Below are 72089 nucleotides of genomic sequence, written 5' to 3' on the forward strand. Positions count from 1 at the left end.
GTAAATGGGTGCAGCAGAGCCGTGCGGCTGAGCGTGTAAATGGGTGCAGCAGAGCCGTGCGGCTGAGCGTGTAAATGGGTGCAACAGAGCCGTGCGGCTGAGCGTGTAAATGGGTGCAACAGAGCCGTGCGGCTGAGCGTGTAAATGGGTGCAGCAGAGCCGTGCGGCTGAGCGTGTAAATGGGTGCAGCAGAGCCGTGCAGGAGAGTGAGTGAATAGATGTAGCAGAGCAGTGTGGGTGAGTGTTTAAATTGATATATAGATTTAATAAAAAAAATTTCTTTTTTGATGACTTAATCTGGGGAACATATTATAGTCCAAAAATACTGTAAATGCATATTTACCACAAAACCACCCATTTCAGGGCAGACCCAAATAAAAAAAACAAAAAAAAAAATTCTTATATTTTTTTTTTTTATTACTTTGCAGTGTGAAACAGCTATTTTGTAATAAAACTCACAGGCAAACTTTGGTTTCAGGCAACTGCTTGCAAAATAGAAGGGGGAAAAAAAACAAAAAAACAAAAAAAAACACAGCAGGTCACGTGTCTAAAAATCAATATCAACCAAAAGTGATCAGTTTTCATCCAAACCATAAAAATGAAAAGCCCAAAATAATGGAATCCGATACATTGCGGGTGTGAGATCGAGGTGACCCCAAAAAACGGCGAGAAACTGGAAAAATTAAGTCAATTTCAAAGTTCGGTTCAATAGTATAAGAAGTAGTCCGAAAACTTTTGATGTTCCTGCAAATTTCATGTTTTTATGCTACACAGATCACGGACTTTTAGCCCTTTTAACATAACATGCTACAACCCCTGCAGAGGCTACAGTTCACCATAGGAGGAGTGCCCCCTGGTGGATTTAGGAGGGAAGTACTGTCTTATTTTAGGTAAGAAGCCCCCTGAGTGCTATGGGTGATTGATCGCCAAACATCTTACATGCCAGGACAGGACAGCCAGAGGTTTCAGGAGTTCAGCTCCGACACGCGGGGTCAAGCAGCGCTTTGCTTAGCGGGTCCATCCAAACAGACACATTGGCATTCCGACAAAACATTTAGGGAGAAGTGCGTTGCATAGATCTCGGACTTCATTGCTCCAGCTCCTTCTTCACCTCCGCGATGTAATGATGATCAGCACCGTGGGCGATCTCCATGATAGCGATGGCCTGGAAGGAAGTTATACAAGATTTACACCTCAGAACCTCTTCTCTGGTTATCTAGCACAGCGCCATACATTGTAAAGTGGCCGAGCTTGGTATTGCAGCTCCAATAGCTTAAGGGGGACCCTTCACCGCCTCACACATGTGGTGATGAACATACAATCAGGGCCGCGAGGAGCCCTGCTCTGCATCCCAGGCCTGCAACATCACATTAGTCAGTCACATAAACTAGTCATAGTTCAGTCCCATTTCAAGTGGACCTTTCCCCACCTCACACATGCGTATAAATTAACATGCTATAGTGTAGGCTATGCTTCACAGATTCAGAGGCAATTTGATTTTCCTTTCTAACCCCCACCGTTGCAGAGATATCAGTCCCAGTATCTGACCATTATAATCCTTTCCACAGTCAGAGAGGAGGGGCTGGAGAAGAGGAGGCGGCGTGTTATAAGAACTCTGACAATGGAGAGGATTAGAATGGTCAGATACTGGGACTGATCCCATCAGCTGTCAGGGCTAAAAAGAGAAAATTTAGGGAGTTCTCATAACACACGCCCACTCCTCTGCTTCAGCATCTTCTCTCTGACAGTGTAGAGGGTTACATACGAGAGTCAGATACTAGGACTGATATCTCTGTAACCGTGGTGACTATAAAAGAAAATTCAAATTGCCCCTGAATCTGACATCACAGGACTGGGGAGCAGGATTCATCACCGCCCTCATACCATCTGTGTTGGACCCCACAGTTCTTACATGACCTATTCCAAGTATATGTATTTTCATCTTCTAAAGCTCCTGTAGTATCACCTTGTTTATTGGTTCAACATTCTGCCCAGCCACCATTAGGAGGAGCACAAGAGCTCACTAGACGCTGCTTCATTACATATGAGTGTGCAGTGAGCTCCCCCTAGTGGTGGCAGCAGGTGACCACAATCTTGTTAGGAGGGGTTTCAAAGATCTTAAAGCCTAACTGCAATAAAATAGTATAATAACCCAAATTTATTTTAGGAACTGAATTCTCAGTGTGAAAAAAGTGACGGGAGATTCACAAGAATAATTCTTTCTTCCCATATACAACATCAAAAGCAAAAACTTACCTTTTTCAGAGCCTTTATCCCGGCTGATTTCTTTTCCAGACCCATGTACAGTCGTCCCAGCTTCAGCCACATGGAGGCGACATTCAAGGAGTAAGGAGGGTAGTGTTTGCTGGAAGATAAAATATTCAATGCAGAAAGTGCAGAGAGCACAGCAGTGTGAGGACACATTTGTGTATGTTATGTATTGTCCCTGGAGAGATCTGTAATCCTTCCTGCTGCTACTGAGAACACAGAGCACAGCAGTGTGAGGACACACACTGCAATACAATCCTGGAAAACAAATCAATTTTTCACAGTCCTGCTGCTAACAACATTAACAAAAGGTATTAATACATATCTATCCAGGAATAATACCAAACACTGGCTACAGGGAACACAGAGCACAGCAGTGTGAGGACCCCCCCCCCCCTAAATTAAATCCTGGGATATAAATCAATTTTTTCACAGCCCTGCTGCTACTACTAACATTCACAAAGGTATTATTAGACATCTCTCCAGTATATAGTAGAGATCACTTTTCAAAGAATTGTCCATATTTAGAGAAACATTGTAACTTCTGTTGAAAACAGCACCACACAGTTATACAGGCCATGTGTAGTATTGCAGCGCAGTCCTATTTACATCAATGGAGCTGAGCTGCAATACTAGACATGACCAATAGACAGGAGTGGCGCCATTTCCAAATTTTTTTTTTAGTAAAAACACAATTACCTGTACGGTTTGATGATTTTTTGCCCGTATTTCAGGGCACCATCCCAGTCCTGCTGATACAGACAGACCCCCATGGATTGGTACATCATATGCAACATGTACACGTTGCTCTCCTCAAACACGGCCCCCATCTTCTCTATACTCAGCTCGCACATTTCCAGCAGCTCGCTAGGAGGTGGCACAGTTAAGAAAAAGGATTTCCTTCTACCCTGTATTAAAGGGGTTGTCCCACCAAACACACTTCTTTTATTCAATGCACCTGTCCACCTAATGAGGTGGACGCACACGCTCAGTCACATCCCCTATAGTCAGGTCCCTGCACAGTGCTCCTCTGATTACCGAAGGGCAACCAATAGAAGTAGCTTCTTGCCCTGCTTGTCAGGAAAGGAGCACAATCTCAGCAGAGGATGGAAGCATAACTGAGAAGACTCCATATTCTGGAGGGGAAGCCACTTCCGCCACAGCAGCACAGAGGACTGTAGAAGGATAAATGATCAGAGACAAGGTACGGCAAAGCATTAGGATGAAGCTGCCGTTTAACTCAAATGGAGAGGTCAGGGCAAAACCAAGGACAGAAGGTTAACCCCGAAACTAAATTTTACATGAAATAGATCAGGTCGGAGACTACAACTCCCAGTATGACCCAACAGCCAGTTGGTTGTTGTAGTTCTGCCCCTCTGGAGGTCTCGCCAGCTAATCCAGAAGGACACAGATAAAAGGATATTTTTGTAATGTTTCGCCCTCCGGAACTCCTCCACCACATTCCGGGCGTATTTCACCATGTCCCGGATGGTCTTAGGACTTGGGGGCTCAGACAGTTTCCTGATCTCCAGTTTTGCAGGGTCCTGCGGAGAAATAAGAACACGAGATGACATTCGGATTCTGCTTCACTGCATCATTTTGGGGTCGGCATCGATAGAACTGGAATAGAAAACAGAACTAAACCCGATAGGAGGGAGTGGTCCGGACCTGCCCATTTATTGTGCATGTAGTCCGGGACCCTGTGCAGGAAGGACACTAAGGTCATGTTAGGACCCCACGAGCAATGACCTCTAACCTTTTCCTTGGTCGTGCATTCCTTACAGTCACAGGTGAAGAAATAGGAATCCTTAAGTCGGTCATTCCGGTCCTCTGTAGGGTACAGCAGATCGATGTAACTGGTGAATATCTGCAATTAGGCAAGAAAAAGAAAAAAAAAAAAGTAATTTAGCAATTCAGAAGAAACAACATCTTAAAAAGGAAATCAGAATCCATCACAATAAACCAGGGATGGTGGTAATCTTATGTTTGTGATCTATGACCTTCTAAAATGATGGAGGATGGGGAGAGGGGCTCCTGCACAGTGTAACAGCCCGTGAAGCTAAAGCACAATGGGTAAGTAGTAGTAAAGCCTTCAAGAGCACTTTAACCTTTTTAGAATTATGTTAATGAGCTTAATGTTAGAAGGAAGGAGGCCATGGATAACAAATATAAGAAGATTCCCACAGTCCTGGTGCTTGGATCTATGAGAAAGTGTCCCGGTTTTATCATGATGGATTTTGATGGTAGATTTCCTTTAAAAAGGGGTCCATAGGAAAGGTTAATGTTGTGCCGAAATGCCCAGAAACCCCACTGACCAACTGTTATACACTGGGGTTGTGCCCCCATTGCACCCGGATGGCTGATTGCTCCATTTGGAGTGGAAATTTTGGGGATTCGGACAATATTCTATAACATGTTGTTTGCCGGCTGTCACAGCCCCACTGATAATTGGCTAATGAGGCCTAATATGGGGCTCAGAAAACCCTTTAAAGAGAACCCGTCATGCAAAATAACCCCCCTAAACTAAATATATTTTCATAAACTGCCATTAGAGAGCATTGCCTCTATCCCTTCATTGTCCCTCTACATGCCTGTAACCCTAAGCAATGAGGTCCTAAAGCTGTATGCAAATGACCTGTGAGATGTCCAATGAAGCATTAGCATATTCAAGCTGTCCACTCTATTCATGAGTGGGAGGTACAGCCACACCCCCAGTGCATGACTGACAGCCTGTATAATGATGTGAGGCTGTATAATGATGTGCTTCCTGGTGCTGGTAGCCACGCCCCCTGCAGCCTGTGTGTGCCTGTGTGTGTAGGAGAGATACAGCAGCTCCATGTTACAGCAGAACATGTCAGGTACATGTGTAGCTGATGTCTGTGTCTCTCACCTGTGTATTAGGAGGATGCAGCATGTCAGCAGATGCAGCACACACACTAGCCATGCTTTACTATACATTACACACAGACATGAGCAGGGGGAGGAGAGGGGAGGGGGAACAGGAGTGACATCACTGCCTCTGACCATGTGACCAGCCTCATTTATATGATAAAGAATAGATGATTTTACAATGAATAATGTATGAAATAACTAGATAAAGGCTGGGATGGGATCCTTGTGAGCTGCTCCAACAGGTAGAGGTGACGGGACTAGTGGCAGAGACCTGATGACAGGTGTCCTTTAAAAGTTTAGTAACTCTATTAAGTTAGATCAGGTGGTAGGTGCTTCCATTCTACATGAGAATAGCCCTTTTAAAGGTCTAATCCTCACGTCCCCTGTATCTTTTTTTTTTTTCCAATAAATTATATTGAGTTTTCAAAATATATTGACATGACAAATTTACAAGCCAACGGGCCACCATACAATTTATAACAAATGAGCAATGCTCTTAATACAGCGAGGATTTACATATCACAATTTTCTTGCCAGATATTATTGTTCATTTGTTTCAGTCCAACTGGGAACCCTCTCAGGTCCTTATGTCACAGGCCGGGGGCCAGTAAGACCGCAAAAACCTAGAAGGCTTATTCCTCAATTGGCCCTAGGGGGGCGTACAAGGGTCTAAGTAATAACATATATTGTAGTATATTGTAGATTTTGGCGCACGCGATCGGATTGTGGCGCATCGGCGCCGGCATGCACGCAACGGAAATGGGGGGGTGTGGCCGAGCAGTGACCCGACGGATTCGGAAAAACCGCCGCATTTAAAAAAAAAAAAAAATTTGGTCGCACGGGCCATACTCACATGCACCACGATGAAGACGATGAACTCCGGGGCACCTCGGCGGACTTCGGCGCAGCAGCGCCACCTGGTGGACATCGGGCGCAGGACCTTCATGAATCGCCGGAAGACCCGAACGCTCGTCAGAGAAGCCGCCGCTGGAACGCGAATGGACCGAGTAAGTAAATGTGCCCCATTGTCTCCATAATCCTTGGATCTTAGGACAAGACCATAAAGTGTGAACCAGGGTACCCCTTTGTCCGCAGATACGCCAGCATCCCGGGGGAGAAGAGGGAAATATTTTACTTAGTCTGGCAGGGGTAAAATACAACCTCAGGTGAGTTTTTATTATTGCTTCTATGTGGGAGATGCTGCGGAATGTGTCATGTATCATGCGAGTTTGTTGCCATTGGGATGGTGAGTATGTAGAGTCAAGGTCTTTTTCCCCATGATAGCATGTATGGTAGTTTCCCCATTGTGGGTCTTATTTTCTAGACAATTATACAGGGGACCTGAGGATTCGCCCTTAAAAAGGGCTATTCTCATGTACAATGGAAGCACCTACCACCTGATCTACCTTAGTAGGTAGATCCGTGGTGGTAGATTTCCTTTAAAGGGCAAACCCCCCATCTGCAGTGTTGGAGTATAATATTACGTGGAATACATGCAAATGACCGGCCCAAATCTGCTTTTCGGAAGCCTTGTCCTAATCTACACTGGTCTCTGCTGTACGCGGCTCTATGGTTTATGGCTCTGCATGAAAGACTGAATTTGGACTGCAGAATTAGACTAGAAAGTAATTCTATGTAACACGAAGGGTTAAAGCCCGCTGCAGTTGCCACTGTTGACCACCAGGGGTCCCCAGAGGACTAGGTACGGTCACACAGTGGCGCGGGCAGCTGGCGGAGGCCGTCACTGAAGACCGATGACATTTATCCGTGGAGCCCGTTTCATCACACATTTATAGTCATCTCGTAGATCTTATCGAGATTCCGGGCTGTTATTCAGACTTCCAGAAAGACGGGGGAGAAGAAAGGGCACCGCCGCCAACCTGCCATCGCCTCGCACAGCCGTGATTATCCAGATAATCCCCGGCTAGTTATAGCCTGGTGCGTTACTAACCCCCCGCGGTGCGATTCTCCGCTCCCGTCTTACACATAATGGTTTATATCCAGCAGGTTGTGCCCCACGCCGGAGCTCTGCCCCCTATAGGTCACGTCTATTAATAGCAGGACGTTTCTCAAGTGTCCTCAAACTTAAGGAATTTCCCAGCGGTCCCCAGAAATGCCTCCAGAATAACGTCAGGGTGTATTTCTAATTTTGGAAAGAGGAGACTGGGGCAGGGATCAGACCATACGGCTCTGCCAGGACCTGGCTGGGTGGGGAGGGCAAGGGTGTTTCCAGTGTCCCTCCATGCTGTAGCTTTACAGACTGTGCAAGTGCACAATCTCTCACTCTGCCTGATCTAATCAGGGAGAGGGGGGCAGGGCTGTGAAGCAACAGCACAGAGGTGCTCTAGTAACAACCCCACAGACGCCATCAACTTTGTTTACAAAACCTGAAGACCCCCTTCACAACCAATAAGACGCCATCTTTACCTCATCTCCGGCAGTAATCTCCTGCACGGCCCGGATCTCGGCCACGGTCCCCTTGTAGGTGACGATCACGTTGGGGCAGCAGCTGTGATTCATCAGGGCAACGCTGCAAAGGAACGGAGCGAGAGGAGGAGTTTAATCACCAAATTTACATTGTCAAAATTAAAAATAGAAGAGCAACTCTGTGCAATTGGTGCAGTAATCTGAAGGGAATCTGGATATAGGTTTTAGTTTTGAATACTTAAAGGGATTCTCCACCTTTAGTTATATGGATGACCCATCAAGAAGAATAGGTGATCAATATCAGATTGGAAGGGGGACCCTGAACACCTATCAGCCAATTATAGATGCAGCCAGCACACGAATCTAATAAAGAACGGAGCCCAAAGCACAGCGCCCTCCTCACTATAGTGGCCGAGTCGTGTTACTGCATCTCACTTTTATTCATTCATATGAGATTTGAACTGCAGTTACTCAGACTGGCCACAACACAAATAATGGAGCCATGCGTGAAGTATTCAGATCCCCAACCAATCAGAGGACATTTCACTTTACACAATGCAGGACAGGGACATACTCAGGGAATATGGCCGATCCGAGGTGAGACAGCTCCTCGTCTTCTATGGTAAAGCCATTGCAGTTAACCTAGAAGAATAAAAGAGGGATTAGAGGGGATCACTGCTCCATAATCCTCTGTAGATTTATATTCCATATTCCTTGATTGCTTTCTTTAATATTCTGTGTGTAAATATACAGGGGGGCATGTAAGGTTCTCTCACCTCCCCCCAAACTCTGTGCCAGGGACAACCTAAGGAGGGGTCTGACACCTGTAGCAACCAACTTCTGACATTGAGATCATCCTATGAAAGAGCTTAATCCCAATTCACATGGTGTGTGATCAACGAGACCCCCCCCCACTCTTTGCTAAAGAGGGGGGGGGGCGGGGGAGTTTGTACCGAGTGGGTCCAGGACCAGGCTCATATTACATTGTACCCCACTGCAGGGAGAGTCACCTCTGAAGTCCCCATCTTCTATAGGACCTAGAAACATGGTAACGCCATCAAACACTGCGGCGGGGTACAATGTAATTGTCGGACAGCTCGCTATCACTCTAACACTGCGGCGTTTGACTTTAGTAAGCAGCTCCTAGTGCCAATAAATTGGGTGACAGGTCCTCTTTAAGAACTGGAGATACAAAAAGAGCCACAAGCAAATGGGATATGAAAGATGAGATTTTTAACTTGAAAAAGACACTAGCACCATGTTTCTAGGTCCTACAGAAGATGGGGACTTCAGAGGTGACTCTCCCTCCAGCAGCCTCCAAACTTGACTCATTTCGGGCAAACATGGCTCTTCTCTGCTCATTTTCATACGACTTTGGAGGAGATTTTTATTATAGGTAAATTAGTAACTATACCGTAGTCGATATCGGTGGAACGTTACATAAAAGGCAATTTTAAAAAGGACATTTCTTATCCTACTCGAGGGGGCTGGGAGTTTAATGGGGTAAAGTCCGGTGAAATTTTACCTCTAAGACCCCCGGCACAGCAATGTCTTTTAGTTCTTTGAATTGTACAGATGAACCACTTATAGCTTATTGAATTTCTGCTAATGTGTGTAATCTTCATAAATGCAACATGGAGGGTGTGAAAGGGGGTTCCCTGCTTTAAATGAAATCTACCACCAGGATGAAGGATTGTACACCAAGTACACTTACATGCTGGTGTTCGCCCCCTCTGGCAGGATCTGCTCTTATTTTAGCTTCTGAGACCTTGTTTTTTTTTTTTTTTTTTTTTAAAAAACACTTTAAATTATTCAAATAAGCCCGAGGGGCTCCAAGCTTCATAGGTGTTAATGAGGCCTGGAGCCCCTCAGACTCATTTGCATAATTTTTAAAGCCTTTTTTTGTAAAAAAAAAAAAAAAAAAAAAAAAAAAACCAAGGCCTCAGAAGCTAAAATAAGAGCAGATACTGCGAGAGGGGGCAAAAACAAGCATGTAAGTATACTTGGTTTACAATCCTTCATCCTGGTGATAAATGTCCTTTAAACAATATCTATTATAGATAATGCATAGACTTCCTTTTTCAATCTGCTGGGATCCCTTTTGATTTTCTGTGGTTTTCCAGAAACTGTTTAAATATCTTGCAGCTCCGCCCGCAGGTGAGGAGTAGTATTACATGGCATCCTTTCAAGCAAGTGAGAGGCGTGTGTTATCCAGGACAGTACAAGTCCTCCAGAGCCAGAGACGCTCTTTGTAACCACTCAAGGCCAATAATACCTTGGATTTATTTTATCATAGTGAATAGACTGATATTATAGCTCGGGTCTCTTCCCCCATGGTGCAGACACTGACGGTATGAAGTTCAGCTCCTCACCACCCGGCAGCTGTCACCAGGATCACAGACATCGCTGCACGTTCACACTACGACACAGTAATGTCGTACAACAGCTGAACCTTTACTACATCAGCCGTGCCAGGACAGGAGGAGCTGGATCGTCAATGGGGCTGCCGTCTACGTGACAGGCAAGGGCGGCTGTCACCGCTGTCCATCATCGGGTCTACGTGTTCCCCATCCACTGATCCATTCATTTCCCAGGAAAGTTTGTGCACTCATTCATTGTCAGAAGAATCCTTGTGATGTCAACAATCCTGGTTCCACGACATGGGATCGCCAAAACTTCGGGTCCAAGTGGGAGGATCAGACCAATAGGGGATGCACTGCAGGAACGGGGGACCGGAGCAATGCAAGTATATTCCATAATGGAATATACAGGCGGTCCCCTACTTAAGGACACCCGACTTACAGACAACCCATAGTTACAGACGGACCCCTCTGCCCACTGTGACCTCTGCTGAAGCTCTCTGGATGCTTTAAAATAGTCCCAGATTGCAATAATCAGCTTAAAATTGTCTGCACTGAAGCTTTATTGATAATTCTTGGTCCTATTAGAGCAAAAAAATTTGAAACTCCAATTGTCACTGGGGCAAAAAAAAAAATTGTCGGGAACTACAATGATAAAATATACAGTTTCGACTTACATACAAATTCAACTTAAGAACAAACCTACAGTCCCTATCTTGTATGTAACCCGGGGACTGCCTGTATTAGCAAAAGGAATAATGGAAAACCCCTTTAAAGGAAGTCTGCCACCAGGATATAGGATTGTAAGCCAAGCACACTTACATACTGGTGTGTGCCCCCCTAACATGATGCACTTTTCTTTAAGCTGGTTATGCCCTGTTTTTTTTAAGAATAAAAGGCTTTACAATTATGCAAATTGCCCGAAAGGCTCCATTAAAACCTATGGAACCCTGAGCTTATTTGCATAATTTTAAATTCCTTTGTTTTCGTAAAAAAAAAAAAAAAAAACAGGAAATAGCCTAGATCCTGCTAGAGGGGGCACACACCAGTATGTCAGTGTGCTTGGTTTACAATCTTTCATCCTGGTGGTAGAAATCCTTTAACAATACCCTTGCAAGCAATGCCCAAAATCTTCTCCAAAGTTTAGTAGATCTCATTTTGGACTGTGCCTGCACCCAACGATGATCCACAATTATTAAGAAACCTGTACAACTTAATCATCTGATACCAGCCGCATCGTATAGCTTAACAAATGTTCCACACAGGTTTTACTTTTGGTGTCCTCTTCTCCACTCACATACAAAGCTGCATTCAAAATTATGACAGTTGCAACTTAGTTGTACAGTAATTTTTTTTCAGTTTTTTTAACAGTCCAAATACAGCAGGACGTACACACACATGCGCAAGATCATGGGGTGAAAGAAAAAAAAAAAAAAAAAAAAGGAGCTGAACCTTAAATGCAGCTCTAGATGTGACTGGAGGCAAGTCGAGTATATGCAAATATAACAGACATGGCATTTATAAAGACGCCATTACCTGTGCAAAGAGGACCTCAAGTGCAGCATTGTCAGCATAGTGCAAATTCTTGGAGTAGAAGTGATGCAAGGCAGCGATGTCCGTCTGGATGAGCTCTTTCTTTTCATTGTCCAGTTTGTCAAGGTCTAAAATTTTAAAAATTTATATTACACAAATATTTCACTATATAGTGTTTATTTTATTTCATATTATTGCCTATTTTGTTCCATATATTATACATTGTATGTTTTAATTACACCCATTGCTACCGGCTTCTATTTGTGTACAGAGGCCTTGTATACAAGCAGACATCGGTAGATATGGGCGGCGCCGCAGCAGAACCAGTTCTGGAGTAGACTAGTAAAAGTAATCTATTGTTTTTTTTTAATTTCCAGAGCCTTATACCAATTTTTTTGGGTGATTCCTGGACTACCAACTTATTATATAATAAATTAATAACTCAAATATGTATTTGATCTAAATATGTGTCAAAATGTATTGTGGCATATATAATATATATATATATATATATATATATATATATATTTTTCATATTTAACATATAATTTTCACCAACAAATAGAAAACAAAAAAAATAAAATAAACATAGTACTATAATAATAAACAAAAACTTCTTACGAGATTCAAACTCCTTCACCGTCAGAAATCTCTCCGATGACGTCCTTTCTGGATGCAATTTCTATGATAAAGAGAATTTAAAGTGCTATATAAAACTTTAATTTTATTTTATTCTTTGTAAAGTGCAACAAATCTAAAAGAAAAAAAAAATGTTTTTTTTTTTTAAACTTTAATGGTCATTCACACGCGTTTCTGCATCTACACTTTTCCCCCCCATAACCACGAGGCTGCGCTCAGAACCTCCTCCATCTGCGACCATCAGATAACTCGCAGGGTTTATTTAAATATGTAATTTCCCTTTGTTTCCGCTGCATCCAAATAAGGCCCGGCTGGTAAGTCGGACTTTGAGGTAAGTGAATCTGCTCGAGTTGAAACGCGTCGTTCAGCTGTTGGCCCCGGGCCAGTACTTTGTAATCTTGCCCATTAAATATGGGTTTGCAGGTGGCTCAGCAGCTGAGGTTAAGAGGACTGGATTTTGCATATTTAGCGTTCAGAAAGTCGATGGTGTTTATCTATTCCTACAAACCTCGTGCCAGTCACTCGTAGCCGAGGAGAGATCACTTGTTTGTGCACCGTAAGACTTTCCCTTCATGGCAGACACAGCTCCGGGCAGAGCAACTCAACTCCTGCCATATCAGTTTTCTTTTGTACAAAGAACTTGAAATGATATTAAAATAATATTTAAAAAAAAAAAAAAAAAAATTCTTTACTGCTCCGACGCTCTCCAGCCGCGCTTTAGAAAATCTGTTTAACATGTTTCTGCATATCGCGGTGGAGAGGGTGGAACAATAATTTTGTCTTTCACCGTGACCTTGAAATTAATAAGCTAGGATTATAAAATATATTTTTAAAAATTATGAGAGATGGGAACATATGACCAGAAAATCTTGTGAATGGAATACGTAAGGGGTGGTAGGGAATCAATAAGCGCCAATATAACCAAATTAAAGTTCCACTGTTCATTTGTAAAGTGGACCCCCGATCATCATACTTCTATGTCCAGTGTAATCATCTCCTTCCTGCTCAGCTGCACCTTCATTTCCGCTCACCGAAGAGAATTCCTGAGGGAGGCAGTGTGTCTCAATCCCCTCATTCACACCTCCCGCAGGAATTCTCTCCAGCTGCTACACAGCCAAAATGTGAATGATGTAGCAGATCAGATTTGACTGAGCTAAAGAGAAAGTACGCCCCTTGAACAACTTGAATATGCAGAGATGACGAGTCAACTTTATGTAATGTGGAACTTTTCAGGCATGGAGTGTAACAATATAGGGATAGTTGTACCGCTGAATAGCAGTTTTCACATATTTTTAGTTAGTATGGGTTAGTTTAACTGACAGGTTCCCTTTAAAGCTGGTAAGCAGATGCACCCTTGTCCGCCATATCTAGTCTGGGTTCTTTACACTTGATGCACTCACCAGAGGGCTTTCAACGGGTCATTATCAGGTGCAGGAGTGAACTTGGCTCATTGTCAGGTGACACCTTTATGATAGTAGGGTGCTCATCATAAGAGCTCACCCTAGAATAGAACATCTCGAACGATAGAGAATATATATATATATATATATATATATATATATATATATATATATATATATATATATATATAATCAGTAAACTGCTCGTTCACGGACACGCTCAGCGGCCTCACCTGTTTAGCCAGTATCCTTGCGGTCAGCCTCACAGTCTCCGAAGGGTTCCAGTTCTGCCCGTACGTGCACATCGAGGAGCACTCCAACTTGTGCATGGGCCAGTCTCCTTTCTACATACACAGAAAAGACAACATCATATAGCAATAGAGAATTAAAATAAATAAATACAGAGAACTGGACAAAAAAAATAAATAAATTGTGACTTCCCAATCAACTGTAATCTCCCAAGTTCCTAACATACCCAACCAGTAGCTTACACAGAAATCATAGAGCCTGAGAGTAAAACGGAGCTACCACTAGGGGCATCCAACTGCATATGGGAGATGTACACATCCGTATGCACTGAGCCCCATCTAGTGGTGGCTGCAGATAAACACGATTCTTTCATTTAAAAGGAGATTGGTCAACCAGAGATGTAGATCATGAATATTAGATTGTGTGGCTCAAACCACGACCAAATCCAGCAAGCCCTATAAAAGGGTTCCCAGAGACTACTTTTAGGTAGAGTACCTCCACGTTCCACGGTCTACCGCCCAGTACAATGTGGATAGGAAGTTAAGAGTATGAGAAAGAGGCATGGCAGGTACCATGTATGTTAAACATATAGATAACAGTTTTTGGGTGTGGGTGAACAGGTCACTTTATTAATAGGCCATCAATATTATCCAAAAAAAATAAAAATAAATAAAAAATAAAAAAAATAAATCTAAAAATGTAGAACACATGGGACATCCATTTAGCTATTTCCTTTGCCCATTATAGAAGATTAAAATTTTAGAGAAGGTAAAATAAAATAAATTCTATCAGAAATTAATTATTGCAGAATTGGATTTCCCCCTGTAGGCATTTCTAATTAAAACCTATCCTCAGGCAGGATCACGCAGAGTTACAAAAAAAAAAAAAAAAAAAAAAAAATTACCGGCATTTAAAATTTTTGACAATTAATAGATGGATCATTTTGATGCAAAGTATAAGATGCAACAATATAATAGAAGGGAGAAAATTATGCATCTTATAACATGATATGTCCCAGTTTTCCATATTCCTAAGCACGGCACAGCCAGCAACAAGACGACATGGGAAGAGAGGCTTCTCCTTGAATAGAAATTTGGAATCTTTATTAATTCTTTTTTATTTGGACAGCACCAGGATCTTAGGACTACCCCCTTACATGAGGGACCTGCCATGATTTGGAGCCGATCACTCGGGCCCCACGGCTAAAGCAACACTACTGAGGAGGTGCAGTCCTACACAACACTGTAATGCCCAATATTAGGTTTGGGGGCGTCTTCCAGTGTGCAGGATGAGTAGAGCTAATTGGATTTCACCCTCTGGGAGTTGGAGTACAGAGAAAGGGTATAGATTAAAAAAAAAAAAAAAACTAAATTAAAGTTTCTCTAATTACTTTCAATTTGAGCTTAAAGATACAGGATCCTTTACCGTATATAAAATACCGTACCTGACAGTCCACGTTGCAGTAGAAGGCCTGCTTGCATTTCCCACATTTAGAAAGCCCTTCTTTCCTTAAATAGGAAGAAAAAAAATGTATATATTATTCCATCCTTATACTTTGTTCAATAAGTAAGTGTTATTAACTTGTATCATGCTTGATTGTTATTCCCGATCTACCCGGAACTGATCAATGAGGACTTTTTCAGCTGGGAATCCCATGTATCCCAAGAACGGGGGGTCCCGTTTCTCACTTAACGATTGAAACAGGAGAGAAATTAGGTGTCCTTCTGCCTCATTCAATACTACGAGAGTGTCAGAAATGGCACAGCACAACGCTCCGGTATCACCTGCACTTCCAAACAGTGTTGGAGATACCTGAACACTATGCTCAGCAATTTCTGACACTTCCAAAGTATTAAGTGGAATGGCAGGACACAAGCTTGACCTTAGTGAGAATGGGATCCTGTCAGGATTATGGCGATCCCAGAAGTTGGACCAAATAATCATATTGTTATACGCAATCCTGTGAATGGGGGGGGGGGGGGGGGGGGGGGGGGGTTAACAGTCAATCTTTGTACAACCCCTTTAAAAAGCCCCTGACGTTGTGCTTTGACTAGGCCATTAGGCCAGCGCTCTGCTCAGGGACTACAGCCTCAAGAGGCCAAGCATATGTCTGGCTACCACAGCATCGAGAGGAACTTTTACAGATGTCTCTAACGCAGCGCCCCCCCCCCCCCCCCCCCCAAAAAAAAAAAGTTTGCCACTTCACAAAAACATTCCCACAGTCAGAGCTTCCCAGCTCCACTATCTATACAAAGTTATCTGTGATTGTTCTACATCCAAAGAAGGCGTCCGAGACTCTGCGAGAGGGGGATCTGTTTTATGTTGGACGCCTCTATCTAAAGGAGTGAAGATTATAAAACTTTATACCAGAAATGGAAAAATGTGAGGAGTCCTTAGATCCAAGACAAATAAGAAGGAAGGAAGAAAAACAGAGGAGACAAGGCCCAACTTTTCATATAGATGTTTTCACTCCGGGGCACAACATTTTGGAAGCCAGTCGAAATTTTTGTTTAAAGGTTTTGTCAGGAAGAGCCTTCACTTCTCCTATGGGGTAAAGTTCATGTGTTGTCAAGACCTTCCCTATGGACAAAGGATTGGGACCAATGTGGGATGGGTGGCTTATCAATTAGCTTGTACCTTGTGAATTTTATGGGTGGCGGGGAGGGGGAAGGCTGTTCAGGGGAAGAAAGAGCAAGATACCAGATTCCCACATGGAAGTCACGAGAGAATAAGAAGGCGGAAGACATTCCCAAGCAACAGTAGGGAAACTCCGGCAGCATTGAATGAAGTTGAAGGACACATACTCAACCTGCTGCTTCTAATAACTAGTCTGATCAGGAACCCCATTCCCATGATTGGTAAAGGTCCTTGAAGTCGGATCCCCGCTGATCAGATCCTGTGGATAGGGGATTACAATCCGTGTAGGTACAGCCCCTTTAAAAGGGATATCAGCTTCTGGATTACATATACAGACGGTCCCCTACTTAAGGACACCTGACTTACATACGACCCCTTGTTACAAAACGGACCTCTGGATATAGGTAATATACACTCACCGGCCACTTTATTAGGTCCACCATGCTAGTAACGGGTTGGACCCCCTTTTGCCTTCAGAACTGCCTCAATTCTTCGTGGCATAGATACAACAAGGTGCTGGAAGCTCCTCAGAGATTTTGGTCCATATTGACATCACACAGTTGCCGCAGATTTGTCGGCTGCACATCCATGATGCGAATCTCCCGTTCCACCACATCCCAAAGATGCTCTATTGGATTGAGATCTGGTGACTGTGGAGGCCATTTGTGTCCAGTGACCTCATTGTCATGTTCAAGAAACCAGTCTGAGATTATTCCAGCTTTATGACATGGCGCATTATCCTGCTGAAAGTAGCCATCAGATGTTACAGGGTACATTGTGCTCATAAAGGGATGGACATGGTCAGCAACAATACTCAGGTAGGCTGTGGCGTTGTACCAAGGGGTCCAAAGAGTGCCAAGAAAATATTCCCCACACCATGACACCACCACCACCAGCCTGAGCCGTTGATACAAGGCAGGATGGTTCCATGCTTTCATGTTGTTGGCGCCAAATTCTGATCCTACCATCCGAATGTCGCAGCAGAAATCGAGACTCATCAGACCAGGCAACGTTTTTCCAATCTTCTACTGTCCAATTTCGATGAGCTTGTAGCCTCAGTTTCCTGTTTTTAGCTGAAAGGAGGGGAACCCAGTGTGGTCTTCTGCTGCTGTAGCCCATCTGCCTCAATGTTCGACGCACTGTGCGATCAGAGATGCTCTTCTGCCTACCTTGGTTGTAACGGGTGGAGATTTGAGTCACTGTTGCCTTTCTATCAGCTCGAACCAGTCTGCCCATTCTCCTCTGACCTCTGGCATAAACAAGACATTTCCGCCCACAGAGCTGCCGCTCACTGGATGTTTTTTCTTTTTCGGACCATTTTCTGAAATACTCAGACCAGCCCTTCTGGCACCAACAACCATGCCACGTTCAAAGGCATCAAATCACCTTTCTTCCCCATAGTGATGCTCAGTTTGAACTGCAGGAGATTGTCTTGACCATGTCTACATGCCTAAATGCACTGAGTTGCCGCCATGTGATTGGCTGATTAGAAATTAAGTGTTAACGAGCAGTTGGACAGGTGTACCTAATAAAGTGGCAGGTGAGTGTACTTTAGCCCTAGACTACAATAATCAGCTATAACAGTTATCACAGGTGTCTGTAATGAAGCTTTATTGTTAATCCTGGTTCTGATGACAATCCAACATTTTTAAAATCCAGTTGTCACAGAGACCAAAAAAATTTTTGTCTGGGGTTACAATTATAAAATATATGGGTCCGACTTGCATACAAACTCAACCTAAGAACAACCCTATCTTGTACGTAACCTGGGGACTGCCTGTATATGGACTTGTAGGGAATGTTTCCTGCATCATACGGCCTTTCGGCACTTACTGAGATACAGATTTGCATAACAAAAAATTTGAAGACTTCTCTGCGCTCAGGTCACATATTTCTCTCAAGAAAGTCACGCTTATGACGCAGAGCACCTCAGCTACAAGGCGACTCAAGAGCTGAAAGACTGTACATTAGAAATGTAAAATCTACTTCACAATACTGTTCTATACAGAGATCAGATGACTTGACCCTACAGGTGTTAGGCTGTGTTCACACATTGCGTACAAGTCGCATTTATGGCAATACAGTGTGAACGCAGTGTTAAAAGTTAATGCAATGTTAGGAGACATTTTCTTCTTAAAGAAAGGGCCCTAAAAAACATAGGAGAACTTAGGCCTGGCAGCGCTTCCTGAGAAATATACAACATGGCACCTTCTGCCCTCAGTTGCAAAGATCTTCTATCGATTTGATCAAATTAATGGATTTTTAATATATTATGTTATTTTGGGCCCACACGATATCCTCATGAGAACACATGACAAATATAAGAGGACATTTTGGCATAAGAATCTTTCAGTAGTGCAGCCTAAGGACCTCTTCAAGCAGGATCATGGCCGACCACGGTCCAGCATCAAAAATCCCTACAATGATAAAAGATCAAGTCAAACGAGCCTCTATCATGGCCTAAAATCTAACCACGCGCAGTGTATTGTGGGCCATAAGAACCTAGGTTTTTATATGGCTTGACAAGTGGAAGAGACATTTCATCATTTAGATCCATTATTGTGTCCATGACAACACAGAATCTCTCAGTAATGAAATTCAGGCTTCGGGCCTAAAACTTGCAATAAAAATATGTCAGCCTAGAAATAAGATCGGAGGTAATAATCTATAATGTACCAACTCCTCCCTCACAGCTCAAGCTAGTGTAGATAGTGGCCACCATTACACCTTCCTTCCACAGCGTTTCCTGACTGAAATTCGTGTCTAGGGGGGAACAAGGTTCGCCATGAGTTGAGCCATTGTTAAATTTCCAGCGATACACATATCGCTGTGGATTCTGGTGCAAAAAGCTTGATGGTAACCAAACTTTCTAAAAAGTTCCACAGAGGATTTGTCACCATCAGGATTCTAAAAAAATAAAAATAAAAAAATTTATGTACAACCACCCTGGCAAGGACGGTCACAGTATAAGTCGCCCAAATTTTCCAAAACAAGCAAATTTCAAAAAGGAGAAGCACTTTTTAATTCCCCATACGGAGGGAATCCTCTCGGGGGAGCACCCAGGCCAGACTAATAACGGAATTTGGCCTCCAGCGTGTAACGGGAGCGCCCCGCAGCATACTTTACTTTAGAAGAATGAGCCTTGTGACGACGGAGTAGGCCAATTAATTGTGTAGGTCAGGACAACTATTAAATGGTATGCAGTTAATAGCCGGAGGGGCTTAACACTCTGAGGCCGCTTTATAAAAAGAAGCCGCGACACGGGAAATGCAATTTTACAAGGAAGTGACAACAGGTGCCCATCCCAAAAAAGGACGACAGCTGAAAAAGCCTCGAAATGGGGTAAATCTGTTTACACAGAACATGAGGGGTCGGGAGGTTGTACAGTGCCACATCGAGGTGATTTTCAGCTACGATTTCCTGAATGGTCCCTTTGGCCACCAAGACCAACACTTGGCCATTCTCCAGTCCTACCACCCCATGACGGAAACGCAGACTCCGTCTCGCACTATGTAAGAGGATTTCATGTGAACATCTGTTGCGACCTCCAGCTGAGAACCTCGAGGTCCGAGGTCTTAAATTGCTCTCCGTGGCATGAACGCAATGCCCATTAATTGTGGAACACCAAGCGTGTCAAGAAGGGCGGCCTAATGACTAACGACATACTTGAACTTGGCCAAGAGTGACTGAAAAAACTAACAGAAAAAACATTTCAGACCGACAAAATAAAACCCATATATATAACTGTATATTTAGAAAATTTGAGCTGTATGTGGTGATATTTTCCAGTCATAACGATGGGTGTAACCTGACAGACCCCATTATTTACAAGTAAGGGTGCATTCACACGCGGCGTGTGAAACGCAATACAGAAGCTGTGAAGAGGAGATTTGCCTTAACATTGCGTTAACATTTGCGTTCACAAACGTCACGTCAATACAAGTTTCCGTCGTGTTAATATTCCTTTAATGTACTGTATACACAAAGCGCAATTCTATTCGGCAAAATTCCTCTCCACAGCTGTTACACTAAAAACGCAATATGAACGCAGCTCTACTTATATATAATGGGGCCTGTCACGTTACACCAATCATACGACAGGTATATGTATCCACATACAAATCAAGTTTTATAAAAATAAACTCCACGTGTGAACGCAGCCTCAGCAGTATCTTTGGCGGCCATTGTTCCACGGATTGGACACCGCAACTTTTTTTTTTTTTTTTAAATTTCCATTTAGAGCTGAAGACCACGAAACACAAGCAAGTCTAACGCCGAGATTCTGTTTCTTTGTCAAGTTCGCAGACTTCAAGTCGCCAAAGCCCTATGGAAATGTACATCCACGCGATGCCGGCTAAATATAGTCTCCTAACAACCGGAGACGTTCCAAAACCTCCTCGTAGGAAACTGTGCTCAGCAATAGATCCTTAATGGCAGGCAGAACTGTCATAATTACATGGAAGGAGGGAAAGTCAGGGGGGATTTTGTGATTGGAACCCTGTAGGGTCTATGTGGGTCCCTGTAGGGACTACCGTCTCCGATGACAGATTGGTCATAAGTGTGCGGTGCTGCTGAGCACACGTTCCGAATTGTTGGATCATTGTTCCCCAGGATGTCACATGTACAGTCAATTATACTATGTGATACCAGGAAAGATTTTTAGATTCCCTTAAAAAGATTTTTTTCACAAACAGCGCCACACTGGACCACGGTCGGCGCTGGTATTGCAGCTCAGTTGCATAGAGAGGAATGGAGCCAAGTTGCAATATCATTATTTTGGGAAGAAAGCAGACAAACCCTGGACAACCCCTTTAAGGGCATGTCCATAAGCCCACAATCACTGTTTCTATTATCCAAACCTAAAATAATCCGTGGCATAATTTGGGATGGTCCCCCAAATTATAGAAGTTTGTGAATTTTTGCAAACCCATGTTGTGCCCCAAGCATTTTTTTTTCACGATGGGGGCGGAGGAGGGGCGGGGGTTACTTACATATATCGTATGTCACATGTACCATGTGCCGCCATATGTCAGAGCTCTTCTAGTTTACACCGCGCCTGTGGGTGTCATGATCGCCACTAAATGCAACGTTACCCTTTAATTTCTAATGGCTGTCATTAATACAGAGCATAATGCAGGGGGCAATGGGGCATTTAAAGTAAAGTTATCTGTGTACAAATCACTGCAGTTTTGCATGACATGACATACATCCGGAATATTCAGGTCAGTGTGAACAAGTCCCAGCTCTTGTATGCGATTATCTCAGGCATAATCAATGATGATTCAGATAAGATATGCGGCGGCGCTAGGGCCCGGCAGCTCTGCGGGGATGGCAGCTTCCTCCCACGTGCAGGGGGAGAGCCGCCACCGTATATCATGTAATATAGGCGCCGCGGTAACGAGCCCGGCCCCGGGGGGATTACGGGGGGCACACCGAGGCCTGGGCCCGGGCAGGGGAGGGGCAGGTACCTGGCGAAGCAGTGGTCGCACTGGTTGCTCCGTTCATTGACAGTCAGGACGCAGGTGTAGGCCGGGCAGGTGAAGAGCAGCTCCCCCAGCCTGAAGTCACGTAACGCCCGCATCCCCCTGCCCTTCCCGGGGCTGGTGAAGAGCTCGATGCCGTCAGGGGGTCCCATGGTGTCCGTGCAGGGCGCTGGATGTGCGGGGGCAGAGGCAGTGAGGCCGCGGTGATGCCGGGAGCCGCTATTAATGTCTCCCCGGGACAGGAGACAGGACAGCTGTGCGCCTGCGGGGGGCGCGGGGTCCTAGTGCCGGCACTGGGGGTGTATGGAGACTACCTACCTGCAGTGTACAGTATACTCATCAATACCTACAGTATATACATCACCACATGCAGTGTACAGTATATACATCATTACCTACAGTATACACATCACTACCTACAGTATATACATCACTACCTGCAGTGTACAGTATATACATCACCATCTGCAGTATATACATCACTACCTGCAGTGTACCTTATATACATCACCACCTGCAGTATACAGTATATACATCACTACCTGCAGTATATACATCACTACCTGCAGTGTACAGTATATACATCACCACCTGCAGTATATACATCACTACCTGCAGTGTACAGTATATACATCACTATCTACAGTATATACATCACTATCTGCAGTATATACATCACTATCTGCAGTATATACATCACTATCTACAGTATATACATCACTACCTGCAGTATATACATCACTATCTACAGTATATACATCACTACCTGCAGTATATACATCACTATCTACAGTATATACATCACTACCTGCAGTGTACCTTATATACATCACCACCTGCAGTATATACATCACTACCTGCAGTGTACCTTATATACATCACCACCTGCAGTATATACATCACTATCTACAGTATATACATCACTACCTGCAGTATATACATCACTATCTACAGTATATACATCACTACCTGCAGTGTACCTTATATACATCACCACCTGCAGTATATACATCACTATCTACAGTATATACATCACTACCTGCAGTGTATAGTATATATATCACTACCCGCAGTATATATATCACTACCTGCAGTGTATATATCACTACCTGCAGTGTACAGTATATACATCACTACCCGCAGTATATATATCACTACCTGCAGTGTATATATCACTACCTGCAGTGTACAGTATATACATCACCACCTGCAGTATATACATCACCACCTGCAGTGTACAGTATATACATCACCATCTGCAGTATATACATCACTACCTGCAGTGTACAGTATATACATCACCACCTGCAGTATATACATCACCACCTGCAGTATATACATCACTACCTGCAGTGTATAGTATATACATCACTACCCGCAGTATATATATCACTACCTGCAGTGTATATATCACTACCTGCAGTGTACAGTATATACATCACTACCCGCAGTATATATATCACTACCTGCAGTATATACATCATCACCTGCAGTGTACAGTATATACATCACTACCTGCAGTGTATATATCACTACCTGCAGTGTACAGTATATACATCACCACCTGCAGTATATACATCACTACCTGCAGTGTACCTTATATACATCACCACCTGCAGTATATACATCACCACCTGCAGTATATACATCACTACCTGCAGTGTATAGTATATATATCACTACCTGCAGTGTACAGTATATACATCACTACCCGCAGTGTACAGTATATACATCACTACCTGCAGTGTATATATCACTACCTGCAGTGTACAGTATATACATCACCACCTACAGTATATACATCACCACCTGCAGTGTACAGTATATACATCACCACCTGCAGTATATACATCACTACCTGCAGTGTATAGTATATATATCACTACCCGCAGTATATACATCACTACCTACAGTGTATATATCACTACCTGCAGTGTACAGTATATACATCACTACCCGCAGTGTACAGTATATACATCACTACCTGCAGTGTACATATCACTACCTGCAGTGTACAGTATATACATCACTATCTGCAGTATATAGTATATTCATCACTACCTGCAGTGTATACATCACTACCTGCAGTGTACAGTATATACATCACCACCTGCAGTATATAGTATATACATCACTACCTGCAGTGTACAGTATATACATCACCACCTGCAGTATATAGTATATACATCACTACCTGCTGTGTACAGTATATACATCACTACCTGCAGTGTACAGTATATACATCACCACCTGCAGTATATACATCACTACCTACAGTATATACATCATCACCTGCAGTGTACAGTATATATCACTACCTGAAGTATATAGTATATACATCACTACCTGCAGTGTACAGTATATACATCACCACCTGCAGTATATAGTATATACATCACTACCTGCAGTGTACAGTATATACATCACCACCTGCAGTGTACAGTATATACATCATTATCTGCAGTGTACAGTATATACATCACTACCTGCAGTATATACATCACTACCTACAGTATACAGTATATACATCACCACCTGCAGTGTATATATCACTACCTGCAGTGTACAGTATATACATCACTATCTGCAGTGTATATATCAATACCTGCAGTGTACAGTATATACATCACTACCTGCAGTGTATATATCACTACCTGCAGTGTATATATCACTACCTGCAGTGTACAGTATATACATCACCACCTGCAGTATATACATCACTACCTGCAGTGTACAGTATATACATCACCACCTGCAGTATATACATCACTACCTGCAGTGTACAGTATATACATCACTACCTACAGTGTACCTTATATACATCACCACCTGCAGTATATACATCACTACCTGCAGTGTACAGTATATACATCACTACCTGCAGTGTATATATCACTACCTGCAGTGTACAGTATATACATCACCACCTGCAGTATATACATCACTACCTGCAGTGTACAGTACAGGCAGTCCCCGGGTTACATACAAGATAGGGACTGTAGGTTTGTTCTTAAGTTGAATTTGTCTGTAAGTCAGAACTCTATATTTTATAATTGTAACCCCCAGCCAAAAATGTTTTGGTCTCTGTGACAATTGGATTTTAAAAATGTTGGGTTGTCATAAGAACCAGGATCAACAATAAAGCTTCATTACAGACGCCTGTGATAACTGTTACAGCTGATTATTGTAGCCTAGGACTAAAGTACAATAAATTACCAATATCCAGAGGTCCGTTTGTAACTATGGGTGGTATGTAAGTCGAGTGTTCTTAAGTAGGGGACCGCCTGTATATACATCACTACCTACAGTATATACATCATCACTTGCAGTGTACAGTATATATATCACTACCTGCAGTATATAGTATATTCATCACTACCTGCAGTGTATACATCACTACCTGCAGTGTACAGTATATACATCACCACCTGCAGTATATAGTATATACATCACTACCTGCAGTGTACAGTATATACATCACCACCTGCAGTATATAGTATATACATCACTACCTGCTGTGTACAGTATATACATCACTACCTGCAGTGTACAGTATATACATCACCACCTGCAGTGTACAGTATATACATCATTACCTGCAGTATATACATCACTACCTGCAGTATACAGTATATACATCACTACCTGCAGTATATACATCACTACCTGCAGTGTACAGTATATACATCACCACCTGCAGTGTACCTTATATACATCACCACCTGCAGTGTACAGTATATACATCACTACCTGCAGTATATACATCACTACCTGCAGTATACAGTATATACATCACTACCTGCAGTATATACATCACTACCTGCAGTGTACAGTATATAGTACTGTAGTGTAGCGAGTTTTCTATTACCCAGGTGTTTTTGTCAGATAGAAGTCCCGTTGAGTTCCAGAACTCAATGGCCTCTCATTGGCGAAGAATGGTGATTGGCTAATAATTAGGCCCTAACTGCTCCCCCCTGGCTTCCACCCATGAACGGGTGGAGACTTGGGTGAGTTTACATGGGTGAGTTTTGTCAAATGTGTGAAGTCCTGTTACTCCCGACCCCAGTGAGTTCAAAAATGGAGGTTCACCACTCCGGGGGCATTTCTATATTTGAGACTTTCTCACTACTCTGTGTCTACTTAGATCTGGGGGCTGCTGGTCATCTACAAGGGGCACCACCATGTGGTTCCTTAGTCCATGATCTACCTGCAGGTAGGTGAGTACAATGCGTAATCTAAACCTGAAGTCCGAGAATTAATATCAACCAAGAAAAGAATCCCTCAACCACATTTGTGGCCCCAGGGGTAGTTTTAGGGCAGCACGGTGGCTTAGTGGTTGGCATTAGAGCCTTGCAGCGCTGGGGTCCTGGGCTCAAGTCCCCGGGTCAACATATGCAAAAAGTTTGTATGTTCCCTCCTTGTTTGCGTGGGTTTCCTCCGTGTCCTCCGGTTTCCTCCCACACTCCAAAACATACTGGTAGGATGATTAGATTGTGAGCCCCATTGGGGGGAGGGACAGATTTAGCAAGTTCTGTACACACTGCACTCTCCATCCTTCCTGTTTGCTTTTTTGACACTCCACCCAATGTAGGACTCCAGAATCCTATTCTGGTAATCGGTGAAAGTTGCACTACTTATTATTTCCAATCAGACACCTAGAACCAGTTCTCCATATGTGATTTAGTTCTTGGCTGGGACCTAACTTGAGGGGGTGCAGAGACTGTGGTCACAATCGGGCCCAAGCGGCCTAGGGGGCCCATAGGATGTACCTTTCCTATATGAGAAGTCAAGTACTATAAATATTATATTATAATTGGGGCCCTAGCAGACATTTTGCACTGGGGCCCAAAATCTTTGAGTTACGCCACTGTATCTTGGTACAACATCTCACAATATGGATCTGTACATGATGTACATAGTAACCGCTATCCCCCAGGCCTGATCCGGCTGGCTCCCTGCAGCTCCTTCTGCTCCATGTAGGATCCAATCTGAATATTTCATGGCCTTCAAGAATAAAAGCAGATTATCCGGAGGCATCACCTTCCAATTATTTGTACACTCGGGAATGGATACCTTGTGTCCCAATCTACTGGGGAAGTGATAAAGACGCATTTCTGAAATTCTCAAGTTTTTATTTTTAGGTTACTCCTCCGTTCCAATTCAAAGTATGAGCAGAATATACATAGGGTTAGTGTTGTCACTGAGGTAGGCATTGTAAAAGACTAGGCATGGTTGGGGAAGGAGATGAAGACCCCATTGTCCCTGCCTACTTGATGGACCCCAACTGGGCAACACCTGAATAATGTAAGGGATAGGAAAAGGGGAAAACCAAATTGAAAGTCAGCAAAACAACAAAAATAAACCCAAATCAAGGTTGTGCACTATGAGGCAATGCGGTTTAGGATGCAAAGGATTGTCAGGAAACATAGCAATAGGTCAGGCAACAAAAGTCAAGGTCAGGCATATGATACATGCAAGAATTTTACAACCAAAATCACTGGCAGAGACATCCAGCTCCAAGGATCGCTTTACAGCTGAGATCCAGCTAAACAAACCCTCCATACCCTCCATACCTCTCAGATGACAAAAAGGGAATGTGACACTAGTGCTAGACGGTGACATGTCGTCTCGCGAACTAATAATTTCCTTTAACTAGTAGTTTTACAAAAAAAACAATCCCTAATGACTGTCCAGGAACGGGACTTACTTCCCTTCTTCCTATAATTACGCACCCTAAGATTCCCAAATCCTGTCAAGGCCAACAAAGTGGACTTCACTATTGTACACATGTTCTCACTCCCGAATATACAGTGTGGGGAATAAAATCTTGTCTCCCCTAAATCTTTGTGTAGCCCTGACCTGATCACCTATAGCCTGTAGCGCTAAGAATGGCTCTAGACTTCTTCTGATATCTTTCCTTATTCCACTGTCAGGAAAGCTGAAAAGAAACTTGCTGACAATGATGGAACTGATGAGGAGTGAGTGTGCAGCTGTCAAGCAGCTTAGCTCCTCCCTCCAGAAGGTGGAGCCAAAGTCTGCTTGACAGCTCACTCACTCTCCCTGCTGAGACAACACTAACAGCTGTCGTGGCCGGATACATTGTATCAGTAAGGATTATAAATTCTACAATTTTTCTACCATGAACAAAAATATCAGGTGATAGGGTCAAAGCAGAAGCGAGTGTGCAGTATATAGGACAGACGTGAGAGTAGTCACTAACAAACCACTTCTAAGATCACTTCTGAGAATCTGAAAAACAATATCAGACAATAAAGGTCATAGCAGTTTGCATTCAAGGCTGAGGCTGATTTTATTAGGATCTCAGGAAGGGTCGTCTCCAGGTTTCAGTAGGCCCCTGGGCGACACAGCATTCAGTGGGCCCCTTTGCAGTGAACTCATATGGTGGCATTAAAAATTCAGAAACTAAAACTTGTTCCCTGTTCCCTAAAATATTCCTTATTTTATCATCCCAAAGATATATAAACATATTATATAAAGGCCATCTCACCCCCTATGGATTCCTTATGTACAGCCTTATGTGGGCCCCCAGCAGCTCTGGGCCCCGGCACTTACCCAGAAATGCCCAGTTCTGAAGCCGGCCCTGATCTCAGACTCCCGCAGGACTCCCTGCAGTGGTGGCCAGAAGGGTGATGTTGGTTAGTTTAGGAGAGTGCAAGTAGGGGCAACAGTTGTCAATGTCAAGAGATTCGGTGTGATGTTGAAGTTATGTGTTTGCATGATGTGTATAATGATCTGCACGATCATAGTGATGCAAGATATTGGTAGTCTTGATATCAACAACCTTGGTTGGCCTGTGAGTTGCAAAAATAATGGGGGTTATTTATCATACATATGATAGCAGTCGGATACATCAAGAGGCACCGGCTCGCACATGAAAAGTCATCGGCTGCAGGTATTGCGCCGGTCCACGGCCCCACCATCCGTGCCTCCCTTCCCGACCCCCTGGTGTGGAGGTGGCGGAAAGGCGAAAATAATCACAAGTGCTAGCGATAAGTTAGAAATTGCGATTATTTCAGGACTTCTGTTTAACTGGTTTCACTGTACATGCAATTGGAATAAAGTTGTACTGGTGGTAGACATGTCCTACTAAGAAGCCCCTAAGGAATGATGATCCTTAAGACTTCTTCTATAACACTATACACGGCAAATATGGAAATGTAGAACTATAAAAGTTATGCCAATTAGTCTGGGGCGATCCTGTAACGTAGCCTTAGAGCGCCGCGTAGGTCCTGTCCATCAAGTGGCTCTATGCACTGTGGGAGGGACTTGTATCGGAATGGGGGGGGGGGGATACATTATAAAACAAGGTGCTCTGAGGTGTTTCGGTGGCACAGCCGGAGCATCCCAGATTAATTGGCATCATTTTTATAGCTCCATATTGCCACAATCAAGGCATGTAGAGTTATAATTAGAGAAGTCCAGAGGAACATCATTCCTTAGGAGCTTCTTAGTCGGACACGTCTACCATCAGTAAAACTGATGGTAGGTGTCCTTCAAGTCATTTATTCCAATTGAATGTACAGTGAACCCTTTTTGAGATAACCCCCAAAGTTTTTATCTCTGTTAATGTTTGCATCAATGCAGCGCGGTATGTGGGTGATCAGCTGATGTGATGGGAGCGTTACGGGAGTCCCGTCTGTTGGCTCTGGTGTCTCTCATCTTCCTTTTGACAATCCCCAATAGACCCGTTTGCTGGACCATCAAGCGCAGTGATACTGTGGTAATGACACCAGGTATTCTTCCAGTGTGGACAGTGCCAAGTCATGCTGGAAAATGAAAATTCCATCTCCAAAAAGTTCTCTAAAATATCCTGGTAGACGGCTGGGCAGACCTCGGTCTTGATAAAACACAGTGGGCCTACACCAGCAGATGACATGGCTCCCCAAACCATCACTGATTGTTATAGACCTCCAACTGCTTAGTTGGGTCTCTCCCCTCTTCCTCCAGAATCTGGACCTTGATTTCCAAATGAAATGCAAAATTTACTTTCACCTTGGACTACTGATCAACTGTCAAGTTCTTTCACTCTTTGGCCAAGGTAAGACGCTTCTGGCGTCTATTGGTCAGGAACGGCTCAAAACATGGAATGCGATTCTTGTAGTCTGTAACTCACTGTGCCTGATTGGCCAGCAAACTCACCTGACCTTAACCCTATACCGAATCTATAGAGGAAGATGAGCTGAAAGCTATCACACAACTTGGGCTTTTCCATAACACCTCTGCAGTGACATCAGCTGAACCCTCCATGCCATAACCTCTCGGCAGTGCCATCAACTGATCCCTCCACGCCATAACACCTCGGCAACGCCATCAGCTGAACTTTCCACACCATAACCCCTCATCAGCGATATCAGCTGATCCCTCCATGCCATAATACCTCGGCAGTGCTATCAGCTGATCGCTCCATGCCATAACCTCTCGGCAGTGCCATCAGCTGATTCCTACATGCCATAGCACCTCGGCAGTGCCATCAGCTGATTCCTCCATGCCATACCACCTCGGCAGTGCCATCAGCTGATTCCCCCCATGCCATTACCCCTCGGCAGCGATATCAGCTGATCCCTCCATGCCATAACACCGCGGCAACGCCATCAGCCATTCCCTCCATGCCATAACACCTCGGTAACGCCATCAGCCATTCCCTCCATGCCATAACACCTCGGCAACACCATCAGCCATTCCCTCCATGCTATAACACCTCGGCAACACCATCAGCCATTCCCTCCTTGCCATAACACCTCGGCAGCGCCCTCAGCTGAACCTTCCATGCCATAACCCGTTGGCAGCGCCATCAACTGATCCCTCCATGCCATAACACCTCGGCAACGCCATCAGCCATTCCCTCCATGCCATAACACCTCAGCAGTGCCATCAGCTGAACTTTCCACGCCATAACCCCTCATCAGCGATATCAGCTGATCCCTCCATGCCATAACACCTCGGCAGTGCCATCAGCTGATCCCTCCATGCCATAACCTCTCGGCAGTGCCATCAGCTGATTCCTACATGCCATAGCACCTCGACAGTGCCATCAGCTGATTCCTCCATGCCATAGCACCTCGGCAGTGCCATCAGCTGATTCCCCCCATGCCATAACCCCTCGGCAGCGATATCAGCTGATCCCTCCATGCCATAACACCTCGGGAACACCATCAGCCATTCCCTCCATGCCATAACACCTCGGCAGCGCCATATGCCATTCCCTCCATGCCATAACACCTCGGCAGCGCCATCAGCCATTCCCTCCATGCCATAACACCTCGGCAACACCATCAGCCATTCCCTCCATGCCATAACACCTGAGCAGTGCCATCAGCTGAACTTTCCACGCCATAACCCCTCATCAGCGATATCAGCTGATCCCTCCATGCCATAACACCTCGGCAGTGCCATCAGCTGATTCCCCCCATGCCATAACCCCTCGGCAGCGATATCAGCTGATCCCTCCATGCCATAACCCCTCGGCAGCGATATCAGCTGATCCCTCCATGCCATAACCCCTCGACAGCGATATCAGCTGATCCCTCCATGCCATAACCTCTCGACAGTGCCATCAGCTGATTCCTACATGCCATAGCACCTCGACAGTGCCATCAGCTGATTCCTCCATGCCATAGCACCTCGGCAGTGCCATCAGCTGATTCCCCCCATGCCATAACCCCTCGGCAGCAATATCAGCTGATCCCTCCATGCCATAACACTTCGGGAACACCATCAGCCATTCCCTCCATGCCATAACACCTCGGCAGCGCCATATGCCATTCCCTCCATGCCATAACACCTCGGCAGCACCATCAGCCATTCCCTCCATGCCATAACACCTCGGCAACACCATCAGCCATTCCCTCCATGCCATAACACCTGAGCAGTGCCATCAGCTGAACTTTCCACGCCATAACCCCTCATCAGCTATATCAGCTGATCCCTCCATGCCATAACACCTCGGCAGTGCCATCAGCTGATTCCCCCCATGCCATAACCCCTCGGCAGCGATTTCAGCTGATCCCTCCATGCCATAACCCCTCGGCAGCAATATCAGCTGATCCCTCCATGCCATAACCCCTCGACAGCGATATCAGCTGATCCCTCCATGCCATAACCTCTCGACAGTGCCATCAGCTGATTCCTACATGCCATAGCACCTCGACAGTGCCATCAGCTGATTCCTCCATGCCATAGCACCTCGGCAGTGTTATCAGCTGATTCCCCCCATGCCATAACCCCTCGGCAGCAATATCAGCTGATCCCTCCATGCCATAACACTTCGGGAACACCATCAGCCATTCCCTCCATGCCATAACACCTCGGCAGCACCATATGCCATTCCCTCCATGCCATAACACCTCGGCAGCGCCATCAGCCATTCCCTCCAAGCCATAACACCTCGGTAACACCATCAGCCATTCCCTCCATGCCATAACACCTCGGCAGCGCCATCAGCCATTCCCTCCATGCCATAACACCTCGGCAACACCATCAGCCATTCCCTCCTTGCCATAACACCTCGGCAGCACCCTCAGCTGTACCTTCCATGCCATAACCCGTTGGCAGCGCCATCAACTGATCCCTCCATGCCATAACACCTCGGCAACACCATCAGCCATTCCCTCCATGCCATAACACCTGAGCAGTGCCATCAGCTGAACTTTCCACGCCATAACCCCTCATCAGCGATATCAGCTGATCCCTCCATGCCATAACACCTCGGCAGTGCCATCAGCTGATTCCCCCCATGCCATAATCCCTCGGCAGCGATATCAGCTGATCCCTCCATGCCATAACCCCTCGGCAGCGATATCAGCTGATCCCTCCATGCCATAACCCCTCGACAGCGATATAAGCTGATCCCTCCATGCCATAACCTCTCGGCAGTGCCATCAGCTGATTCCTACATGCCATAGCACCTCGACAGTGCCATCAGCTGATTCCTCCATGCCATAGCACCTCGGCAGTGCCATCAGCTGATTCCCCCCATGCCATAACCCCTCGGCAGCGATATCAGCTGATCCCTCCATGCCATAACACCTCGGGAACACCATCAGCCATTCCCTCCATGCCATAACACCTCGGCAACACCATCAGCCATTCCCTCCATGCCATAACACCTCGGCAGCGCCATCAGCCATTCCCTCCATGCCATAACACCTCGGCAACACCATCAGCCATTCCCTCCTTGCCATAACACCTCGGCAGCGCCCTCAGCAGAACCTTCCATGCCATAACCCGTTGGCAGCGCCATCAACTGATCCCTCCATGCCATAACACCTCGGCAACACCATCAGCCATTCCCTCCTTGCCATAACACCTCGGCAGCGCCCTCAGCTGAACCTTCCATGCCATAACCCGTTGGCAGCGCCATCAACTGATCCCTCCATGCCATAACACCTCGGCAACACCATCAGCCATTCCCTCCATGCCATAACACCTCGGCAGCGCCATATGCCATTCCCTCCATGCCATAACACCTCGGCAGCGCCATCAGCCATTCCCTCCATGCCATAACACCTCGGCAACACCATCAGCCATTCCCTCCATGCCATAACACCTCGGCAGCGCCATCAGCCATTCCCTCCATGCCATAACACCTCGGCAACACCATCAGCCATTCCCTCCTTGCCATAACACCTCGGCAGCACCCTCAGCTGTACCTTCCATGCCATAACCCGTTGGCAGCGCCATCAACTGATCCCTCCATGCCATAACACCTCGGCAACACCATCAGCCATTCCCTCCATGCCATAACACCTGAGCAGTGCCATCAGCTGAACTTTCCACGCCATAACCCCTCATCAGCGATATCAGCTGATCCCTCCATGCCATAACACCTCGGCAGTGCCATCAGCTGATTCCCCCCATGCCATAACCCCTCAGCAGCGATATCAGCTGATCCCTCCATGCCATAACCCCTCGGCAGCGATATCAGCTGATCCCTCCATGCCATAACCCCTCGACAGCGATATAAGCTGATCCCTCCATGCCATAACCTCTCGGCAGTGCCATCAGCTGATTCCTACATGCCATAGCACCTCGACAGTGCCATCAGCTGATTCCTCCATGCCATAGCACCTCGGCAGTGCCATCAGCTGATTCCTCCATGCCATAGCACCTCGGCAGTGCCATCAGCTGATTCCCCCCATGCCATAACCCCTCGGCAGCAATATCAGCTGATCCCTCCATGCCATAACACTTCGGGAACACCATCAGCCATTCCCTCCATGCCATAACACCTCGGCAGCGCCATATGCCATTCCCTCCATGCTATAACACCTCGGCAGCGCCATCAGCCATTCCCCCCATGCCATAACCCCTCGGCAGCGATATCAGCTGATCCCTCCATGCCATAACACCTCGGGAACACCATCAGCCATTCCCTCCATGCCATAACACCTCGGCAACACCATCAGCCATTCCCTCCATGCCATAACACCTCGGCAGTGCCATCAGCCATTCCCTCCATGCCATAACACCTCGGCAACACCATCAGCCATTCCCTCCTTGCCATAACACCTCGGCAGCGCCCTCAGCTGAACCTTCCATGCCATAACCCGTTGGCAGCGCCATCAACTGATCCCTCCATGCCATAACACCTCGGCAACACCATCAGCCATTCCCGCCTTGCCATAACACCTCGGCAGCGCCCTCAGCTGAACCTTCCATGCCATAACCCGTTGGCAGCGCCATCAACTGATCCCTCCATGCCATAACACCTCGGCAACACCATCAGCCATTCCCTCCATGCCATAACACCTCGGCAGCGCCATATGCCATTCCCTCCATGCCATAACACCTCGGCAGCGCCATCAGCCATTCCCTCCATGCCATAACACCTCGGCAACACCATCAGCCATTCCATCCATGCCATAACACCTCGGCAGCGCCATCAGCCATTCCCTCCATGCCATAACACCTCGGCAACACCATCAGCCATTCCCTCCTTGCCATAACACCTCGGCAGCACCCTCAGCTGTACCTTCCATGCCATAACCCGTTGGCAGCGCCATCAACTGATCCCTCCATGCCATAACACCTCGGCAACACCATCAGCCATTCCCTCCATGCCATAACACCTGAGCAGTGCCATCAGCTGAACTTTCCACGCCATAACCCCTCATCAGCGATATCAGCTGATCCCTCCATGCCATAACACCTCGGCAGTGCCATCAGCTGATTCCCCCCATGCCATAATCCCTCGGCAGCGATATCAGCTGATCCCTCCATGCCATAACCCCTCGGCAGCGATTTCAGCTGATCCCTCCATGCCATAACCCCTCGACAGCGATATAAGCTGATCCCTCCATGCCATAACCTCTCGGCAGTGCCATCAGCTGATTCCTACATGCCATAGCACCTCGACAGTGCCATCAGTTGATTCCTCCATGCCATAGCACCTCGGCAGTGCCATCAGCTGATTCCCCCCATGCCATAACCCCTCGGCAGCGATATCAGCTGATCCCTCCATGCCATAACACCTCGGGAACACCATCAGCCATTCCCTCCATGCCATAACACCTCGGCAACACCATCAGCCATTCCCTCCATGCCATAACACCTCGGCAGCGCCATCAGCCATTCCCTCCATGCCATAACACCTCGGCAACACCATCAGCCATTCCCTCCTTGCCATAACACCTCGGCAGCGCCCTCAGCTGAACCTTCCATGCCATAACCCGTTGGCAGCGCCATCAACTGATCCCTCCATGCCATAACACCTCGGCAACACCATCAGCCATTCCCTCCTTGCCATAACACCTCGGCAGCGCCCTCAGCTGAACCTTCCATGCCATAACCCGTTGGCAGCGCCATCAACTGATCCCTCCATGCCATAACACCTCGGCAACACCATCAGCCATTCCCTCCATGCCATAACACCTCGGCAGCGCCATATGCCATTCCCTCCATGCCATAACACCTCGGCAGCGCCATCAGCCATTCCCTCCATGCCATAACACCTCGGCAACACCATCAGCCATTCCCTCCATGCCATAACACCTCGGCAGCGCCATCAGCCATTCCCTCCATGCCATAACACCTCGGCAACACCATCAGCCATTCCCTCCTTGCCATAACACCTCGGCAGCACCCTCAGCTGTACCTTCCATGCCATAACCCGTTGGCAGCGCCATCAACTAATCCCTCCATGCCATAACACCTCGGCAACACCATCAGCCATTCCCTCCATGCCATAACACCTGAGCAGTGCCATCAGCTGAACTTTCCACGCCATAACCCCTCATCAGCGATATCAGCTGATCCCTCCATGCCATAACACCTCGGCAGTGCCATCAGCTGATTCCCCCCATGCCATAACCCTTCGGCAGCGATATCAGCTGATCCCTCCATGCCATAACCCCTCGGCAGCTATATCAGCTGATCCCTCCATGCCATAACCCCTCGACAGCGATATAAGCTGATCCCTCCATGCCATAACCTCTCGGCAGTGCCATCAGCTGATTCCTACATGCCATAGCACCTCGACAGTGCCATCAGCTGATTCCTCCATGCCATAGCACCTCGGCAGTGCCATCAGCTGATTCCCCCCATGCCATAACCCCTCGGCAGCGATATCAGCTGATTCCTCCATGCCATAACACCTCGGGAACACCATCAGCCATTCCCTCCATGCCATAACACCTCGGCAACACCATCAGCCATTCCCTCCATGCCATAACACCTCGGCAGCGCCATCAGCCATTCCCTCCATGCCATAACACCTCGGCAACACCATCAGCCATTCCCTCCTTGCCATAACACCTCGGCAGCGCCCTCAGCTGAACCTTCCATGCCATAACCCGTTGGCAGCGCCATCAACTGATCCCTCCATGCCATAACACCTCGGCAACACCATCAGCCATTCCCTCCATGCCATAACACCTGAACAGTGCCATCAGCTGAACTTTCCACGCCATAACCCCTCATCAGCGATATCAGCTGATCCCTCCATGCCATAACACCTCGGCAGTGCCATCAGCTGATTCCCTCCATGCCATAACACCTCGGCAGTGCCATCAGCTCATCCCTCCATGCCATAACACCTCAGCAGTGCCATCAGCTCATCCCTCCATGCCATAACACCTCGGCAGTGCCATCAGCTGATTCCTCCATGCCATAACACCTCGGCAGCACCATCAGCTGATCCCTCCATACCATAACACCTCGGCAGCACCATCAGCTGATCCCTCCATGCCAAATCCCCTCGTCAGCTCTATCAGCTGATCCCTCCATGCCATAACACCTCGGCAGTGCCATCAGCTGATTCCTCCTTGAATTAACACCTCGGCAGTGCCATCAGCTGATCCCTCCATGCCATAACACCACGGCAGTTCCATCAGCTGATTCCTCCATGCCATAACACCACGGCAGTTCCATCAGCTGATTCCTCCATGCCACACCCTGACCAAATATTGAAATGCAACAGTAACTCAGAAGATGAGTATCATTCATGGTGAAGAGGCTCCTTCATCCAGAAGACCAGAACATCACGCAAGCAGTTTTTATTCACCTATGGAACAAAACACTTTGTAGAAAGGACCTCAACAAGGTTTAGAACTGATGAGGCAGATGGAATCCCCCTGGTATTTGAAGAACCAGAGTTCACTGGAAAAGATTTTATAGGAGAAGTAAAATCCTCCTTCCTGTGTGGGAGGAAGGGAGGAACGTGTTGCTTGAGGAATTAAAAAAAAATAATAAAAAATGCAATTAACATCCGAAATGAATAGAGATCAGGTGAGCGAGGAAGTCACCTCCTGGCCTCTTGAGCGGCTTTTCTGCTGCCTCCTGACATTATCTTTTTCCTGAAACAAAAGGAACAATATTCTGGGGAATAAGAGTGCCAGGTATTTTTGGAAAATGCGACGTCGAAGCGGATAAAGGAGACAAAGACAATGGAGTTTTTCTCAAATAAATTTTTTTCTGTGTGAGAGAAAATGTGAAGTGAATTGGATCCAGCAAGATGACGGAACGTGGAAGGAAGGAGGTGAAGGTGTTCCACGGTGACCCCTGGGAAATGATGATTGGAATTTTATCAAAAACATAAGCAGATCCGTGCCGTGTCCTTGTTGATTGACTTTGCTGAGTTTTTTCTCACCTTCTAGGAGACAAACAGGAAGACATCTTGTCATCTGCAGACAATCTATGGCTCAGCTTCTATTCTGCAACGAATGAATTCCATTCTTGGCAAATTTCAAAAAATCTAGGAGGCTTTTGGACCATGTCTCCCGTGTACTTAGCTCAGTACTTACCTGCAGACTTCTTTACTTCTACATACAATTTTCAGAAGGATCTGAGTCCTCTATTATTATTTCAGAGGTCTGGTTTGGAGTCTGTACTTGTTTTTTTGATGTGGGGTCTTTATTTTGTTCATTGTCTGGGATTTGTATTTGTTGAATTTTCTTTTTGGAAGGTCTTTCAGGGATCTGTATTTGCTTGGGGCTATGGGCTGTGTAGTGTCAGGAGCATGGTCTGGGGTCTGTATTTCTATATAGTGCCTGGTATATATTTGCTTAGGGCAGTGATGGCGAACCTTTTAGAGACAGAGTGCCCAAAATACAACCAAAATCCACTTATTTACAATAAAGTGCCAACGTGGCATTTTAGGCCGTAACTTATTGCTGCCTGTTCTTCCACATCTTTCAATCGTATCGACCCCCTGAGGCCACCAATACAGTTGAAAGAAGGAGAGCAAATTCAGACTCTCGTTGTAGCTTCTCTCCGGAGTCTCTCTGTAGAGAAAGAATGGAGGGTCCAGCAGGAGGACCTCCAAAGATAATGCAGTTCTGTCCACACCTTCTCACTTTTCCAAACAGCCAATGAAGTGTTGCTTAAGTTCCCTGGGACTGCAGGAAGATTTGGTCCTATATGGTGAACTCTGTCCTGGGGCAATGGCCTGAGTGCCCACAGAAATGGCTCCGAGTGCCACCTCTGGCACCCGTGCCATAGGTTTGCCACCACTGGCTTAGGGGATATAATCTGGGTATGGTGTTGTCTTAGGTCAGTAATTGGGGTTTGTATTTTGGTGTCTGGTCACTATTTGTTTAGGCAATCTAGTCTGGAATTTGTACTTGTTAAGAGGGTCTGGGGTCCCTAGTTTAGCAGGTCTAGTCTGAAGTTGTATATGTTAAAGGATTCGGTCTGGGGTCCCTACTAATTTATCAGGTCTAATCTGAAGTTGTATTTGTTGAAGGGGTCTGGTCTGGGGTCTGATTTTGGGTTTGAATGCGTTGAGGTGGCCTCGTCTGATATCTGGATTTGTTTTGGGATCTGGAGTTGGTGTTTGTTCAGGTGGTCTTGATTTTTTAAGGGATCCAATCTGGGGTCGTTTGTTTATGAAGTTTCGCTCTTTGTTCATGTTTCATCAGTGGGTCTAAACGGAGAGATGTGTTGATGTTGAGGTGTGAAGAAAGGGTCATGTGTGGACATATCCAATGGACATGTCCCATAATGGACAACTTGTTGGGAACTCCATTACCATAGCATCAATTGTAAGTCTTCCAGTACAGATTTTTAGATGGTCCATCGAGGGTGGCAAATTCCTTTTACTTGATTATGATGGGATTGATTATGGTGGGAATAACAAAGTTAAGCCATAAATTTGACTCTGTCCAAGGAACCAGCTGCATGGAGCTCCGGTGCCATCTCCTGTGCACGTGCTTCCTCCGAGACCTCCAGATGGATCCCGTTGTCTTCCTCTATAATAATATCTGTTCTTTAGTCCACACCTAGGACAGAGTAATACAAGTGTAAGCTCCCCTGGGACAAGGAAGATGAATAAACACATAAATCACCCAAAGATATTATCTACTCAATCTAAATACAATTTAAAGGATTTGTCCATTTTGAGTTTTAAGGGAAATAAATAACGATAGTCCACATGACATTGGGATCCTATCTGTTGATTATGAAGAGGAATTGAGCTTAGACTAGACCCAGTAATTGGTAATAAAAGATACATCAAAATGTGTCCCTCTTTCTCTTGGATTTATCTACATGCAATGGGTCAGTGGCCTCACACTGCTGTGCACTTAGCTCTCTGCATTGAGCTGCTCTTCAGCCACTCCTCTCACGTTTGAGGGGCAGACAGGTAAGGGGTGGTTTTTAAGCCACAAAATCCAGTCCTTCTTTCTCTTTGATTTATCTATGTGCAGTGGGTCCATGGCTTTACACTGCTGTGCTCTGAGCTCTCTGCATTGAGATGATCTAAAATCCCTCCTCTCAGATTTTTGTGACAGGCAGTTAAAGGGTGTGTGGACACAATGTAAGAAGGTGTAAGGGGTGTATTTTAAGCCACAAAATATTGTCCTTCCTTCTCTTGGATTTTTCTCTTAGTCCATGGCTTTACACTGCTGTGCTCTGAGCTCTCTGCATTTTGCTTATACTAAGACCCTCCCTTCTGATTTGAGGGCTGGCCAGTTAAGGGGCATGAGGACACAATGGGGGTCATTTACTAAGGGCCCGATTCGCGTTTTCCTGACGTGTTACCCGAATATTTCCGATTTGCGACGATTTTCCCTGTATTGCCCCGTGATTTTGGCGCACGCGATCGAATTGTGGCGCATCGGCACCGGCATGCGCGCGACGGAAATCGGGGGGCGTGGCCGAATGAAAACCCGACGTATTCAGAAAAACCGCCGCATTTAAAAAGGGAATATGTGTCGCGGAGCTTGCACTTACCTTCACTCAGCCGGCCTCGGTGTATTCAAGTGCGTTCCGATGCTTTTCAGCGCAGCAGCGCCACCTGGTGGACGGCGGAGGAACTGCCTTAGTGAATCCCGTCCGGACCCGAATCCAGTACAGAGAAGGCGCCGCTGGATCGCAAATGGACCGGGTAAGTAAATCTGCCCCAATATGTTTTAGGCTACAAAATGTGTCACTTTCTATATTAGATTTCTCAAAGTGCAATGGGTCCATGGCCTTACACTGCTGTGCTCTGAGCTCTCTGCATTGAGCCTTTCCATTGCCCCTCCCCTCAGATTTCAGGGATGGGCAGTTAAAGGGTGTCTGGACACAATATGGGGAGTAGGGTTTTGTCACTAAATTTAAGTCACTAAATTTAGACCCTTTTTCTCTTGGGAGAAAATTAGGGATGTGTCCTTACACTGCTGTGCTCATGGCTCTCTAGCCCCTGCCCTCTGTTTTGGGAGTCAGTTAAAGGGTATGTGGACATAATATGGCATAACAACCAAAATTTGTAAAACATGAATGGTCCACATCCCTGGTGCCCAGCGTTCTGACCTGGGTGTATCCTAATGACTTCAAAGGAGTCACAGACACGCCCCCTCTGCTAGTAAGTGGTCATTCTAGCGGAGACCCAACAGGGCAGAATGAATAAAGTAATGACTATATATGTCCTATCCAAGTTGTGTTAAATTTTTGGAGAATTTTGAGCCTCGTTTCTCATTGCTAAGGAATTGGCCGTGTAAGGAGCCCACTGTGCCAGCCGCCTCGGCATCAGAGGGGTTAAGAGCCATGTCGCAGTCAGTAGCATGTGCGGCTCTGATGGAGACGGCTCCGCAGCAGATTGTGGCTGTTGTCTTCAGCTGCTGAGAATTATTTCTACAAGAGGAGAAGATTTAATTGTCCACGACAACCAGTGCAACAACTGTTCCTTCTCAGCGGAGATGAGCACAACTCCGAGGCGGCGTCCAGGAATCCTGCCGGGCTGGCACTGGAAGAAAGTTATCAATCTTCCCCAAACAGCGGCTTATTTTTAATTAGACAATTCGTTTATTTCTGACTTCCTTTGCTTTTATTTGATGAGAGCCTTAAAGTGCACCTGACGCCTTAAAGACTCTCATCACACAGAGCCTAAGAAGTTCCTTAAAGGGAACCTGTCATCAGTTTTAACCCCATTAAACTCCCAGCCCCCTCAGGAAGCTGATGAAATGTCCTTTCTAGAATTCCCTCTTTTATGTGAAATTTCACCTGTTTTCCAATTTAAAAAAAAACTCCTTTAAAGTCATATGTAAATGGCCAGAGAAGAGTCATATTTGCCTGAGATGAGTCAAGTTGCAGGGGGAGTGTCAATTCAGACACAACTACCTTCAATTCTATAGCACCTAGAAATATGCTTCTGGTATTATATTAAAGATAAGGGATGCGTTTTTTGACGGAGTGCTTAAAAACGGCCCAAAAATGCGTTCAAAACGCCACATGTGCCATCATCCTAATAATCTCAACTTTCAGAGCACGGTGGCTCAGTGGTTAGCACTACAGCTTTGCAGCGCTGGGGTCCTGGGTTCAAGTCCCATCCAGGTCAACATCTGCAAAGGGTTTGTATGTTCTTTCTGTGTTTGCGTGGGTTTCCTCTGGGTCTGCCAGTTTCCTCCCACACTCCAAAACATACTGGGAGGTTGATTAGATTGTGAGCCCTATGGGGACAGGGACTCATTTTGGAAGATCTGTGTAGCGATGTGTAATCTGCGTGCGCTATATAAATAAAAAAAAGGAAAAATGAAAAAGATCACTTCCTTCTTTTATGTGAAAAAAATAACATTTTGCCTGAGATGAGTCACTTTTGGTGGCTACAGGAGAATCTCACTTCAGACGACCTTGTCTTTAGTTCTACAGCACCTTGAAACATATAACAGATAAGAATCTCATCTCTTAGACTGCATCTAGCATGTGGTTCTGGAAGCTACAGAACCGGAGATGCAGGCAGTTTAAGTAGTATTTGGAAAGGCGGAAAACAGACAAAGCTTGCCTATTTTTTAACTCCTGTTCTGTCGATCACAGAACGACGAGCTTGATCTAGGCTGAAAGACGAGATTCTTATCTAACCAAAGACAGGGGCCTGAAGTTACATTATCCTGGAGCCACCAAAAGTGACTCATCTCAGGCAAAATATGACTCTTCTCAGCTAATTTTCACGTAACTTTAGAGGAGATTTTTTCATATTTACGTAAAATAAGGAATTCTACAAAGGAACGTTTAATGGCCTACCTGACACAGCTGGAAGTTAGGTGGGGTAGATTCTGGTGAGACAGTCCATTTAAAGGGGTTTTCCAGGTATCATTAGAAATCCCTAGGCAGGTAGAAAAATAAAATGTACTTACCTTTCTTTGATTCCTGCAGTGGGCCCCCGGTGATCACTACTCACACCACCAACTAGGTCAGAAGTGTCGTCAGTCACATGACTGATGCAGCCAATCAGTTGCCTCGGTGGTCACAGGAACTTCCTTCTCTGAACTCTGATTGGCCATAACATTCATATGACCGAAACACTTCTGGAGGTCCAAACACTATAGAGGGAGCAGGGACCTGTAACAATACTGACTCCCTATTCAGTTCCCCTATGTGTTTTCCTATAAAAACTGGATAATGTATATTAAAGGGAAGGTGTCAGCTCCCTGGTCACTTATAAACTAAATATTGACCTTAAAGGAGAAGTGTTCTGCACAGTAAAAATCTACATTTTACTAATATGCAAATTAATATATCGGTGCACTATGGGCGTGGTGATCTAGTGCACCTGTTCCGGCCCAGCCCCTCCCACTAAGCCTTGATTGACAGTATCCTCCTTCTGTGACACTGGGAAAAATATGGCGCACTAAGTCTCCTAGGCCACACCCATGGTGCACCGATATACTAATTTACATATGAATAAAATGAAGATTTCTTTACATCCAGACCACAGGAAGACAGAGTTTAGTTTCTATGTAACAGAATCCCTTTAAAAGGATTATTAAAGTTAGAGACTCATTATGGAAAATTCCTCACGGAAGCAGGAAGCACTTCCTGGAAAACCCCTAATAATCTAGGATCCGGGACCTTCTCCCGTTGAGCGATTGTGAGTAAATTCTCGTTTTGGTACAGAGATAATTTATAGCTGATAATCCATAATACTGCAGCCTTCTGGGGGACAGATTATTGGTTGTAGTGTGAACAGTAACTGACAATCCCCCACAGTGTAATGGTGGACATTCATTATCACCAAATTTGGCGTAGAAAAAAGGAGCAGAACTCTCAGTTTACTTTTTTTTTTCTACTCCAAATTGCACAAAAAGTTTAGCACAAATGGATTTTTTTCTCCGCTCCTGCCCCTTATTGGAAAGGGGGCGTGGGTGAAAAAGGCGGAGCCAACTGGCCCTGACAGATATAACCACTTTCATGTGACGTAATTACCTTTGGTCACCTACTGCCCCCTACTGGAGGCAAATCTAGAGAACTGTGCTCCGAATATATAAAGAGGCCGGTGTCTATACGGATGAAGACTGGCTAAAATATCTATACGGTGTCCCGCCTACATGGAGCGCCAGCATATGGTGTTAACTCCGCCCATGCATGCGCCAGACATATTTAGATAAACTTTAGATAGGCTCCTGATATACCGGGTGAGTGGCCGCGCTGTCGGGTAAATGTAGGTTTGGTCCTTTTAATAGATAAGCTGCCGGGTAAGGCCCCTCCACACCCACTTGCCGTGATGGTGGCATAAAGAGGAAATAGTGGCAACGCCTGCGCCAGGAACTGTGACTATTTCAAGGCTTATACAGTATCCATCACATATCTATCTATATGTCTATTTATTTATCTATCTGTGTATATTATCTATCTATCTATCTATCTATCTATCTATCTATCTATCTCATATCTATCTATCTATCTATCTATCTATCTATCTATCTATCTATCTCATATCTATCTATCTCCTATCTATCTATCTATCTATCTATCTCATATCTATCTATCTCCTATCTATCTATCTATCTATCCCATATCTATCTATCTATCTCATATCTATCTATCTATCTATCTATCTATCTATCTGTCATCTATCTATCTCATATCTATCTATCTATCTATCTGTCATCTATCTACCTCATATCTATCTATCTATATGTCTATTTATTTATCTATCTATCTGTGCATATTTATGTCTATTATCTATCCAACTCATAAACTCTATATTTATATTTGTATTTATCTTTCTATTTATCATCTTGCTATTTATAAATATGACACATTTATTTATATTGTCTATTTGTTCTATTTATTTTTCTATCTACAGGCAGTCCCCGGGTTACATACAAGATAGGGTCCGGTGGTTTGTTCTTAAGTTGAATTTGTATGCAAGTTGAAACTGTATATTTAATCATTGTAGATCCAGACAAAAATTTTTTTGGCCCCAGTGACAATTAGAGTTTAAACGTTTTTTGCTGTAATGGGACCAAGGATTATCAATAAAGCTTTATTACAGACACCTTACAGCTGATTATTGCAGTCTGGGTCTATAGTAACATCCAGAGAGGTCACCAGAGGTCACAGGGGGCAGAGGGGTCCGTCTGTAACTAGGGGTCGTCTGTAAGTCGGGTGTCCTTAAGTAGGGGACCGCCTGTAAATCAAAATTATCTAATGTTTATCTGTCATTATATAGGAGTAAGTCAAAGCTGCAAAATCGGTATCCTAACTTTAATGTATAATTTATAATTGCAATATTTCTATCTTTCTTCTGTATCTCTTTCTCTACCTGGGAGGGATATTTCCTAAGTGTCTGATATTTGGGCTGCCTATTGATCACACATTTATGGCACATCCAATTTATAGTGAAATTGCCACATAATAATGTAGATGCCCTTAGTCTGTGGCGCTGGGTCCTGTCCCTTCTCCTTGCTGTGGTCTGTATATACAGTGTGTACAGAGACTGGTGACAGTTATGTGTTCGCTTATCACTTAGCGCCATCTGCTGGCCATATTATGTACTGACCCCAGACTGATCCCTTTAAAGATAGCTCTTGAAGCAAAACACATAGAACATTTCATGTAAAATTACATCAGAAAACCGTCCCTTGTAACATAAAGGTCCCAGGGGTCTTGTGTTATAAACCATTACTTATCACCGTGACTTCTTTTACTACTTTAGAACATTCTAAGCAATTTTACCAAACTTTTTGAAAACAAAAAAAAATGGAAATTAAACTTCAGTTCTGTCCTTAATGGTTATCGCTGATATTTTACAGACTAGAGCTGCACTTTTTTCATTGCATCCAATAAAGTGATGGGTGTAACTAACACACGCTCCACCACATCCCCATTAATTGCCATCACTGGACATAGATTGGAGTTTGTGTCGTTCTGTTGGATAGTATGGGGGTCATTTACTAAGGGCCTGATTTACAGTTTCCTGACGTGTTACCCGAATATTTCCGATTTGCACCAATTTTCCCTGTATTGCCCCGGGATTTTGCCGCACGCGATCGGATTGTGGCGCATCGGCGCCGGCATGCACACAACGGAAATCGGTGGGCGTGGCCGAACGAAAACCCGACGGATTCTGAAAAACCGCCGCATTTAAAAAAAAAAGTGTCGCGGGACTCGCGCTTACCTTCACCAGGAATAGGCCGGTGAACTTCAGTGCATTCCAGCGCTCCTCCGGGGAACTTCAGTGCAGCAGCGCCACCTGATGGACGTCGGAGGAACTACCTTAGTGAATCCCGGCCGGACCCGAATCCACCACAGAGAACGCACCGCTGGATCGCGAATGGACCGGGTAAGTAAATCTGCCTTATTGTTTTAAAATGTTTGTATTAGATTATCAAAAATGTTCAGATTCTTTTTGAAATTTGAATAAGAATATTAATTATTAATAATTTATTCTGATTATTACGGAATGTTTTTTTTTTCTCCATTCTGGCTCCCTCTAGTGGAGAATGTCTGGAAATACAGTGTAAATAGGGTCTTCACATCCTCGTACACTGACTCGTGTGCTGTAAAGTATTGATTGGCTTTATATACTGGGGGACATTAATCACAGTGGGTCTCAGGTTCGCCTATTTTTGCGCCGGGTTTGTTCTTTTTTTTTTTGGCTCCTGATCTATGATGGATCTGGTTCTGCCTTAGTAAATGCACTTTGGAATTGTCTCATGTCCGATTCATTTGCGCCAAATTTGTCTCTAATTATTAGATCTCATTTGTGACCAATAATGAAAGGAGACTGAGAGAAGGTGACAGAACGTTCAGGGCTTCATCTCTGCACATAAAGTCTCAGCTTGTACAATGTCCGGACCACATTGTGATGTAACTGCAGGGACTAAAAGTTACAGAGATGGAAAAAAAATAATAAATTCTTGCTCAAATGAGTCTTTTCTTTTTTTATTATAATTAACATGAAATGGAGACTGATAATATTCTCAGATCTGTACAATGAGACAATAATCACTCCCAGAGATGATCCCATAGACAATGATGAAGTCCTTACTGGAGAAAGTTTACATTTTATCCTGCGCTGAGGTATTTTCCATGTTGCATAGAGGGAATTCTTCATTTGGCAAACGAAAACCTTTGTTTTCAGTAATAAAAAGTGAAGTTTTTTTCAAGTGCAGCTGCTCAGAGTAGGGGCATTTTTGCGATTTTTTTGCAACTTTTAGGCGCAAAATTGTGATAGATGCCGAGCAAACATCTGTATAGGACGCACTCACTGGGAGTCATTTACTAAGGGTCCGATTCGCGTTTTCCCGACGTGTTACCCGAATATTTCCGATTTGTACCGATTTCCACTGAATTGCCCCGGTATTTTGGCGCACGCGACCGGATTGTGGCGCATCGGTGCCGGCGTGCACCCGACGGAAAACGGGGGCGTGGCCGAACAAAAACCCGACGGATTCGGAAAAACCGCCGCATTTAAAAAAAGAAAAGTGTTGCGGAGCTTGCACTTACCTTCACTAGGAATAGGCCGGTGAACTCAGAACCACTAAGTGCCGGATTTTGAATTGATGTGTTTATATAGGGGCTTGTGTTTTGTAGGACAAGTTGTACTTGTAACAAGCTAATGTTACCATTACATTTTTAGTAATTCCATACGTAGGATTATCTTGGAAAAGAGCTGGTTGTCAAAAAAAGGGACGTCAAATAATATATACTTATCTTTTTTCTTCTGTTCCTGCAGTGCTTTCCTCCATTCACTCTTTGACACCTTTGGATGTCATGTGACTCCTGAGGGCAATCATTGGCTACAGTAGTCGTAAAAGGTAGTACAATGAGACTGACTGTTGAACATCACTTTTCTCCCTATGGCCCAGCTGGGGGTATAAACAAGGGAACTGTGGAACATGGCTCAGGATTTGGGTGCTGGAGAAAGGTAAGTGACTTTTTTTCACATCTCCATGTCTTGTACAAGTCCTCATTATTAGAGTGGAACAAGTCTAGACATTGCTTTTGCTGCCTCCACAAGGGATACTTAGGCTTGGACCTCTCTGCCTCCCTTACACCCCATTTAAAGGGATTGGCCACTTTAACAGGATAAGTATAAGAACCCATATTATAAGAGCCCATATTATAATTACCCTGGTAAAGTTTGCCGCTTGCTACTGGGAGACAGTAATAATTGCATGGCCTCCTCCATACACCTGAAGCCAGTAGGACATGGGACATCACAAAAAGCCCTGATTCCCTCTGCCCAGGGATCACATGGCCAGAGCAGATACAAAACTTGAACTGGGTAAGTTTAAGACCCTATTTAAGTCACCCATATTATACTTACTCTGTTAAAGTTTGCCCATTGCTACTAAGAGACAGTATTGATTTCATGGCCTCCTCCATAAACCTGAAGCCAGCAGGACATGGGACATCACAGAAAGTCCTGATTCCTTCTGCCCAGGGGTCATGTGGCCATAGCAAATGCAAAACTTAAACTGGGTAAGTATAAGACCCTTTTTGGGCCACCCATATTATACTTACCCTGTTAAAGTTTGCCGCTCACTACCAGGAGACACTAATGATTTCATGGCCTCCTCCATACACCTGAAGCCAGCAGGACATGGGACATCATAGAAAGTCCTGATTCCTTCTGTCCAGGGGTCACGTAGCCACAGAAAATGCAAAACTTAAACTCGGTAAGTATAACACCCTTTTTGGGCCACCCATATTATACTTACCCTGTTAAAGTTTGCCGCTCATTACCAGGAGACAGTAATGACTGCATGGCCGCCTCCATACACCTGAAGCCAGTAAGACGAGGGACATCACAAAAAAGTCCCAACCCTGCTGCCTGCAGTGAACACAAAACTTGAACTGGGTAAGTATAATATGGGTGACGTTATTAGGTTCTTCTACTTACCCCGTTAAAGTTAGCTTTAAGTGACCAACCCCTTTAACAAGGGGCTAATGGTACCCCGTAGTATTGATTGTCTCCTCATATAAGTCAGAAATACGTACATTTCTTGTGTCTGGACTATTTGTTCTCTGTGTAGTGAGTACAAGGTCACCGAGTCTTGCTAAATAATCTTTATTTGTCCTGCAGGTGAGCTCAGGTGATGTCCTGGATCTTCCTCAGGTCATTGCACTCAGTAAGTCATGGCCAAAGAATTTCTGTCTTCTGACTAATAGCGCGCAGGATAGAAGTGCCCTCTAGTCCATGAATTTATCTTTTTATTTAGTAAAAATCTAGGAAGAATTTTGTTGTTGGAAATCCTGACCTCAGTCTGACGGCTCATCACTAGTTTCTACAAGTGGAGGACTAAGCATAAGAGCAGGAAATAATGGCCCACATCCACCTATCACATATGTATCCATCTATATCTATCCATCTATCACATATGTATCCATCTATATCACTATCTATCATGTATTACCTTTTTCATATCTAATATCTCATTACTGATTATCTGATCTATCTATCTCATATCTATCTATCTCATATCTATCTCATATCTATCTATCTCATATCTATCTATCTATCTATCTATCTATCTATCTATCTATCTATCTATCTATCTCATATCTATCTATCTATCTATCTCATATCTATCTATCTATCTCATATCTATCTATCTCATATCTATCTATCTATCTATCTATCTATCTATCTATCTATCTCATATCTATCTATCTATCTATCTACCTACCTCATATCTATCTATCTATCTATCTATCTCATATCTATCTATCTATCTACCTACCTCATATCTATCTATCTATCTATCTATCTACCTCATATCTATCTATCTATCTATCTATCTATCTATCTATCTATCTATCTATCTATCTACCTCATATCTATCTATCTATCTATCTATCTATCTATCTATCTATCTCATATCTATCTATCTATCTATCTATCTATCTAATATCTATCTATCTATCTATCTATCTATCTATCTATCTATCTCATATCTATCTATCTATCTATCTATCTATCTCATATCTATCTATCATCTATCTATCTATCTATCTATCTATCTATCTATCTATCTATCTATCTATCTATCTATCTCATATCTCTATCTATCTATCTATCTATCTATCTATCTATCTATCTATCTATCTATCTATCTATCTATCTATCTATCTATCTCTCTCATATCTATCTCTCTCATATCTATCTATCTATCTATCTATCTATCTATCTATCTATCTATCTATCTATCGTGCACCCTCTGCATACCTTTTTGTATTTTGTACTTGCGTTTGTTCTGCTATGTATCTATGTTAATATATCCTTCTCATATCTATCCGTGTCCAATAACTATCACAAATCAGTTCAGTTCTTGTCATCATGTTCCACAATACCAGCAATTAGTTGTGTTTTATCTATGAGGCTGAAGAACCACACTGCCTCCTAGTGGCCACTTTGTTGCGTAAAATATTAGAATTGCTGTTGGTTATTGAATGACCATGTAACCCCCAGATAATACAATGGAGACCAATGTAAATGCTGTAGGGCACAATATATTCCATTGCTATATCCCGGTAAGAATTTAGGAGGGATATGTGAGGTACCCGCTAGAATCTGCAGTGGGTGCTGGTGCAATGCAGTATTTTCCTCAACTGATCTGTAATCACTGAGTGTTTGATCTGGCTCATCTACTTCTTGGCTCTAAACGCCAAGTAAGCTCCTTGGCGTGGCTGTGATTTGGCAGTACCTCTAAGTTGTGTAACTTGCCCATCTCTAGCCCACATGTCCCTGCCAGGAGATGCTTTCAAAATGTATTTAAAAACTGAAAAAAGAAAAAATCCACAGCATCCAGCAACCATCGGAGGGAAGGGACGGGATACCGAGCCACAAAACTGATTATGAAACATATTTTACACCTCCACCTCCTGGTCGCTGCTGTCCTGTCTATTCTGCAATTATGTCTCTTACTAACTCCTATATGTCCTATATCAGAGGACAAAATGCTGAGTGACCCCCTGATTGCCCCTCTGACCCTGATCAATTTGGTGTTTTTTTCATAAGAATCCGTCCAACCGTTCACAAGATACGGCCCCTGGAAGTTTATATGGGAATTAGCGCCTAAACCACACAGACACGCCCCCTCAGAGGAACATTAAGTCCCGCCCCTTCTTTAGAAGGCACTAATTCACATTTGAACTTCTGGGGGCCATATCTTCTGAATGGGGGCATGGATGGTAAAAAAACAAACAGCAAATTGATCAGGGGAATAGCGCCGATCACATGAGAGACGTCATTCAGTATTTTGTACTTGGTGATAAGACTCCTTTAAAGTCATGTTTTAAGAAGGATATTTGGGGAATAAAGTGTAACGTTTTCTACTTGACCATAATAAAATGGCTAATCTCAGGGCTTAGTACCTGCTTGTGACCCATAACACAGTTACAGTGCCTCCAAGTTAGTGCCACGGTGCAACCAATGATAGTGCCACCAAAACACTTCCCTATAGCACTTCCATCCACAGTTCTCTACATCCTGTGCACCACAAAAATCATAGACACGAACAAAAACAGACAACCAAAATTGTGCCCATGTGCCTTTACTGCCTTTATAATAATCCCTGAATGTTGATATAGTGATTCGGCAGTCCTGCTACTTACTTTATGCTGTGTGCAGACTCTCAGTGATTCTTTGTTTACATGTCTGAGCACTGTAGAATAGGAGGAGCTGTAGCAGGAGAGTTATGACTCATCCTGCTCCCTGCCCTCTTCCTGTGTTTATCAGTGAGGACAAACAGTGAAAAGAGAGACACAGTGGGAGACGGGCTGGAGCAGTGAGTAAGACAAAGCTGTGTATATATACAGAGGGCAGCATGGAGAGAACTGGGAAATACTGAAGCTCTCAAAGGAGGGAAAGACACAGCTACATATACATGCAGAGACCTGTCTAATGGAAGAGATTTATTAAAAAGTGATCAATGCCTTTACCAATCCCCCCAATAGCTGTGCCACATAACTAAGATGGGGTACCCAAATAACACAATCATTAGTGACCCTATAAGATAGCTAATCACAGCCCCCCATAACAGAGTCACATAAAAGTCCCTTATAATACAGCACTCCACACCCATCCCTTAATGTAACCATCAACAGGGTCCCATTCCGGGGCAGCCAGTGCCCCATCACACAGCCACCCACAAGTATCTTATATCAGTTATCCATCTGAGCCCTATAACATAACCATCAACAGTGCCCCCATAGTTATACCAGCCAGTGCCCCCATAGTTATACCAGCCAGTGCCCCCATAGTTGTATCAGCCAGTGCCTCCATAGTTATACCAGCCATTGCCCTCATAGTTGTACCAGCCAGTGCCCCCATAGTTATACCAGCCAGTGCCCCCATAGTTATACCAGCCAGTGCCCCCATAGTTGTACCAGCCAGTGCCCCCATAGTTATACCAGCCAGTGCCCCCATAGTTATACCAGCCAGTGCCCCCATAGTTACACCAGCCAGTGCCCCCATATTTGTACCTGCCAGTGCCCCCATAGTTATACCAGCCAGTGCCCCCATAGTTATACCAGCCAGTGCCCCCATAGTTATACCAGCCAGTGCCCCCATAGTTGTACCAGCCAGTGCCCCGATAGTTACACCAGCCAGTGCCCCCATAGTTATACCAGCCAGAGCCCCCATAGTTGTACCAGCCAGTGCCCCCATAGTTATACCAGCCATTGCCCTCATAGTTGTACCAGCCAGTGCCCCCATAGTTAGACCAGCCAGTGCCCCCATAGTTGTACCAGCCAGTGCCCCCATAGTTATACCAGTCAGTGCCCTCATAGTTATACAGGCCAGTGCCCCCATAGTTGTACTAGCCAGTGCCCCCATAGTTGTACCAGCCATTGTCCCCATAGTTATACCAGCCAGTGCCCCCATAGTTATACCAGCCAGTGCCCCCATAGATATACCAGCCATTGCCCCCATAGCTATACCAGCCAGTGCCCCCATAGTTGTACCAGCCAGTTCCCCTATAGTTATACCAGCCAGTGCCCCCATAGTTATACCAGCCAGTGCCCCCATAGTTATACCAGCCAGTGCCCCCATAGTTGTACCAGCCAGTGCCCCCATAGTTGTATCAGCCAGTGCCCCTATAGTTATACCAGCCAGTGCCCGCATAGTTGTACCAGCCAGTGCCCCCATAGTTGTACCAGCCAGTGCCCCCATAGTTATACCAGCCAGTGCCCTCATAGTTATACCAGCCACTGCCCCCATAGTTCTACCAGCCAGTGCCCCCATAGTTGTACCAGCCAGTGCCCCTATAGTTATACCAGCCAGTGCCCCCATAGTTATACCAGCCATTGCCCCCATAGCTATACCAGCCAGTGCCCCCATAGTTATACCAGCCATTGCCCCCATAGTTATACCAGCCAGTGCCCCCATAGTTATACCAGCCAGTGCCCCCATAGCTATACCAGCCAGTGCCCCTATAGTTATACCAGCCAGTGCCCCCATAGTTATACCAGCCAGAGCCCCCATAGTTATACCAGCCAGTGCCCTCATAGTTATACCAGCCAGTGCCCTCATAGTTATACCAGCCAGTGCCCCCATAGTTATACCAGCCAGAGCCCCCATAGTTATACCAGCCATTGCCCCCATAGCTATACCAGCCAGTGCCTCCATAGTTGTACCAGCCAGTGCCCCTATAGTTATACCAGCCAGTGTCCCCATAGTTATACCAGCCTGTGCCCCCAAACACGTACAGTATATGGATAAAAGGGAGCACTATACTGCAGTACCCAGACTTCAAGGGTTTGTATCTCTTTAAGAGATTCACATCACATAACACATGAAGATGACATTTTCCGCTCATCTGTTACTAGTGATTTGTATTATTGATGTTGTGATCAGCGCAGTCTGTGGGTGCGGCGCACGTCTTCCCCGCGCTCCCTCCTAATCCAGAATGTCATCTCTGTGATTCACAAGTCCAGGAATCAGAAGAAGTAAAATACAAAAATGACGATGTGGTCACATGATGCACATAGGGTCAAAGAAATCATTTCCGGATTAGTGCTCCCTTATGACCTGGGGAGGATTAGTGCTCCGTTATGACCTGAGAAAGATCGACCCTCCCTTATGACCTGGGGAAGATTGGCTCTCCCTTATGACCTGGGGAGGATGGTACTCCCTTATGACCTGGGGAGGATTGGCTCTCCCTTATGACCTGGGGAGGATGGTACTCCCTTATGACCTGGGGAGGATTGGCTCTCCCTTATGACCTGGGGAGGATGGTACTCCCTTATGACCTGGGGAGGATGGTACTCCCATATGACCTGGGGAGGATGGTACTCCCTTATGACCTAGGGAGGATGGTACTCCCTTATGACCTGGGGAGGATTGGCTCTCCCTTATGACCTGGGGAGGATGGTACTCCCTTATGACCTGGGGAGGATTGGCTCTCCCTTATGACCTGGGGAGGATGGTACTCCCTTATGACCTGGGGAGGATTGGCTCTCTTTTATGACCTGGGGAGGATGATACTCCCTTATGACCTGGGGAGGATTGGCTCTCCCTTATGACCTAGGGAGGATGGTACTCCCTTATGACCTGGGGAGGATGGTACTCCCTTATGACCTGGGGAGGATGGTACTCCCTTATGACCTGGGGAGGATGGTACTCCCTTATGACCTGGGGAGGATGGTCCCTCCCTTATGACCTGGGGAGGATGGGCCCTCCCTTATGACCTGGGAAGGATTGGCTCTCCCTTATGACCTGGGGAGGATGGTACTCCCTTATGACCTGGGGAGGATGGTACTCCCTTATGATTTGGGAAGGGTCGGCCCTCCTTTTTGACCTGGGGAGGATGGGTCCTCCCTTATGACCTGGGGAGGATCAGCGCTCCCTTATGACCTGGGATAGATGGGCCCTCCCTTATGATTTGGGAAGGGTCGGCCCTCCTTTATGACCTAGGAAGGATTGGCGCTACCATATGACCTGGGAAGTATCAGCGCTCCCTTATGACCTGGGGAGGATCGGTGCTCCCTTATGACCTAGGGGAGGATTGGTGCTCCCTTATGACCTGGGGAGGATTGGTGCTCCCTTATGACCTGGGATAGATCGGCCCTCCCTTATGACCTGGGAAGGATTGGCGCTCTGTTATGACCTGGGCAGGATTGGTGCTACCATATGACCTGAGGAGGATTGGCGCTCCCTTATGACCTAGGGAGGATCGGCACTCCCTTATGACCTGTCCACAATCAGCGCTCCATTATGATCTGGGGAGGATTGGCGCTCCCTTTTGACCTGGCCAGGATCAGAGCTCCCTTATGACCTAGAGGAGGATTGGTGCCCCCTTATGACCTGGGAAGGATTGGCTGTCTCTAATGACCTGGGAAGGATCAACGCTCTCTTATGACCTGGGGAGGATTGGTGCTCCATTATGACCTGGGAAGGTTCGGTGCTCCATTATGACCTGGGAAGGATTGTCCCTCCCTTATGACCTGCAGAGAATTGCCACTCCCATATGACCTGAGGAGGCTCGACGCTCCCTTCAGACCTAGGGAAGATTGGTGCTCCCTTCAGACCTAGGGAAGGATTGGTGCTCTCTTATGACCTGAGGAGGATCGGCGCTCGATTATGACCTGGGGAGGATTGGTGCTCCATTATGACCTGGGAAGGTTCGGTGCTCCATTATGACCTGGGAAGGATCGGCCCTCCCTTATGACCTGGAGAGGATTGTCCCTCCCTTATGACCTGCAGAGAATTGGCACTCCCATATGATCTGAGGAGGCTCGGCGCTCCCTTCAGACCTAGGGAAGATTGGTGCTCCCTTCAGACCTAGGGAAGGATTGGTGCTCCCTTCAGACCTAGGGAAGGATTGGTGCTCTCTTATGACCTGAGGAGGATCGGCGCTCGTTTATGACCTGGGGAGGATCGGCACTATCTTACAGCACTGATCCTTCCCAGCGTTCGATAAATCTCCCCCTATGTATCCACTTTTCACTCGGGCTTAGAGATGAGGATCCTAAATAGAGAACCTCACTTGTTTACATTATAGGGTGCATGGAAAATAGGGCGCATAGAAGAAAAGCCTCTTTAAAGACAACTGCACCTGTAAAGTTGGTAGCGTCTGATAACTATCAAACCCAACTCTTGTTGATTAAAAATGCAGAGGAAAGAGGGTTTGGATATGTTTTTCTCAACAGTTGAAGGCAAAATCAACTAGGGTTTTAGGGCGTGTGGCCCTTTAATAGATACAGTGGAAACCAAGTGTTTTCCTCTAGTCTTGCAGCGTCTGTAACTGTTTGACCTCTTACCAAAACCTCCTTTCCAGCGGCCTTACAGCTCGGAAGATCCTCACAATTAGTACTGACAGATTGGTGAGGGCTTTGGCGCTCTCACGCGTTTCACAACCGTCACTTGGAGAGTAAGAATAACAAACATCGGGCAGAAAAGGGACTGGAGGCTTTTATGAGAAAGGTGAAATTTATGACCCATTGAATCCAAGGCAGAGGTGATAACAGAGATGATTCCTCCAAAGTGTAAAGAACAAAAGACAGGAATGAATAAGCGAGGATTCACCCTCTGGAGGAAGCATCGCTCATTCTCCTCGTCAAGTCAATACCTAAAATAAGATGATTGGCAAGGAGCAACCTGGACAGGAAGCAGCCGCGTACAAGGGTCACTTCCCCCATCCCAGTGTTCAGTCCGGATCAAGAAAGGAAACGGTCAAATGGCCAAGCAGATGTATCCACAGAGCCGAGCCTTGTACACCGCAAGCAAAAACATCATGCAATATACAATCCGAAGACTGGTGGGGACTAGGAGAACAGAGCCGGAATCATAGGAAAAAGTTCTAATGAATCACAAGGTCCGTTACTTTTTGAAACTTGGAGCAAAAGTAAGAAAAAAAGTTACGTTTTTGACTGTTTTTAAATACCAAGACTGAAAACCTGTGCAAAAGTTAATTTAATATAATCCTTGTATAATTAACAAACCAAGAAATCCAAAAAGTTCAAATATGGTGTTCAGTGGTCAAAAATAACCTAAAGGTTTCTCAAGCCAGATAACAAGCTGTATACATTGGTCATGAATAGCTGACACCACAGGTTGGATTAATAGTGTCATGGACCCACACAAGTAACTTTTTTTAATGGTTTGACATTTACTGAAATACATATGGAACCAGAATCAAGCTTCTTATGAAAGGAATGGGGTTCACTCTGTTGGCTTGCAGTGCAAAGATCTTTGGAGGACCTTCAAAGGGCTCTTTTTTTGCAAATGTGTCGAGAGCCAACACACATGTATCAGGGTTTCAGGGCTGGAGGTTTCTCTGTTCATTATCTCTTTGGGGCAGTATCAGACTTGGTGGTGGTGGGTGGGGGTTTGGTGGCCACGGGCTCCCTAAAGCCTTGCTCTGTCCTCACACATATTTTATAACCTGTTACTGGTTGATATATTTGGTGCCCTCCATTCTGCACCTGTTGCTTTATTCACATTCCCCATCAGGTTTAGGAGAAACTTAGACTTAGAAGTAAAGCCTCTTGTAAGTGTTTGTGACTTACACTAAGCATCCCTTATTTTTTATCACCACCGCATCTAAGGGGTTACATTACGGAGTACAGATCCCTCATTTACATTAGATGACTATATGTTATATGAATCTATTGTTTAACGGGATTCTCAACTCTCCCACGACATTCCCATAAGGATTCCGCAGGTTGGGATTCGTCCACCCTATCCTTTCGTGATATGGAAGATAACCCACTACCAGGGGGGTCTACTTTTAGTACACAAGCACTTTTGGCCAACCCGATCAAGAGAGATATGTGTATGGGGACCCATAGGAATCATATCTGTCACAGTGGAATATATTCTATATATGATGGCCGATATCTACCACCGATGGTAGTGTGGTAGACCTCCATAATAATGCATTTGGTAGGTACCAGCTTCAGTTATGGCAGAGCCTGCCATGATATCAAAATCCTGTATCAAAGATAATCATCTACGTTTTGCTATAATTTGAGATAAAATTACCCTACGTGTGCCTTCAAATTCAATCCAAAAAATTGATGTTGACTCGATTGTTCGTAGCTACCCATTGTCTGCGCCCAGATTATTAAACTAAGCGTTAATTAGTGTGTAATGTTTCATAAGTGAAGCCATAATTAAAAATTGGCGCCTCGAATATTCCTCTCTACCCTAATTATTACCGAGAACCAAGTTTACCTTAGTTATCAATCATGAAATATACGTCCGCATCTTCTTGGCAAGTCCATCCTTGTGGAGTGAGATGTTCTGAAGGGTTTGGAAGGAGAAAATTCTGTGAGAATTTGGAGACATTAAACCTCAGTTATCCCCATAATCACATCAGGAGAGGTTATGGACGTTTAATATCTCCGACCAATCAAGTCCCTTAACGATGATTAATTAATAACCAAATATTGGGGGGAGCCGGAGAATTTAGAAGTCTACAAAGTTAATTCGATAAATAGTCTTCGGAGAATTGTTATTGGAAGGATTTGAAACCAATTTAGACTTCATGGGTTTCGAATTGCAGATGACTCCGCTGCCAAGGCTGAGTAATTCTGCGCTCATCGGAGAAGCTTGAAGACGTGCCTACAGAAGAGCGCCTTGTCCAAAAGTCTTCTGCCAGCTTGGAACTGAAGAAGGGTGAAAGAAGAAAGAAGTCCTACACAGCAAATGTTGTTATGAAGATAGTGAGTAGTGCCGAGCCCCGGGAAGGGAGGGCAATGTGATTCATGTTGTGACAAATACCATGCGTAAAAGAAATCTGTGTGCGCGGTGAAGATGCTAATGCAGAAGTCTGGCAAAGTTTTTGGAGCCGCTTGAAATAAGGAGCTGAGCCTTCCCCCGGCTTCAGAGGTGGAACAGATTTGACGAGTGATATCAGCACATTGTGATTCTGTCGACTGCAAATGCGATTTCCTTTTGTTTGCCCCCCAAGAAAAAATAAAAATGAGCAGGTGCAGCGCACCGGGAACGACACGGCAATGATTTACTCTTCTTGACTCCGGCCTGTTCCTATGAGCGAAGTCTAAAGTGAAGTGTTGAGCATAGATTAGGCGGATTAGATTAATGGATGGTTTATAGTTGTGACCAGAGGTTACAGAGGTGGCTGGGGTCTCTATGGGAAGCAGGAAACATGAGCAAGCGTAAGGGTCAAGTAATTATGATACGGATGGATAGCCGAGCCGGTGTGAAGATATCCAAAGTCGGGTGACTCATTGGGTGGACTTGTTCCCGATATGTAGTGGTTAGTACTTACCAATAGTGGCCAAGGAAGGACAACTGGTGGCCGGAGAGAGGGTCATGGGGTCTCTAAAGCTCATGAGATTGAAGGATAGCCCCACTGGTCCGATCCCAAACTGAATGGAGCACGTGGATATCAGGACATCACAGCTACATATTGAGGATGCGTAGTCACTTTTGTTATCTCTGTCGGGATGAAAAAAAGGAAGACATCCCGGTGTCCTTAACGAGTCAACAAATCCTCAGGGTTATTTAACAGGGTTGACCACTAATATGAACCTTAACCATGGTAAGTACAAGATCCCAATAGGGTCACCAATGTCATACTTCTGGGTGTCCAAACCCTTTAATATGTAATATGGGCAATGTGTGTGCCAATAATGTCCCAAAATAGGGGCTTGTCACTTCTGGAAAAGTTGTGTGTCACCTTCAAAGGGAGAAGGTCGCCCAGACTTTCAATAAAAGTTGGTAAGAATGTGAGAGTAGTGCCAGTGCCCGTGCTCACTGCTGTCATTTGCATGTCGGCACCAGAACTGGATTGTTCAGGACTGGTCCAAGGACAATGACAAGAAGCTTAGGTGGTGGCTTGGCCTCCAAATCCCCGATTATGATGTTCTGCAGCAGATGAGGTGTGTATTAAGACATTTTGCAGCAGCTGAGGTGTGTATGATGAAATTCATTCAGTGTGTATTATGATGTTCTGCAGTTGAGGTGGGTATTATGAGGTTATGCAGCATCTGAGGTGTGTATTAAGATGTTCTGCAGCAGTTTAAGTATGTATTATGTGGTTCTGCAGCAGCTGAGGTGTGTATTCTTAAGTTCTGCAGAGGCGGTTGTGTGTATTATGAGATTCTGCAGCAGCTGAGGTGTGTATTATGATATTTAGCAGCAGCTACGGTTGTAATATGAGTTTATGCAGCAGCTGAGGTGTGTATTATGAGGTTCTGCAGCAGCTGAGGTGTGTTAATATGGTTCTGCAGCAGTTGAGGTGTGTATTATGAGGTTCTGCAGCAGCTGAGGTGTGTATTATGAGGTTATGAGGTACAGCAGATGAGGTGTGTATTATGAGGTTCAGCAGCAGCTGAGGTGTATGTTAATATGGTTCTGCAGCAGCTGAAGTGTGTATTATGAGGTTCTGCAGCAGCTGAGGTGTGTATTATGATATTTAGCAGCAGCTGCGGTTGTAATATGAGTTTATGCAGCAGCTGAGGTGTGTATTATGAGGTTCTGCAGCAGCTGAGGTGTGTTAATATGGTTCTGCAGCAGTTGAGGTGTGTATTATGAGGTTCTGCAGCAGCTGAGGTGTGTATTATGAGGTTATGAGGTACAGCAGATGAGGTGTGTATTATGAGGTTCAGCAGCAGCTGAGGTGTATGTTAATATGGTTCTGCAGCAGCTGAAGTGTGTATTATGAGGTTCTGCAGCAGCTGAGGTGTGTATTATGAGGTTCTGCAGCAGCTGAGGTGTGTATTATGAGGTTCTGCAGCAGCTGAAGTGTGTATTATGAAGTTCGGCATCAGCTGCTGTGTGTATTATGATGTTCAGCAGCAGCTGAGGTATATATTATGAGGTTCTGCAGCAGCTGAAGTTGATTCATCTTACTTTACCTACATTTTATTATTTACATATTATTATAATGAGTGAAATATCACTTGGAGGGGTGTCTAAACTTATTGAGCAGAATCTGTTTCCTACAGAAAAAAAAATCTGTCTTTTATTGCAATTCAAAACAATTGAGATGCAATACCAGCCACAGCCTTTGCACAGTGGTGGCGCTGTTTATGAAAACTAAGCAAAACCCTATAACTCTACTAAATGAGCAAAAAGTAACCGGAAAAGTAAACAGAGCACATCCAGTATTTGGCAGGTGGAGAGGCTACGCAGGTCCATCCCCGGGAACAGATGTACGTTATATAACAACAGTAGAGAGGTCAGTAAAAAGTGTGTAAAACATGGAGCATTCAGGAAAGCTGAATTTAAGAGCTTTATAACTCCATAAGGGAAGCAGGTAGAGTTATTTTAGGCTCTATCTCCGAAGGACATATGTTGCGCTTCTCCAGACTGGCAGCCAATAAAATCACCATCTGTGCAGCAGGTGCAGTGACTGCGGAGCTGCGGAGAGTGACAAGACTGCGGCTAGCACCAGGTATTCTGCTGCAGAGTATAAAGCCCCCTCTGCCCAGCGCCCGCAGCAGGTCATGGAGCAGGGTGTGGGGGGGTCAGCGGCTAACTCAATTACATTATGCAAGCACAGAGGGTGATTTATTAAAGCAGGTCACATTTGGCAGCGGAAGGAACCGGCTTCATCTGCTGAAACATAAGCAGCGGCTGATAATATTTCACAGAGATAAAGGAACGCTGACACCTTTCTGCTGTTTTTTTGCCTTTTGTATGTTAAAAAAAATCCCCACCGCCCCTTTAAGAGAGGGTCTTTTACCAATTTCACTGATTACAACACTTTGGTTCCTTTAATAGGTCATCAGAAGTGATTGGTGGATCTTGTGGGTTATTGAATCCCCACAAAACGAAATTATAATTAATAAACTATATCCCAATCCTTAACAACCCCTTTAAGGGATCTGTCACTGACTCTAACTCTCTGTATCCTTGAATAGATGCCATTCCACTGATTGCGGCGTAGTTGGAATTTGTTCTCTAGCCCCAACCATCGCTGAGCAATCGTTGGCACAAGTTTCTACACCTAATATGCTAATTAGGCTCTATATTATGAGCTGGGCGGTCACTGACTTTCTGGTCAAGCCAAGGACCGCCCACCTCACAGTACATATCAGGTGAAGAAACTAATGGCACTAATTTCTCATGGATGGTGAGGGCTAGAGAAAAAATTTCAACTGCATTAGAATCAGCAGAATGGCTCCTATATGAAGGTGCAAAGAAAAGGAGTCAGTGGAGGCAATGAAAGATCCCCCTTAAAGGGATTTCCAGGATTAGGATTATTATTTTGATATTCCATCAATAACTTATTGGTAGGGGTTCGACATGTAGATTCTCCATCCATCAGCTGATATCAAAATTCATGGCATAAGCAGATAGCTCCATAGAGTGTATAGTGGCCAAACTGGGGTACTGCAACTTCTATTTAAATAAATGCTTATAGAAGTATAAGAATCTAACAATGTTCATCAACTTTAGGCATAAGTAATGCTATGTGTGGCAGGCCACAAAGGCCCCACCCCCCATTCCCGCCTCCTCATGTATTGCTCACTTTTTAAAAAAATCTAAATTTAAAAAAGCTTAATTTTTAAGAAAAAAATGCTTTATTTCCACCCGCTATGTGCCTAAGCCCTCTCTAGTGATAATTACACAAAGACAAAATTGTATTGGATATCTATCATATCTATGATGACTACAAAATGATCGGTGTTGGAGGGAGGAGCCAGTGGTATACTGTCGGGATCACATGACTGCTGCATCCAATCACTGTCTTCAGAGGTAATGATGTCACAAGACCGATGGGCTAGTGACTGGCTTTAGCGGGTCACATGTACACCTTTGCCAACAGTTGGTGAACCATTAAAGTGCCACCAAATAATCTGATAGGTCTGTCACCCCTTTAATTTTTTGAAATTTTTTAAAAAGTCATGAACCCCTCCTTTAAGAAAACTTGTGATCGCCTTGGATAGGTGCAGTTTTTATGATATTTGTGTCTAAAGTTGATCCATGTAATTAATACAGAAGGTCTAAGCCCAAATCTGAGCATAGGACGGGTCGAAAGTTTTTGAGATGTTTTTGGATGTTTTTGGACATTGCTGTAATGAGATGTGATGGCTCCGTGACTTGTAGTTCTGTAGAAGGAAGATGGAAATCCGTGTTAGCGCTTCTCTTCACACCTGCTGTGCTGCTCGCAGTTTCTGCCAAATTTGTGTCAAAGCGCAAAATAGTTGTGATATGATTTTTTTTTTTTTTTTTTTTTTTTACCCAAGAGTCAGGGGAATATTTTCATCTGTAAAGAAACTCGATGTAACCGGGCGGCTTTGTTTTTCTCTTCTGGGAAGATACCTGTGTGATGAGAACATGCTTCCAAAAGAGGAAGTGGAGGTGAGGAGTCAAGACTCTCTCATTGTCTTTCGCTCGGTAAATAAGTGACTAATAAGTTATAACGTGTCCCAAAGTCTTCGAGATTAGAACGGAAGTTTAAAAAGACAGGAATTTCTTATCGGACAAACATATAGTTATGTTATTACAGTTGGAAAGAATGTGAGAAAGTTTAAAGAGTGTCAATCAGTCGGGGAAATCCTAGAGCTAAAGCTCTACAGCACACCCGCAGGAGAACACAGGTATTACACTGTCCCCATTGAAATGAGTGGGCTGTTCTTATGAATCATAGACGTGTTGGGTCCTCCCAAATAAGAAACCCTCTACAAGGTCTAACCCCATAGACAATTCAGAATTGGCGGTACCAAAGATCTCCTAGATATTTTATGGCCGGATTCCCTACTTTAAAGAACACTCATAAGAAAAAATCAGGTAAAAACTTTTTCATAGCTACTTCAGAATTTTAAGGGGGTGGTGCATGGCACAAGAATTCCCAATTAGGTTTTCTTTATAAGTACTTTGCTCCATTAGGTTCTACACAAAACATAACAAATTTGTACATACTGCCTGGACTGCCCCTTTAAACAGTTATTTTGCATGTAAACCTTAAAGCAAATGTGACAAAGCTTAAAGGGGTTGGCTCTACCAGAAACTTAATTCAATATTTATAAATTACTATAAGGTCCTGGCAGGGCGATTGTTCATGGACAGTTAGAGATCACATGACCCTCCATCTGCGGCCATTTTATGGTCAGGAATCTCCGGCTGATGAAAATAACCAAAAACAAAGTTAACATTACCGAGTTTATTACCGGGAAATGTAGATGATAGGGAGGGATTATCGAATAATCTGGCACATGCAGATGTCAAAAAATATAAAAAGTCATATTCCTGTGTTTTTCCCCCCAGAGTTTAAGTCTCTGTAGTTGTTGCAGATTCTTATAAAATCCTTATGTTTTTGGATGAGTTCCAGCTGCAACGTTCTACTGGTTAAACTGCTTTTGCTTTAGCATAGAAATTAAAGGGGCACACCAGAACCAAGGCTTCTGTGACACCTGCGACATCACCACCATCATAGCCACTCCGAGTTATAGTTCCTGCTACATGCTATCAGCCCCAGTGGGAATGTTGCATTTCTATCTCCATATAGTGTGAATCTGCCTTGAGACAATCCCCGTTACTAATAATCATCATACAGGTTCCTGTTACACAGCCATAAAGGAGGAGCTTACAACTTAGCCTCCCTGACTGTATACTTATGGTATGGAGAACGTACATGAAAAGGATCATCACAACTATAAAGCAGAAGCTCACAACTTAGCCTCCCTGACCGTATACTTATGGTATGGAGAACTTACATGAAAAGGATCATCACAACTATAAAGTAGAAGCTAACAACTTAGCCTCCCTGACCATATACTTATGGTATGGAGAACGTACATGAAAAGGATCATCACAACTATAAAGCAGAAGCTCACAACTTAGCCTCCCTGACTGTATACTTATGGTATGGAGAACTTACATGAAAAGGATCATCACAACTATAAAGTAGAAGCTAACAACTTAGCCTCCCTGACCATATACTTATGGTATGGAGAACGTACATGAAAAGGATCATCACAACTATAAAGCAGAAGCTCACAACTTAGCCTCCCTGACTGTATACTTATGGTATGGAGAACTTACATGAAAAGGATCATCACAACTATAAAGTAGAAGCTCACAACTTAGCCTCCCTGACCGTATACTTATGGTATGGAGAACATACATGAAAAGGATCATCAATGTGCACTCCCAGCATAGATAGTCTCTAAATAGGGATGTGATGCTGTGCTGAGGCGTCATGGGATGGACAACAAACCCGAGAAGAACAGAAAGCTTAGGTGGCAATGTAGTCTGTTTTAAGCAGAGGAGATTATGTTGCCAAAATTAAAGTAAGGAGGATTGTTGTATACAGTCAGGTGGGGGGATGGAAAGTTGTGTTTCCACCGGAGGGCTTCTTTAAGTTCTGGATTGGTGCTTAGGAATGTAGGATATGTTAGTAAGATCCAAAGCATTGCCCGAAAACTGAGCATAGCAGGTGGTCAACAACAAATATACCAAGGATCTATCCGAAAGACAAAGCAGGGGTTCAAAACTGGAAACAAACAACATACATGAAAGTAATCTACAAAAAAACTAACGTGGCCAGATCTGAAGATGCTACTGGATACAGGGATCGGGGTAGGAGGAACGGCCAAGAACTTTCAAATTTTACAAATTTTTTTAATAATTTGAATAGTTTTTTTTTTTTCGGCACTCCTTACTTGACTACACCTCGACGTCCTGAGCACCGGCTTCATTAGTATGTGTTGTCACACGATGCAATTAATATAAACACATACGATTGCGAGCTGTGCTGTTACGGGCTCCGCCAGTGCTCAAGTAGGGTTTTTTTTTTAGCAGATCAGAAGGGAAAAAATTGCATAAGTAGCATATAAAACCTCGTGCATACAAAGCTACCTTCAGGCTTCTAATAAATTCATGAAACTTTTTGGTAAAAAAAAAAAAAAAAACGAATCATTTCCTAGCAGGCAATCACTTTAATTAACGGGATCACCTACAGCAACACATGTCCTTCAAAAAACTTACACGATTTTTTTTATCTTTATGAATTTCAAAGTTTTTTGTGGTAAGAGTTGAATAGCTGAGCAGCTAAACCTCAAAAGAATTTGTAAGCTTTTATGGCGCGTACAAACCACTGTGCCGCCGTCTTCATAAGAAAAGAGTCTTAACGCGGCAGAGAAAGAAGGAGTTTTATACACACAGCTCCGAGCAAGAAGATCCTCCAAAGGTCAGAAAACTTTATTTAGCAAAAAAAGAAAAAAAAAATTAAAATTAAGAATAGAGATGAAAAATCTAGTCATCGCTTCCACGAAAATTATGAGTTATGTGATTTCCTATTCATTAATAATAGATGTTGTTTTGCGGGAGGAGGGATGATGATACATTACAATCCAAAAAAAGTTTAGTTTTTATGGACGAAAATTTTTTTGGGGTTTGGAAGCTAAATAATAATAGTGTTGGAGGGTAATATACTTTAAATTAACCAGTAAAAATTATGAGTGGCCTGTAAAATGTTTTATACTGCCTGAAAGGTAGTGATGATGTTGTTCAAACATAATTTGTAGAGTGTATTTTTTGTCTCTTAAAAACCTCTTGAAGACACAGCAATTTCAAGGCCGAACCTCCTTTTGGTATCAGTCACCCGGGGAAAAGAGAGAGGAGAGCAGATACAGCGAGAAGCACAGTGTTTTGAGAGAAGCAACAGGACAGCCTGCTAGGTGAAGGAGTTACACAGACTTTACAGCTGCACAGGACAGCCTGCTAGGTGAAGGAGTTACATAGACTTTACAACTGCACAGGAAAAACCAACTAGATAAAGGAATTACACAAACTTATAGTTGCATTGGACAGTCAACTAGGTGAAGGAGTTTCACAGAGTTTACAGCTGCACAGGACAGCCTGCTAGGTGAAGAAATTTCACAGACTTTACAGCTGAATTGGACAGTCAACTAGGTGAAGGAGTTACATAGACTTTACAGCTGCACAGGACAGCCTGCTAGGTGAAGGAGTCACACAGACTTTACAGCTGAATTGGACAGTCAACTAGGTGAAGGAGTCACACAGACTTTACAGCTGCACAGAACAGCCTGCTAGGTGAAGGTGTTACATAGACTTTACAGCCGCACAGGACAGCCTGCTAAGTGAAGGAGTTACCCAGACTTTATAGCTGCATAGTACAGACAGCTAGGTGAAGGAGTTACATAGACTTTACAACTGCACAGGACAGCCAGCTTGATGAAGGAGTTACAGAGACTTTACAGCTGCACAGGACAGCCTGCTAGGTGAAGGAGTTACACAGTTTACAGCTGCACAAGACAGCCTACTAGGTGAAGACATTTCACAGACTTTGCAGCTGAATTGGACAGTCAACTAGGTGAAGGAGTTACACACACTTTACAGCTGCACAGGACAGCCTGATAGGTGAAGGAGTTACACAGACTTTATAGCTATGAAATAATAGAAAATTCTTAATGAAGACTACAATCATAGAAGTTCTTTTAGTTTGCATTCAGGAGGCAAATAATCATCATAAAAAAATATAATATCATAAAAATTTGTTTAAACATGGCCATAGTCATTGAAAAACATGACTGCTCTCTTTCAGTGACCTGCGCATGGGTTGTATCCGACATTGCGTTTCAACTTCAACATTACATTTTGGGGATCTGTTCTAGGTTTCTCTATGGTGCACTATGATTTCTCTGGGATATTTGATGTAACATAATGTACACTGTGGGCATAGATTTGCAGAGTTGCAGAGAAGAATCTTTTATTGCGAGCCTTCTTGGCAACAACTGGTTAAAAGTTCAAAAAAAAATTAGTTCTACAGATGATTCAGGTGAAATCTGTCACATTTATTCATCTTCACGTGGTTTCCTTTGCCAAGTCAAAAAAACAGGCCTGGAAGACTGGTGTGAAGCATATGTACCGTATAGCAACCTGTCTGTCTATTACACGTAGCGCTGCCATGTATCCTGACTACCGTCACCAGCATCTGTATCACACATCATAGAGATAGGAAGGATCCGGGACCTGACATTGTGCGCTCACATTCTCTATATTCAGCTCCTAATTAATGGTAAATGCAAAAACACATTGGGGCACATTTACTTACCCGATCCCGCAGAGTTCCAGAAAGTGCATTGTCCGTGTATAATGCCCTGTGCCGCTAAGATCGTACTCCCGATATCCTGCATGTGTCGTTTCACCGCTCAGGTCCCCGCAGTTCACCTTCTTCTTCCCGGTGCATGTAAGTGCTTGATCTTGCGACACAATTTGAAAGTTAAATCCCGCGCTCAGTCCGAATCAGTCGGATCATCCGACGGCACGTCCCCCGATTTCTGTTGCATGAAAGCCAGCGCAGCTGCGCCACAATCTGTTTGCGTACGACACAATCCCCAGTTAAATGCCTGTCACAATGTCGCAAATCCCAAAAATTGGGAAAATCTGATGAAAGTGCACTTAGTAAATAAGCCCTAATGACCCAGATCTATTATTCTGGCTGTGCCAGTTTTCTGTCTAACATTGTACTTAAAAGAAGGTGGAATCGGCTTGCACACGTATTTATGAAGTGTTTGCACCAGTTTTGTGTCGCGACAAGACGGAAAAAAATGGGCACTTAAAGGGGCGTGTTAGTGCTTAGTCGGAGTTTGCAACACATTTAATGCAGAGGCTCGACAGAATTGTGTCACATGATGTATATTAAGGGTGCACCTACAAAAGGATGGTGCACACTTCCCGAGCCGTGCAGGGCATGCCAGATTATTGAAGGCCGCGCGCCATTCAATAATCTGCCACACCCTGTACATTAGTGAGGCAAACTGCACTAAGAGAGGAGCCTCCTGGCATACCAGATAGTATCCCTCAGTGCCTTGGAACAGTCCACAAAGCACAGCACCGTGGTGTTCTTGGGCACAGAGTCTCTAAGTCTTTGTTCCAGGGTGTCTAACAAGTCCTGTTCAAGCAGACACCCCCAATAAAAGGGGAGTGCAGAGGAGATTTCCCCGGTGGGGGCGCATAGGGCAGGAACAAGCATTACAAAAGGTCTTGGCTCCCATTACAAATCCGTGTGCCGATTTTACAGTCTGCCCCACAGCAAGTTAGTCCAAACCGCCTTTGCCATGTCCTTGGTGACTCCTGGTATGGACTCCAAAATGCCTTTATCTCTGATGAGCGTATAAAGGTCTTGGGGTTCCAAAAGTCTGTTTTAATAATAATAATTCCTTTATTTATATAGCACACACAGATTACGCAGCGCTGCACAGAACTTGCCAAATCAGTCCCTGTCCCCAATGGGGCTCACAATCTAATCAACCTACCAGTATGTTTTGGAGTGTGGGAGGAAACTGGAGGACCCGGAGGAAACCCACACAAACACGGAGAGAACATGCAAACTCTTTTAAATCCCTACAGATAGTGATCCCTCACAAACGGAAGACTGCAGCTCAATACCATGGGGTGCCATAGTTTAAAGGAAAGAAGTTATCCCACTATTCCCATACAAGACCCTTCCATAGGAGAAGGAGGAAAGCCCACGGACATTCCCACAGAGCACTTTGCACACAGTCACAAATCCAAAGCAAAGTGGAGATGATGGGAGAAGCTCTGCGTAGAGGACACAATCCCAATGCAGTTGGAGAATCTACAATCCTGGTGTATAAATCCATATTTTACAGCCCTGCTGCTACTAACAACACACACAAGGGTATAATTACACATCTATCCGGGAACAATACCTAACACTGTCTGTAGGGAGCACTGCACATAGCAGTGTGAGGACACACCCACAGTACATTTTAAGTAACTAGAATCACAGTCCTGCTGCTACTAACAACATACACAAAGGTCCTCTCCTAAAATTGACTGCAGGAGTGCATAGTCATATTTGCTGGTAGGTCCTTTAATAATAGATTATAATCACACTAGACTAGGCTCACCTCTGCATCAGGTTCTGATTCTGCCAAACCTCACTGATTCCAAAATGACAACATAATGGAAACCTAGTAGACTCCCATTATAGTCACTAGGATCCGATGGGCTCTGTTGGTGCCTATTATCCAGGACTCAGCAGGTGGGACCATAGCCTTCTAATAACATACAAATATACCAAAATAATACAAATCATAATATTATGTGTAAATAATAATATAAATAACAATATCAATAATTATCATAAAAAGAAAATAACATAATAATATAATAATAATTGATAATAAATATTAATTATTAATAATAATTTATGAATAATTATAATAATGTAAAGTATAAAAATGATTCTTATTTCTATGACAATTATATAAATGATAAATCTATACTTTAATATATAATATATATATATATAATAATGATAATAAATGTATATATATGATATAATATGTATATTAATGATAATACATTTATATTATTATATACTATTTTAATCACTGGAATCATAGTAATAACAGCAACAATAATAACAATAATTATATTATTACTAATAATATTATTATTATTGTTATTATAATTAACTACCTATTTTTTTAACTCTTCACCAAAAAAAATGTAAAAAAGCAGCGAAACAACAACAACAACAACAAAAATCCAACAAATCTGTTGCACTTTGCAAAAAATAAAAAATAAAAAGATTTTTGACCTTAAAACCCTGGACTTGTATAATGTGCCAAATCCAGACATTTGGTTCTGGAAACTTGCTGTGGAATAACAGGCAGATATTAGGGTAAGTGCAGTGTAAGTCTGATAATGGAGACACATCTGCTGCGTGCGGGGGTCTGGTATTAATTATATTGATGCACGGCGCTGCCCAGTGACTTGCACATTATTTATAGTGATCTTCACTAAGTAAAATCATTTTCAAAATGGCTTTCTAAATGTATCGCCGTCCCCTCTTAAGAAGCCGGAGCAGAATTAAAGAGGCTTTACAATGGAACATGAAACATATTGTGATAGGAGCCAGAAGCTGCCTTGATTAATGCCCCCGATTATCAGCCATGCAAATCACTTTCACTTATTAAGTCGTATTTAATATCCTAATGAAGGCTTCCCGAGCAGATTTGGTAATTTCAGAGAAAGTGACTGTGAACTAGTGGCCTTTCAGCATGTTCAGAGCAGCTTCCATAGAAAGAAAACCTCATTTAGCCCAATAACAATTCACATCAAATGTGTCGGCGCCCGTCTTAGTTTCTGCCGCGCAGCGGGATGTCAATTAACCTTTTCAGGTCCAGAAGTGATCTTCCATAAATTCCAGCTGTGAAGGCCAATGGACCATGCATAAATGAAGATTACCTCCAGCTTATTCTTCTAAACAAGCATTAGACACATGTTAAATCTGTAATGAACACCATAGATTACGCTGCGCCGAGTGCACCGGATCATTCCCGCTCCTTAGCGCTGCACCTCTTTAAAGGAACAGTCCAGTCACAGCTAATTCATTGACTTATACATGGTGCCGGGCATGAAGGGAGGAGCAGGACTCATATTCATTGTATTCCTAGAACCTGGAGTCCTGCTCCTCCCTTCAGGTCCTGCACAAGGTATAATTCCATGAATCAGCTGTGACTGGAGTGTTCCTTTATTAAGGAGAAGGAGGAGGCCATGGTTGGGGGCCTCATGTTCATTGTATTCTTAGTACATTGCTAGACCTGGAGTCCTGCTCCTCCCTTCAGGACTCATATTCATTGTATTCCTAGAACCTGGAGTCCTGCTCCTCCCTTCAGGTCCTGCACAAGGTATAATTCCATGAATCAGCTGTGACTGGAGTGTTCCTTTAATAAAGAGAAGGAGGAGGCCATGGTTGGGGTTTTAGGCAGGACTCATATTCATTGTATTCCTAGAACCTGGAGTCCTGCTCCTGCCTTCAGGCCCTGCACAAGGTATAATTCAATGACTCAGCTGTGACTGGAGTGTTCCTTTATTAGGAGAAGGAGGAGGCCATGGTGGGGGTTTGGGCAGGACTTATATTCATTATATTCCTAGAAGCTTGCTAGAACCTGAAGTCCTGCTCCTGCCTTCAGGACTCATATTCATTGTATTCCTAGAATCCAGAGTCCTGCTCCTGCCTTCAGGCCCTGCACAAGGTATAATTCCATTAATCAGCTGTGACTGGAGTGTTCCTTTATTAGGAGAAGGAGGAGGCCATGGTTGGGGGTTTTAGGCAGGA

At 44.4% G+C, this 72089-nt stretch overlaps 1 protein-coding gene across 3 annotated transcripts; it reads right to left on the bottom strand.

The window, feature by feature from the left end:
• Positions 1–396: 396 nt before the first annotated feature.
• SMYD2 (SET and MYND domain containing 2) lies at positions 397–22139 on the bottom strand. Of its 3 annotated transcripts, none has more exons than XM_072140134.1 (12): positions 21874–22139; positions 15213–15276; positions 13753–13863; positions 12102–12162; positions 11484–11608; positions 8162–8229; positions 7588–7690; positions 4025–4135; positions 3692–3812; positions 2968–3142; positions 2257–2365; positions 397–1165 (listed from the first exon to the last, which is right to left on the bottom strand). In XM_072140134.1, the coding sequence occupies exons 1-12, from the start codon at positions 22038–22040 to the stop codon at positions 1088–1090; spliced, it is 1293 nt and encodes a 430-aa protein (XP_071996235.1). In that variant the 5' UTR covers positions 22041–22139; the 3' UTR covers positions 397–1087. The 3 variants fall into 3 exon arrangements, with proteins under 3 accessions (XP_071996235.1, XP_071996238.1, XP_071996237.1); XM_072140137.1 differs by lacking the exon at positions 21874–22139 and adding an exon at positions 21613–21740; XM_072140136.1 differs by lacking the exon at positions 21874–22139 and adding an exon at positions 21397–21446.
• Between the last annotated feature and the right edge of the window lie 49950 nt (positions 22140–72089).

The sequence above is a fragment of the Engystomops pustulosus genome, chromosome 3 (genome assembly GCF_040894005.1).
Source record: "Engystomops pustulosus chromosome 3, aEngPut4.maternal, whole genome shotgun sequence".
In the NCBI taxonomy this organism is placed as follows: domain Eukaryota; kingdom Metazoa; phylum Chordata; class Amphibia; order Anura; family Leptodactylidae; genus Engystomops; species Engystomops pustulosus.

Bases quoted from the DNA above. Each gene is read 5' to 3' on its own strand.
- SMYD2 (XM_072140134.1), bottom strand. From the start codon at position 22,040: ATGGGACCCCCTGACGGCATCGAGCTCTTCACCAGCCCCGGGAAGGGC. The intron at 3,813-4,024 runs GTTAGAGGTCAT...ATTTCTCCGCAG, and splicing joins AATGCACGACCAAGGAAAAG to GACCCTGCAAAACTGGAGAT. The intron at 2,366-2,967 runs GTAATTGTGTTT...TTTATCTTCCAG, and splicing joins AAAATCATCAAACCGTACAG to CAAACACTACCCTCCTTACT.